This window comes from Beta vulgaris, chromosome 7, assembly GCF_026745355.1.
Source record: "Beta vulgaris subsp. vulgaris cultivar EL10 chromosome 7, EL10.2, whole genome shotgun sequence".
NCBI lineage: Eukaryota > Viridiplantae > Streptophyta > Magnoliopsida > Caryophyllales > Amaranthaceae > Beta > Beta vulgaris.
Window position 1 is genome coordinate 58,025,955 of NC_079208.1, and position 71,084 is coordinate 58,097,038.

Sequence of the window (71,084 nt, forward strand, 5' to 3'; positions counted from 1 at the left end):
TATAAAATTTGATATTTAGAATCCCTGCATTGAAACAACTCTAACAAGATCCTATGTTTTTTTTTTCTTATTATATAATGGTGCAAGATAGTTTAACGAAGTTGGTTGATAAATAGTGCCAAGAACGGAATGGCGTAATTATAAAAAAAACTAGAGAAAGTATATAGTAAAAATTAGGCATCGATGAAACGGTTCAGAAGGAAGTATAATAAATAAGAAACTACATTGGACAATAATGAGCGTATTTGTCTCATAGCTACTTGAAATCTTAATGAGTCAAGCAACGCTAATTAAGTTGACTTTAGAGACTCGTGAAGAGGCTCAAACTTTGTTTTAACAAATAAGTATATACTATTTGACATATTTCAAAATTTGAAGCTCAATTCGATTGATGTCTTGTTCTAAGGTATGAAAATACATCGAAGGTATCTCATAATGGTAGAAAATTGTGCGATACTTCGTGAGGCAAATATTTTTAAAATTTGCACGACACTTATGTAGATTATTTAACTTGATTATGGTTTTTAACTCAAAGTTTTATTATGATAAATAGAACATGATAATTTAATTCTCAAAAGAGACTCAAAATCAGGATTAAACTCGTGTGATTGGTCAAGTTGAACCAAGCCGAATGACCTCAACTTTGAGCTGGAATTCAGGAATTGTTATCATTTATCACCCTAGCAATTAAAAAGTAAAGTTTTTATTCAATTTTTATTTTAATTATATATATAGATTTTAAGGAAATTCATTGTTAAATACTTCATATATAAATATAAGGAAATTCACATTCACAATCAGAATTTTTTCCTTGAATAATGCAAAAGTTGGTTTTAATTCCCAAAATATCCCCCAAAAAATTAAAATTCCCTGCGTACCGTCCACGTAGGACGGCACGCGAGAAACTGTTTTTTTTTGTTTTATCCCACGAAAACCGCTACTCAGAGTAGCGGTTTATTTTAAAATAAACCGATACCGTGAGTAGCGGTTTATACACATAAAACGCTATCTCAAGTAGCGGTTTATAAATATAAACCACTACTCTGAGTAGCGGTTTACATGCGCAAAATAGGTAAGCACATATCAGTTTCACTTGATTAATGAACCGCTACTTGAAGTAGCGGTTTACACCACAACAATTTTTAATTTTTTTTTTTTGTAAACTGCTACTTAAAGTAGCGGTTTTTCCTAAGTTGAAAAAAAAAATTCTCGGCACTTGTAAACCGCTACTTCAAGTAGCGGTTTTACTTAAGTTGGAAAAAAAAATTCTCGCGTGCCGTCCTACGTGGACGGTACGCAGGAAATTATAATTTTTTTGGACATATTTTGGGAATTAAAACCCACTTTTGCATTATCCAAGGAAGAAAATTCTTCACAATCACGAGAAAATAGAATTAGAATTTTGTATCCTTTTGAAAAACTGTAGTGGCCACCACGTGTCGTCTAGTAAGTCGGTTACTAAGCAGTATTCCATGCTAAAAAGAATATAATCTTCAAAAAGAAATTGTAAAGAATAATATTCATATAGGATCTCCCCCCACATTCCCTATCTTCTAAAATTTTCTAACAAAAAAAATGAAAAAATTAGTACAGGTTTTAAACTCACAGGTGTCGGTATTAAGATTCAAGAGAAAAAAAAAAGAGGGGATTAATTGATTAAGATTAACAACAGATTAATTTTTTTTTTCTCTCTCCTATGTGGCTAGTAACTAGTAGTTGGCTAAAACACGACTTCTAGTCTGTAGATTATAGAGTTGTAGTGCCTTTTCTTTCGGCCTTGAAGAAGTCATTTGTTTGGTACTTTTTTGTGAAATACATTTGTTTGGTACTTTTAAGTTTAGTGTACCGAATTAGTAGCAGTTTTTACATGGGTTAACTTAAAAATCTTTTAATGATGTAGTAGTGGGGGATGTAAAATGGTAGGTGTGCATTTGCGCGCACATTACACGGGTTGGTGCCGTGGTGGTGAACGACTATTGAGCAACCCTTAATTCACTATTTTGGGATTATAATGATTTTTTATTATTAGGGAAGATAATTGGTTCGAAAACTAACTACTCCTAGGCTACTAGCTTTATAGGTCGTAGAGGCATGCACCGGTCCAGGACCATATCGGATCGGAACCGGCTGGATCGGAATTTGGGATTTTCTTGGACCAGGATCGGAATTTTTTGCTGGTCCAGCCCGGTCTTAGGTCTCTTTGACCGGAATCTTTTTTTATTTTATTTAAATACATTTATAAATTATATATATTAAAAATTAATAATTTTAATAACAACAATCCTAAAAGAATAAATTGTATTCCCTTCGTCCCAAAATATAGTTCCCATTTCATTTTGCACAGTCTCCAAGACGTACAATTGACCTACAATATCTTCTATTTCTTATTTGTAAAAAATATAAAAAGTTGATATTATGAATTTATACATTGAGACGTATCTGACAAGACCCCTCATGAATATGTTTTTTTTTGTATATATTAGTAATAAGAATATTTGGTCAAAGTTTTTAAAATTTGACTCCCAAAATAAAAATGAGAACTATATTTTGGGACGGATGGAGTAGGTCTTTAAATTTCTAACTTTCTACCTTTTAATTTTTTTTAACCTATAAATTTTTTTTAACCTATAAATTTTTTTTATACTAAAATAATAGAAATTACGATCTAATCGATCCAAACTGGTGGACCGAAATCCTGATATTCGGCGGATCGAAATCCTGATAGTCCTAGCTCAAAGGCTGGTTATGATGCTAATAATCCAGAATTAAATGCCCTAATATATTGTTGGGATGGGGACTTGAATCATGGTAATGCATTAGAATTCGGGATGGTACTCCATTGAGCTACCACCTTTCCCTCTTTGGGACTATAATGACTATTTCAAAAAAAAAAAAAAAAGATAAGATAAGATGAGACAATATAAGATGTTAGACACACAATAAACTATCTTATAGGATAAGATCAGATAAGATCAGATAGACAAAATAAGTTGAATCAAGCGGACTCTTAGTATACAGGTTGACAATAACACGGAACCATAATTAGCCAGTGAGATAATGTGGTATTGCTGTCATAGCCTCCAATCCAGTAACCTCTAAAATTGAGTCTCAGCCCTTGTTAGATATATTCCCAAATATTCCTACTTACAAGAGCAAATAACGCACCCACCTCGAGCAATGATATTTCCATACCCGGTATATATATGTGCCAATATCATGGCATTTATATAATTTTTTATGACAAAAGTAATATTAAAAAATTATATAAAAAAAAAAATTCATTTTTTTGGGGGGCTTGTTAGTTGAAATCTTAAATCATATATGCATCAAATCATATCAGTTTGCTATTAAATCATATCTGAGCTACATCTAATCATAACAAGTAAAACTGGTATGGAAAAAGTTGTCCCATACCGAATATGAGACTATACTTTCTCCACCCACCCCCACCCCTTGCGATATTTTTCACATGATGAGCAAACGACCATGATCTTCCTCTCTTTTTCGTTGGACATGAATGCTAAAGTTGAGTTTATTTTACAATATGGTGTGATAGTTTTTCAAGGTAATAAAGTTGAAATTTAATTCACAAATTTACAATTAGGAAGATTCTTAAATATTGAACTTATAAATACTCCCTCCACTTCTTTTTGTTATTCCTATTATTTCTTTACCTTTGTCAATACACATTTTATATCATTAATATCTTTAATTATATATTAACAAAAACAAAGTTTATATTCTTAATATATTCATTAGGATGAACCAAATAAAACTCCATCTAACTATAATTTCTCTTATATATTACATTAAATTTACAATATTGTCTTAACTTTTAAATTTTAAAACAGGAAGAACAAAAAAAGGTGTATTTATATAGAATCTTTATAGCAAACCTGGGTGTACCATGCTCATGGTACACCCAAGGCTATTTTCGCAAAATGAGCAAAATGGGCAAATGAGCAAATGAGTAAAATGAGAAGATTAACAAGTATGTCTACTCATTTAAGAAAATGAACAAACTTGGTGCAAATGAGCAGTTACAAAAACGAACTAATTACATGTAAACAAAAAAGAAAATGAAGAAAGAGATGAAATGAATAGAAAAAAAAGACTAGAGCAAGTACATAAGAGTTGACTAAGCACCAATAATCATCCAATACAAATTAGGTAAATGAGCACATAATCTTCAATCATTCTAAATGAGCATAGATGCTTTGACTCATTTGAACATTAGAATTCAAAAGTATTGCAGAATACATTTGCTCATTCCTACAATGATAATTCAAAATTAGCACCCATAATTTTGTTCATGTCCTGATCATGTAAAACAACCAAAAACATCTGGTTTATGCAATACGAATAACTGAGGGAAAAAATGAGAAAAACAACAACAACAAAACAAATGAGCAAAAACATAATTAGATCTGGGTCGTGGGTCTTCATCATCGTCGTGGATGGGTCGTGGGTCTCTTCAGTCGCCTCATCATCATCTTGAGTCCGCGTCATCATCATCTCATCGTTCATCTCGCAAAATTCAGATCTGGAATATTTTTTCCGCGAATTTCAGATCTCCATTGTTGTGTTTGGAAGGTTTGGAAGGAGGAGAGAGAAGTATTGAAAATCAGATTTTTCCGGCGAGAAAGAATTGAGAGAAATGAGCGAATTTCAGATCTCCATTGTTGTGTTTGAGTTGAATCCAAGGTTGTGTTGATTTCTCCATTTTTTTTCTGTTTACAAGGTTTCAAATTGAAGGAAGAGCGAGAAAGAAGAATTGGATTTAGATTTTCGCTTTTTGTCATTTATTGCCCCGAAATTACCCACATGCCCATTAACTTGCAATTAATTACAGAAATGCTCCTGGGTGTACCATGAACATGTTACACCCAGATGTACCAGACTCGTATTTATAATCTAACAAAATATTTTGTCAAGATGTCACCGTGAGTATTTAAATACCTAATCGTGACAGACCCAAAATAATGACTCTTTCAGTTATTATTAATCATAATTTAGTTTCAAAACCAAAAAAAAAAATGATACGTTGATGGAGTACCATCTAGATCTATAGCCTATAAGGCATTTCTTAACATCAACATCATCCCGGATATCGCACATTTGCATGGCATCAAATCTAGTTTAGATGTCGCCTGATTTGATTTTATTAACTCTTATCTATATAATCCGGCCTCATTGCCTAACTACCCCGCAATGTGACAACCAAAATAATGTATACAAATATATTAAAAGGCGTACGAAAACAAGAAATCTTTCTAGAGGTTTCAGTTCATTTAATTTATGTACAATAAAAAAAATAAGAAATTGCATAGTATAAGATTTGATCTCGAGACCTCAAGTACATATACTAAAATTCTAATCACCAGGCTAAGTTGTATTTAGTGTTATTATCATAAAGTATTATATTAGTAATGAAAATTTTCTTACCCGGGACATAATTCGGGACTAATAACTAGTTATCTGGGTAAAAAATGTGTGCTTTTTCACCATCATTATTTTCTCAACATATAAAATATAATTTCGGGATCGAATTTAATGTCTTTACATGTGGTATGCCACATGACTACTGAACATGATCAGCTATATATATATAATACTATACATATATAAATAGTTAAATACAGTGTATCAGCAACAAGCATATTAAATATATTTTTGGTAACAGAAGTAGATCACATCCACCCCTTTCCTAGCTGGAGATAGAGTGAGAGAAAGTCCAAGAAAGCTGGAAAAGGAAGGATGTTATTTGTTGCATTGGACCGTTGAAGGAATATATACACAAAAGTTTGCAATGATTATTATCCAATAAATGGCAATACATGCAATTTATACTTCTATTAATGAAGTGGTGACCAAGCCAAAGACAATAAAGAAAATTCTATTTAGTATGAAAAGTTTAAAGTATTAAAACCAAAGATGTCTTGGCCTAGTGGTTAAGATTGAGGTAATGTAAACGATAGGTTACAGGATTGAACCCCTCTTCCCGTTCTTTGTACTTTGTATTGCCTCCGTGACTCATATGGATCCAAAAAAATATCAAAGTGTTAATCCAATAGTAATATTATAAAGTAGAGAAATTCACAAGAACAACTCTAATTTGTATGGATTTCTCATTATGATCTTATAAACTATTTTTCACTTTGATAATAATACTAAGAATAGTAGGGGGTGTTTCTCAAAACATTCCTAAGGTAAAGATTACTTATTTAATTGATTAACTTTTGTTTTTATTTTGGTTTCTTCATCATATACCCGACAAATCACAAAATTTGCCATATACTCTCAATGTTCATCAGATCAAGAGAAAACATGTCTTTTAGAATCTTAATTTTTGTTTCTTGTTTCTACATTGCCAAAAAAGAGAAGACTACCCTTTTAAATCACATATAGAACATTATGATCCTATGGGTGCTTCCTCTCACAGTTTTTGCACATTTAATAATTTGCTCATTTGAAAAAAATATGTGAAAAATGTGCAAACAAGTTTGCTTGGAAGCACGTCGTTTTAAGTGTTCATACAATTTTATATTGCTACGAGCCTACAAGCTGAGCGAGAGAAAATGAATATTAGTTTTTTTTGTAGGAAACAAATCTTAGTGTTTATTTCTTGTTCGTCTTGGCCAAAAGAAAAATAACAATAGATTCTTTCAATTCCTCTTTAGGGTATGTTCTCCCCAGCTTATTTTCAGTTCAGTTCAGTTCAATTCAATTCAGTTCAGATCAGTTCAGACCAGTTCAGTTCAGTTCAGCTCAGCTCTTGATAATACTTTTACTCTCACATATCACTATTCATTTCAGTTCGGTTCAATTCAATTCAGTTCAACTGTTTTATACCGAAAAGAACAGACCCTTAATCACAAACAGGAGTACGATATAAGTAAATGTAGTAGTATTATTACATGTTCAAAAAAGGCGGAAACAGGAGAACGATGACATAGGAGAAAGTGTAAAGATTACGAATAGTAAAGAAGACATTTCTTGACGTCTAAGCGAAATTCTTATTCTCTAACCAATTTTTGTCGTGTGAGTCAAGACAATGGATTTCACTACCAGCGGTATTGTGGTAATAGGAGTATCAGGTTCTAGGTGTCGGTTAACGGATTTTGACTTTTGAATCTTCACTTATATTGAGATAAATCAATTTCCTTAACCCTATCTATATGATGTTAGTGCTTGAAATTTATTTGATTTCAACAATGGTCTGAATATATCATCATAAAATTATTAGAATAGACGACTCAATTTTAACATAAAATTAGATGAATTTAATATTGAATTTTTCAAACAAGCCCATTCTATTTCACTCTAACCTGACACTATTCTAGGTACCCTTTCTCTTCTCCTTTCTTTGTTTTCTTGATTCTCGAACTACAACGGACAATTTCAAAAAATAACTTGATATTACGAAACGAATTGAACTAGTAACTAAATGAAATAAATTAATCACTAAACAAGTTAAAAACATCATTACTAAATCGATTAAATCGGTCACGAAATAAATTACACTGGTCCCTATATCGATAGTTACAATATTAAAAAATGGTGACATATTCTCTTCTTATTATTGAGCTTGGACCGTGCCTAATTTTAAATTAAAAGTAAACGCTCACTTCCAAGACCAGCTGTTATTTATTTGATTAGAAGAATGGTTTGATTTACTTTATTAAAATTCAAACTAAAAAAATAATCAACAAAAAGTTCAAATAAATCTAAGCAATTTAGCTAAATGATGACATCATATCAAAACGAAGATTGAACAAGGATTTTTTTTAAACAGTAGTTGCTTCATACAACTAAACACTAAAAGCTTTGTAAGCAATAATAATGTCGAACAGAAGCTTATGTATTCGGACTTCAGAGCCAACTATGAGTCTATGAGTACAGAATCAAACAAGCAATACGCACAAAAATATAAGGGTAACAACTTATAGATGGACCTATTCTGAATACACCGAACCGACTTGAAGCAAATGGCAAACAGGGCTGAGCAAGCATACCATGGGGGGAATGCTTATAATGGTCTCGGTCGATTTTGTCTGAAGAAATCATCTTCTTGAACATGAGTTATACATATCTGAAATGCAGGACACAATTTTCTATCTACTGCTGGGTTTCTTTTAGATTGTCTGGCAGTGAAGACATTATCATCCTTTGGACATATTCTTCATGCCACTCCAATAATTTGCAGTTTAGACGACGGTGCACAAAATAACTGCAAACAGAAAAGAGAAATGACCAAGTTATGATGAATCATCCTCTTGTAGTTAGCATGGGAAGGGTTGATTAAGAATGGTTTCTCATGGTGCGAGGAAGTACGAGCTTGGCAAGGTGGTAAAAAGGTAATTCTTTACAAAAAAAATATTAAGCACCAAGTCTACAAAGTAGAGTATTATTGGACTAAGGAAATTTTACCTCATGCAGCCGATAAATCATTATATTGCCACGGGTTGAACTCCTTGGTCTCCACATCTTCTAGCTCAACGACGTCGGACCTATCTATTTCTTCCCGATGCTCAGTGTATTTACCATTGTACTGATAAATCTCCATATCACCCCACGGGGTAGTCGCAACCTCTTCGGTGAGATTGAACCATCTTGGAGTATAATTGTCACCTTTGGCTTCTCTGTTTCTCTTTTCTGCTCTTTGCCTCTCCTCCAAACTGCAACCCAAACAGAAAACGGTCAGCAACTAGAGATAAAGGGACTTTATCACCAACACAATCTTTCTTCCTCTTTGGAATAGGTTATGGTAGAGCTGACCATTTTGGCCCGGCCCGCTTGTTGGGCAGAATTTTTTGGTCCGCGGTCGGGCCCGGCCCGGTTTTATTTTTTTTTGGCTCTGGGCAATCCAAAAATGGCCGGCCCGATTTTGGCCCAAAAAGCCCACTCATTTTGACCCGAAATAGCGGGTTTTGGGCACAAAATTTTGGCCCGTCCCAACCAATGGACAATTTTTTAAACCCAACCCGGCCCGAACCCAGCCCGGCCCATGATCACCTCTAGGTTCTGGCTCTTAGCAGGAGCATCTCCTTTTCATCCTAAGCCAATACTTCCTATATCTTTGAATTAGTTGTACGCTAGGGAGTTCTCTGCAAGACCGCAACTAAGCGAATCTTTTTTTTACACATGCCGCATTTTTTTTTATCGGATGAGGGAGCTCCAAACAAGAAGACAAAAATACTAAAAAGTCAAGGAAAAAAGCTTGAGGGACTAAATGTGGCGGAGCCACACCTGTAAAATCATCCTCTAATATATGACATCGTACGTGCTGCATATGCCAAAAGCCCGGATGGATAAATGAAAATCTTAAAACAGTGCTGGATCATATGCTCAGATGGTTTTAATCCCCTCAAACTTGTTACTCTTCTTCAAATCAATGACATGGCAGTATATAATAACACCAAATGAGTGCCAAAACTGGCAAGAGACTAAATGATTTATACTTGCTAAATGAACAGATTAGGTTGTTTCTCAAATAAGCTTTCCATTACAGGAGAAAATTTTGATCATGTAATTAATGGCACAAAACCTTATTGATGCATCTCAGGGAAACAGATAGTCCCTCTATCCCATAATGTCACATTTGGGATGGGAAAGATGATTAAGAATAGCTACTAAATGAAGAACACAATATTGAAAACGGATTGAAGAGAGAACAAAAAGAAGGTGTTGGGGGAAGAGAGAGAATGATAACTGAAATAAACATAACTATATTTCAAATATTAACTTCAACTTGAAAAGGAAGTGTAAAGTTTATTTTTAGATACCCCAAAATAGTAATGAAGGATAGTAGACCATCCCAGTCAGACGAATAGGAATTGATCACAACGATGACATAATGACATAGCCATCAGCTATCAGCTAGCACTTTGGTCAATCATTTCATGTAGGTAACAACCATGAAATGCACAAATAGAACTTCAGAGATACCTGGTTTTTTCTGCACCAGACTTAGCTAGATCACCTTTCTCAAGAGCATATCTATCAGGTCGTAAACGAGAATCTGACACCAATAACTTCTTGGGGGCTGTGTCAAAACTGTTTATCTTGTGGGCAAAGTAAGTATATTGATGTTTGTCATTTTTCGGGGTATCTGCCACGTGCCAGACCTGCAATTGTATACAGGCACAAGGAGAGTATGCAAACTGAAATCAAAATTAAGACCCCGAAGGTTACATAAAAGCACCTAGTGTATGTACTACTGCGAAGACTATAATAGTATTAAATATCATGCAAAATAGCAGAATTTAATTAGTGAAAAATAATCAAGTTTCATGTGTTATGTTGTAGAAGAGCAGAGAAAGAAGATGATTTAAGTAGGTCAAAGTCACATATGCATAGAGATGATAAGAAGCTAAACCGTAATTAAGCTTATCAATAAGCCAGAAATAAGTACGACTCCGTGAAGCCATAAGCTTAAAGATCTCACTGGATGCTGCTACGAGAAGCAAGCCATTCAGACAAATGAAAGATAAATCACAATTTCTAAGATATGAACCTCTTTCAGTTCTGTGCCAGGTAGAGGTTCCCCTTCCACATCACATTGTTGATAGCTCAACGATTCATTCCATTTGCCGGTCATCAATACTTTAGGCTCCTCATTAGCATCATAAACATAACCATCCACCTCATATCGACCAGCCCTACAAGAAAGCACAAATAAGTGCCAAAAACAGAAAAGATAAATAAACTGAATAATTAGATTTGAGTAGAAAGGGAGTGCGGGGGGGGGGTAAAGAAACAGTTTTAGAGAACTTAAATAAAGTGTTGCAAGTGCTGTGAGACATAAACAGGAAACACTAGATATGCAAGCCATAAACTCGAGTCCTCCAGGATAGGATAAAGAATGATAAAAAATATTAATCATCAGCAGAAACAAGATGTGCAAGCAACAAGGATACTTTGGAAGAGCTAGCATGAGGCACTGTAAGTCCAAGACACAAACTAACAGGAAAACTATGGATATCACCATGCCAGACTCTGGAATACAATGGACAAAGCCAAATTTCTTACTGAAAAAGGGAGCAGAGAGGCAACCAAAAAGTCTTTTGAGCATAGTGTTGTCTCAATTCTGTGAAGCATATCAACAGGCAACACTAGAAATGCCATGTCGAATGCTCACATGAGACAGAATAGGTAAAAATAGGACAGAACAAAAATATAAGCCTATAGCAGACACAGGACAAGCTAGCATGCGGTACTGCCAGTTATGAAACACATACAACAAGCAAACACTGGGCACTGCATACTGCCAGTTCCAAAAAAACATACAACGGGTGAACACTGACGTTTAATGTCAACGCTTTTGGTCTTTTGGGGTGCAATGGACTAAGCCAAAGGTCTTACTGAACAATCCACTCATTTGCTGAGAATTGGCAATCCAATTAATTGTCTTTCGAACCTAAAACAGGAATAGCCTCTTCGCAATTGTATTATTGTAGCATTAATACCAAATACATCTACTAAGTAATTGAATGGGTAACACTACATAGATCATACCCCTCTCCCCCTTCCCCACCCCCCACCTCAAAATACAACTACATCTGAGTCTTTCTAAAGGTATTGGGTAATAGTACTTTGTGTCTAATAAACCCGGAAAAAAAAAAAAGAAAAAAAAAAGAAAAACGGCACAGTCAAGTAGCAGAGATCCCTTGGCATCATTATCTGAAATACAAATGGTGGAATTAAAGGATTCAGATATCACTACATACCCAAACCATCCGCATGGTTGAAAATACAGCACAACTTTATCTCCTGTAGTTAAATTAGTCAGTATCATCTCGCCCGGTGAATCCACCCATGTTCGACCAAATATTAGGTTATGAACTTTAGTAGGAGGGGGAACCAAATCCAACATTACACCACTTCTTTTGAGAGTCACACGGGTTCTGCATTGAGAAAACAAGGTAAAAATATTATAAAATTATATAACTAAAAGAGAAAAGGTGGTGCCGAATAAAACATTTCAACTTAGCAACGTCACCACTATATACTATCAGTCGCAGCATATAAATGTGTCAAATCAAGATACATATACAAAATTTTAAGCATACATTAGAAGTGCTGTAACTTGGTGGTTTCTGGTTGCTTAGCTAGTCATGCTAATTGCTAGGTACGACTGCTAGATCTTTAATCTAGAACTTGGACAGAAGGAAACACAGATGTGGTCATTAATTAATTATAGGCGAGGACGCAAAAGCCCTCGCAACCAAGGCAGGAAGCAAGCAACAAAGCATCCACACAGAGCCAGCACAATATTAAACCGTAGCTTCCATCATGCATGCATTTCAACTGTTGATTTTTTTTAAAAAAAAAATCTTTAGTGGTGCAGAATTCTTGCTAATCAGGGTTTGAGTTGGGCTTACGAGCCTATAAGAAGTTTCCAATATTAAAGAAGTTCATTAGCTCGTTGATGATATTAAACGAGAATTCTGCCTTAATGGCACCATTTTACTTTTTGTGGATTAAACCCTTGTCGTATGCTTTGTCACTTCAATTTACCAAGGTTGCCACTAGTTTATTTAGATATACTTCTTCCGTTTCTTAAAGGTTGCTATATATTCCTTTTAGAGAAATTTAACAATAGTGGAAAAGGCTTTAGCTATTTGTAAAGAATATCTAGCTTGGCTTAATTCACTAAGATCTAAAGTTCAAGGCCATTTCTTCAATTTGTTTGAATATTCACTAGCTGTCCTCCTCCTTGGTTTATGTGCAAAAAAAATATAGCAACCTTCAAGAAATGGAGGTAGTATAAATTTATTGCCTTCTGCTTATTTCTTTGAGCCGAGTTCATATCTTTATTATTTTCAGTTAAGCATCAAACACAAAAAAACTGAATATACCCCTTTTACTTCGGAAAATTTTGACAAATATCACGAAGAATCCTTCAAGAAGGGAATATGCATCAAGTCTTTGTTTTGGTATGAAAGCTGATGATAAGAATTTATTAAAGCTGAACTTAGTATCTTAATGGAAGTATTTTAAGCTTCCCAATTATTCCCCCCCCCTCCCCCTCTCTCCACCTCACCCCCTCTTCTTCTTACCCTTCCTCTCCAACGGCTTCAGCCTAACCCTAATAAGGCATTCTCGGCAACAATTTATAAATAGCTATTATAAATTGACCAAGTATTAGGAGGTGGTGCCTAAAACTTGGGATCAAATCTCATCTAAATCATCTCCCCATGTGACTCTCTTTACACCAAAAAAAAACAAATTGACGAAGACAACACTCTAATATAGGTGAACTTGTATCCATTATCTAGCTCATATTTTATTTTGGTTCGACCCGTAGTCCCATATGAAATAACGGACGGTATCAATTTAACAACACTTTTTATAATTGCGTGAGGTAGCCAGCACAAGTCTATCATGCTTGAATGTGCCACTTCATCTTGCAAAATTTGGCAGAGGTTTATTCTTATTCTTCTTTTTAATGGTATAAAATTGATGATCATATAGGTTTATGTCAACCTTCTCATATGAGTGCATAATTAAAAAAGAGCATAATAGCTTGTGGAAGATATTACATGAGAATTATCAGTCTTAGTGCCTCCCTTTTTCTCGTGTGTATAAAAACTTTGTCTTTCTAGACTTACCACTTCTTTTACCAAACCTAGAGCCACAAATTTTCGAGTTATTTCTTGGGCTTTGAATTGCTTTGAAAATTTGCTTTCTGCTTAAAAATTATCTAGAAAATATGCTCTAATAGTCTGATGTGTTTCTCTTAAAATTGGTGGTGCTTTTTTAACAGTGGTCCCCCGTATTGCCTGTTTACCCAATTCAAGAAGGAACCTTTTCATGGTCTTAAATTTTTTTTCACTCCACCAGCACCTGCCACATTTAATAGCAGTTCAATCCTACTTTAATGAGGCTTTAGCAAGAATAAAAACAGCCTATCATGTATCAGAAAACAAACTTCGCATTGACAGCAGAAAAAATGAATGAACGAATTTGGAAGCAATAATGTGCAATTATGCATCACACATTACAAAAGCTACCTTCTAGCTCATCAAAAGTTTTTCAGAACCTTCTTATGTGCATATTGAAAGCATAACATGGCACAATGCGTGCTAGGTATATTTAATGCCGGATAAATCAAGAAAACACAAACGTTCTCTTCACCTAAAATAGAGTGATTTGGTCAGAAAATTTGAAAATGTATTATGAATCTTTCTAGTCTAATCTGGTCTAGATCTTTATCGTCTGGATTTCACTAGTGTATCCTGAACTTTGATAATCTAAAAAAAATGATAATGTGGAATCTTGTTAGTTCCTTTACAAATGTGTACTTTCAATATATTAACTTTTTATAATCCAATAATACATAATTAAAGATTTAATGTGATGTAGAATGATCTAATTCAAACTAGAACAAGTAATAAATGTTTGTTCTCTTCACCTCAAACAAGTTATAAGTCTATTAAGTTCAAATAAGTTCAGCCAAGTTGCAATCAGTTTACATAAGTTCCATTAGGTTCTAACACCTTACAGAATAAGCTTCGATAAGTTTACATAGATACCAATAAGTTTAGTTAAGACAGGTCAAGAGTGAACAAGGTGAAAAGAATGCACCCTAGTTATCAAAAATAAGGTAAAGAAAATAAAGCGTTATACGGCCATACTCATTAAGGAATCAAGAAGCACCCCAAAGTCCCAAACACAAATATAATCCTTACCTTCCAACGGGATACACATCAAGGGAGTTGCCTAAAAATTTTGTCTTCAGCTTCGATGTCACATCATATATAAAATGCTCATTTTCACAATGTCCAGCGCTCATAGGAGGATGATGGCTCACCTAAATACGTAAAATGAAAACCATCAATATTATCTATTTAATAATGAGAATAGCAACATCATGTAACTCAGCCGAAGCTACAAGCATGTGTTCAGCTATGATGAAGTTAAAAGGGCTACAGACCTGCTCTGAAAGAAATGTTATCCCATTATGATTGACCATCTCATAGGTTTCACCAAGAATGGGATTGAAAGGCTTCCAGGTGCGCTGAAAAGCATAGTACACAGATATTGCCCAAGATGCTGCAAATCAAGACAATAGATTTCATATCAAACAACTCATGAATAAGTCTCAGATTTGATAAGAAAGCTTACTCACCGGCATACACCAATCGCATATACGGATCTTCACATTCATCAGCCTGATCTAACAGGTGGCTGTACTCCATTAACTGTCATTGCCATACATCATTTCCAGTGTCAATTCAATCACAACAAACAAATAAAGCACAGACCAAAACTGCATACACATCAAAGATAAACAAAAGAGAGCACAAACCTCAGCCATTTTCTGCAGCATAGTCATAGGCTCAAAGATTATAACAGGCAGCGTCACCATTGATGTTACATCAGATCCAATATACTTCTGCATCATTTTCCAGTAGCTATCTCTCTCCTGCAAATGAAAAATGTTGACAAATAAGGTTAACATGAAATGGCAGGAGAATACAGATTAAAAGGAAAAGCGGGTTCTCCATTAACCTTTGAGATTGAGCATGTAGGGGTTTAAATGGAAATATGAGCTTTAACTACAATCTTCCTATGTCCTTATAATTGTCAAATTTCCTTTTTATATGTCCCAATCGTTTTCTCAAGTTTCTGATATACCCCAGGTCCAAATAAAGTTTGGTGTTAAAAGTTACACTTTGTTTGGATAGGAGGAAATGGAGAGAAAGGGAAGGAAAGGGGGGAGACGAGTTTCCTTGTTTGGATAAGGGATTAGGGGAAGGTAAGGGAGGGAGAGATAAAAATTTATTTTCCCTCCCTCTTTAATAAACATCATCCCTCCTCATTTGAGAATTTTGGAGGGAAAATGAAGCTCCATCTTCTCCCTCCCTTTCTTTCCTCTCCCCTTCCTCCTCTATCCCTCCTATATTGCTATCCAAACAAAATGATAAAGAAAATTGAGACAATCTCATAAAGGATGTTTGCTATACCTTTTTGTTCCTAAAAATATGACATATAATAAACATAAAGTAAATACAGTAGGGGTAAAAACTGAAAACAGGAAACACCAAAGGAGAAAACAAGGTCACAACATTTACAAGGAACTATACAGTATATAAAGCATTGACCTTGTTTCACAAGAGGACTAAACTAACCTCATTTATACTTATAATTTGGCAAAATCACTTGAAGAATGTCATAGGCACATTATATTTATCTTTTCCAATAAAAGACATTTGAGACCGGCTCCATACACTGATTTAGAAAATAATAATAAATGACATGTTACATTTTTTGAGGAACCATGGTTATTATTAGTTTTTTAAAAACATAATCAGATAAATTTGGAAAATTAATAAAGAGTAGGAAAACATGTAGTTGCCTTCTTTTGAAAGCTTAGCTAATCTCAAAGTAGATTTTTCATTACATAACTTCAAAATTGACTTATTTTTACCACATATTCTATACTTTTTATTATTGTGGCGTTCCATAATCTCATCAAACTAAGTTGTACTTATTGTATCTTATACTTCATAGTTATGTAGTTTCCACAATGATATCCCTTTATTCAAGATGTTGATTGTAATTCTAATTCACTACATTGACAGTTCACATAGAAAGAGAAAGCCATTTCCTGATCTCTGGTAATGGTAATTGATTTACATGCACACAAAATACACATTCAATACTCGACATGTCTAAAGGATTATTCATAAAAATCTATCTCTTTCTCATAGTCTTTATCTTTCCTCTTTGACAATTGTCCAATACGTCCCATATCTTCATATCTTTTCATGGATTCTGATTTTTCATTTTTCAGCATACAGAATTTATTTGTAATAACTTCATGATAGTACTAGATACTCCTAACCAAACATTGGCAGCTAAAAATCTACTCTCTATCTCTTTTCTTGTGCATTCGAGAAGGAAAGTCAACTAAGATTATAGATCAAATTTAACATAATGCAGAATATTCAGAATACTTATAGTTTGTAGAATAGACAATTGAATAGAGAACTGTCTGGTAACTCAAGAAAGGATCACAAACGGTTGAATATATATCGATTATTTGCTTTCTCGATTACGTGTCTAAAGTGAGGATTTTTTGCCCTCAAGGCTGTATCCAATCTCAATAAATAAAATCTCCAAAAAATAAGATGCACACTCAAAAGCCTAAAACATCAACATGACCATACATTGCTACATTAAATGGTAACTATATCACTATATGCAACAATTGACATGTATAATAGGTACACTAGAATGTTACCAATATGGAATTCCCTAGTTTTCAAATTAACATAAACTTCAATACTAACACAAAATCTAAGCTTACTGAAGTACAAAGACCAAACAGAACAGTGTGGATAAAATGTCAATTTCAGATAAATCCAGTTATAGTTACCTCTTGTTTCCACCTTCCTCTCTGTGCTTCTTCCTCAGCATCATCCTTACCTCCCTCGGGATTTACGACTTCCAGATTTTCATAACCAATTAACCTAGAGATAACACAAAATCTATAAATATACAAGAAAACCATACATTTCACAAAAAAAAAAACTCAACTTCAATTAACAAACTAAAATGAATTAACAACGACAACCAAAGATTATTCGACCATAATTCACGATATACAATAACAATAAATTATCTATACAACATTAAACTCAGCTTCCAACATTTAAACATTGAATAATTCGACAAAATTACGAATCGAAAACAATCAAACTTCAATCAATTCCCTGAAATTGCTTAAATAAACGTCGAATTACAGAATAAATTAAAGAGAAAAGCTAAGAGAAGAGGAGAGAGAAAGGGACGCACCCGTTGACAGATCTATGCATAGCGTTACTAAAGACGGATAAGCTAGAAGTCATCGAAGCGAAAAAGCCCTTATTTTCCATCTTTTTCTTGGGGCTTGACATGTTTGAATTTGTGATGAAGGTGAAATTAGGGATTCAAATTGGAAACCCTAATTAATGTCGAATAGATCAGTCCCGAGCTCCGGGATCAGATTACTCAGCGATCAAAGGAGAAAGAAGAGGGGAAGTGTGTGCGCTCTCATAATTCAATTATTCATAGAGAGGGTAACTTTGTTATTTCAGGTAGTGGTAACTGGTAAAGATGGCAAAAAAGTTCGAATTATGACTGATTATCACATTATTATATTATTGTAATTTTGTTTGGTGTATCTTCTTAAAATAATTCAATAACTTTAAAATATTGATTTAAGAGGTTTGGGGCGTGTTCGGCAACAATAGCTGTGAATTGTGATAGTAGCTTTTAGCTGTGCTGGTAGTTGTTAGTGGTTGGTGGGTAACTTTTAGCTGTTAGCTGTCCAAGTAGCGGTATAAAATATTGATGTTCGGTAAAAGTAGCTATCAAAATAGTTGTTTACAAATAGTTAATTAAAAACTCAAACGAAACTTTAATGTATAATTTTTGCACCACTAAACACTACCCTAAAAGCTACAAATTGTAGCTTTTACAAACACTACCATAATACTACTTGTAACACTAAAAGTTATTTACACCACTAGCTTACCAAACACTACTATTTTTCTTAATTAGTGTTTTGACCTAGTCAAGACACTAAAAGTTACTTAAAAAGCTTGTGCCAAACACGCCCTAAAATTATCAAGTTGAACTCTAGTAGTCGTAGCCCGTAGGTTAGGTAGAGGGAGGAGGCGCAAAAGAGGATCTAAGCGAGAAAGTGAAAGAACAAACAAAAAAACAACTAAAATAAATTTAGTGGACACTTGAACATAACCCTCGTAGTTGGGGATTGAGATTATTATAAAAGACAACTCATAGTTTGTATAAAAGAACAAACAAAAACAAAAGCATTTGGTTCGGTACTATGGGGTACAGGCAAGAAGATAGACCCTCCACCTCCATAAAAGAATGGATTCAAACGCCACTAAGCAAGATATGGAGAATCAATGTTCAAACAACTCAAAGTTCTAACCAATTTATGAACTTTGCCATAGACCTGGGGGAGGAGCACCAGCTAACGGTGAAAGCTATAGCCACTATGTGGGCGATATATGGTTACACCGAAACGAAATTACCTTCAAATCCAGTATGCCGGACCCACAAAGAATAATGGCTTATATTGCATAATTGATCCAAAGACAATCAATAGTTACCTCTCTTCAGAACAAGAAACAAGGGAGCCAAGACTCAAATCAAACAACTACTGGCCTAGCCGTGCGTGGATGCAAGGAAGGATTCAAGATGGCAATTAGAGTGTTTCCAATTAGATGGCTCTTGGAAGAAGGATAAAAAAACTCTACAAATGCATGGATAGCAGCTATTACATAAGTGAATGAGAATAACACAGAAAACTGGGAGTCAACAAAAGTTCTTGCTATACACCAGTTCAAACAGAAGCAAAAGCCATCTTACAATGCATTGAGAGTTTGAAAGAAGAATTAAAAGCAATTTCAACCAAAACAAATTCTCAAGAAGTCGTCGAAACTCTCGTTTCCACTGCCAACGCACTGATGGAAATAAGAAATATCATCTTCCGAATAAAAGGATAGATCAGCTAACCTTCAATTTGTCTCAATAATTAAAGTTAAAAGAGAGGAAGTTTCCAAGGCTCATTTTCATGCTTCTAAAGCAAGGACAGAGTAGCCCGCTCCTCTCTATTAGCCGTTGTCAAAAAAAAAAAAAAACATCTAACATCTAACATCTACTATTCTATTGACGTCTTGACGATAATGTCCTATATACAAATTTTGTACATCAATAAGATTAATTAATTTCCCAAATTGGAATCAAGTTAATCCAGGTTCCCGAATCATGGTGGGACTCTGACTCCACCTCCACCAACATCCCATCTCAACAACAACTCCTCACTCCTCAGTACTTCCTCTTCTCTTTAATCTTTGTGCACTTTCCATCCTTTTTTCAACTCCATAAATATACAATTACATCTAACCCAGATAATACTTTAATCCTACAATTTTCTGATCTCATCACGTGGTTTCCTCATCTACAAAACTTTATTATTCTATTAAAATCACTTCGACGAACAAACTGTAGATCTTCTTCATCACCCTTGTTTATCTTCACTATTTTTCCAGATCCAAGTTTAACCCAACCCACCTACTTTTTTTTGTCTTTTATATTGCAAGCTTATATTTTTTATTCATCATTGACCTTACAATTTTTACCCACTTGCTCAAAACCCTAGAAAAATCATCAATTTTTTTAGTACCCAGATAATTGCACAAAACCCTAAATTGCAAGATTTAATTTTTAGAGATGAAGGATAAGAAATCTTCGAAATTGAATCATCAACATCAGAATGGTCACTCTGCTTCTTTTAAATTGGGCAAATTGTTTGATTCTGATGCTTCTTGGGATAAGGTGAAATTTCTTATTTTTTTGTTGTAGAATTATGTTGTTTGAAGTTTTCTTTTTTCTATTTCTCTTCATCGATTATTTCATGATATTGTGAATTTGGGTTTGTTAATTAGTTTGGAAATCCATAAGATTGTTTTAGAATGCTAGAAGATTATGTGGAATATCCTGTTAATAGTAAGCTGGACTTAAAGATGTAAAATTTGTTCAATCTTAATTAGTGGGATTATTAAAGTTTTTGCCAATTACCCTAATTGAGGAGAGTAATGATGTTATAGTCAGTCTTAATTGGTGGGATTGTCATGTTGACCCTGTTAATTGTGGGATCTATCCTTAATTAGTCAACTCATGATTGATTGAAATTTTAGTCAATCTTCATTGGTCGAATGGATTGTCCAAGCATTAGTTAATCTTAATTATTGGGCTAATTGCAGATTTACTAGATGAGTCAAATTTGTCTGTGATTTAGTGCCTTACAGTATATGATGGAGTTTCATGGTTTTGACTTTTTAAATGACATTGAACTGGTAATATAGCGAAGCCACTTTTGAGGTGAGAGCAGTGTTTCCTAATTCGTTATCTATCTAATTTACCTTTTGAATTCGCCAATTCACCCAAAATGGGCCAAAAGTGAACCAAAACCGACCGTGATTCGCTTTTTTCAATTCGCGAGGAGAATCAGGGAATTAGATAACACTTGGTGAAAGTACAATTGCCAGCTTGATTGTTATTGGATACAATCAATTGAATTTTAGTCTGGGAAGGTTCTATATGGTTCGGGCCAAAATTATGGGGTTTCTTGTTTTTCTTTTTTCTGATCTGTTTGTGATAGATATTGACTATTGAACTGCTAATCTTTTCTCCAGGATCAATTAGGAGATGTTCTACATTGGACTCGACAAGTGGTGGCGCTTGTGTGTGGATTAATTTGGGGTGCGATTCCTTTGGTTGGTGGCATATGGCTCTTATTGTAAGTAATTATTTAGAACTCTATGTTCTGGACAGAGTTGGCTTACTCTAAAAGATACTTCCTCCGTGTTTTTATTGTTGCTACATAGAGAAAGTGGAGGGTTTTTAAGAGAGGTAGAGAGAGAAAGTAGGGGACCACCACTTTTTGAATAAAAAACCATTTGTTAAGGAAAAAATATGAGTATTTTAAAAGAGAAGGTGGGGGACCACCAACTTTTTAAAGTATTTAAGATTTTTATGGTGAAAAGGAATCCATTTATGGTATGTAGCATCTATTATGACATTTCCATTTAAGGGAAATGTAGCATCTATAAAAAAACGGAGGAAGTAATTTTGTATCATCATGAATAGGATGTGTTCAACACTCACCTTAACTGACACTGGCATGAATTGTTGCGTTTATTTATTTTCGGTTCACCAATTAATTTGCGTAAGGTCTTCCTTATACAGTATGCATACATGTGTTATTACTGATATCTGAGCATTTGGGATCTCATTGTTGTGGTATGTTTGGAATGCTGTCACAATATATTTTCTGGTTGTTTGTAGAAGTTCCTTTTCTTTGATGGATGATCATGTATTTATCGTCATCATATCCGCTGAAAAAAGTGGTTGGCTATTTGCAGATGTCAGCTTTAAGTAATTTAGTGATATGGCTTGATCTGCCATCAAGTTTTGAGATAAGGAAAATAGGTTATTGACTTATGGTAGAAACAGATCAGGATAATTAAGTCTAGATAAGTCCAAATAAAGGCTTCCCAAATTCAATTGAAAACTACAAGAAAGTTCTCATTGCGGTCTATAAGTGAAGATTAGTTCAAATAAGAAAAAAAATGAGTTCGTATAACCTAATAAGTTCACATAAGGGCTTTTCATGTAAAAGAAACAAATCCTAATATCTTGAATTGTTCTTATGGATCTTCTGATGGCAGTATTAACAATTTGAGCGCCGTCCAACTGACATGGCTAATATTTCAAATTCAAGGGCTTAAATTCACGGTGTTTAGAATCTTAGATGAATAGAACTATCAGTTTTTGGTTATTGTCAACCCATCTATCTTTCTATTCCTCATGATTAATTGTGCCATACTTTGCTGATTTATGGTTACAGATTTTTGGCAATTTCAACTGCAATCGTTTATGGGTACTATGCGTTGATATTAAAGATCGATGAAGAAGATTACGGGGGTCATGGAACTCTCCTCCAGGAAGGGCTTTTTGCATCAATGACACTCTTTTTGGTATGCCTTTTCACTCCCTCTGCATCACATTCTAGAACTTTAACCTTTACATAAATTTCTTTTTTCTTTCTCTGTTTCATGCATTTCATGAAACCAATTTTCGTCTTTGTATTGTTGCAGCTTGCATGGATTGTAGTATACAGCTTGGCGCACTTTTGATTGGCTAGGTAGCAAGAACTATTCTTGATTGATGATGAGATGATCCAGTGAAGCTTGTGCCAAAGTTTTCATTAATCTACTGAGAACCATTAGATAATTCCATTATTACAACTGTATTTGTTCAAAGTTTGTACTTCTTTCTTAGTTATATGCCGAAGCACAAACATAATAGCCTTTGTGTTGATAGCAATGTTTTCTCTAGCTTTTTGATCCATGAATTTTCTTTTGATTTGACAAATTTCGGCATGCCTTCTTTGAGGAATTCACAAACTCTCTTCTTCTCTGCCTTGTTGAGATTACAGATTAATTTTACATCAATTTCAACTATAATCATGGGTAATCCCTATTATAGTTCGTGAGAAAACTACATTCTTAACAGAAACAATTATAGTGTACAAATTTACTGTTAACTGGCCGTTTAATGACTGGTAGTAAATGGCATGCATTGTTATGAGTTTACATGTATTGTTGTACCAAACGTGTTTTTACACGAAGAGAAACGATATTTGGAGATGGCATCACTAATCACAACACCTACACTGCACAATTACTTTTATATATTCCCATAATCACCATATAAACAAGTCATAAGAGCTAATTTATTGAAAATTTTAGCTGTGTCATAATCCTATTTCGTGTTTCTTGTACCATTATTTTGTTTTTTGTTGTTTCTTTTGTGTATTTGCATCATTGTTGCGCTCATGTCCAATTAGTCCATTAATTCGTTTAATATGTACTTTGAAGCATATCAAAATGTTATAATATTTGATTAATATGTACTTTGAAGCATATCAAAATGTTATAATATTTGTTTTGAATCGAGAAGTAATTTATCATAATTGCTATCAATACTTTTAAAAATAAAGATGTCAATGACAAAGTTTAAGAAACAAAAAGAGTATAAAATCACTAGTCGAGTGGCACATAACCTGTTTGTCTCCATTAAGCATCTCATCCATTTTCCATAGCCAAAAGACGAAAAGTCGAGACGAAGGTCATGAGGGTGTGTGTTTTAGCACATTAAGTAGAACCACCCCCGAAAAATGCGCATAACCAATATAAAGAAAAGAAAACAAGAATTATGAGAACACCATATACATATATACTCTACTTCATTACTTCCTGCACTAGTTGAGACAGCAACATCTTGTTCAAACTAGTTTTTAACAGTATCAAATTTGCTTTTTGTAATCTTGTTTACTTTTGAATCTTGTATAACCAGACAGTTCTTCAACTCCAAAAGAATCATCCTACTGTACATGACCTCAATTACACATTTAACTCTCTGGTGGTCCTGTTAGCATGTCAATGTTTAATGCCGGCCACTTCGTCTCTCAGAGATCAGGTAGACACGGCCATGAACCCACCGTCTTTTAAGTTTTGAAAGAGATTGCTGCAAAAGGACAAAGTGAGATGACATATGTTAAAAAACTTCGATACCATCTCCAAACATCATACGCCAGTACCAACTTTCCATAAACCTCAAGCACTCACGGTGAGTGAGTTTTGTTGATATTAGGGATAGAGACCAACAAATACATGGCTGATGGCACTAAACTAATTACTTATTCTATGCATAGAAATGATCTATATAAACTTGACAATATGTAAATTACAGGGACTTAGGTCTATATGACTAAAACAATCATTAGATCCAGATTTTTAGGCCCTCTAACATTAGAGGCCCTATGTTGTAGCCTGCAGGTCATTTTAAACACCTCTTAGTCGATCCCTATTGAAAAGGATTTCTCACATATGTAATGTTGCAAGTTTTGATACTAGATGAGGATGTTAGAAATTCTTTGTAGAAAGTAGCAATATAGTGAACCTAGATGCAACTATAATTACCTCAGCCTTGGTGCGAAATTCAAGCCGGCATTCGCATACATGGCAGTCTGCTCTATGGGCAGAGCTATTGCTTTGATCTGACCTCAAAAATGCAAAAACCTGCAAGATATTTTTGCCAGTTATTTTGTGAAAACGATGATTACGATTACAAATTGGGCACAACCATGACAAAAGATTGCTAGAGATGAGATGCAAAATCAGTTAAGCTAACCTCCTCTCCACAACTGGGACATGCTCCTCTCAATGCCACCAGATCATTCCGCCATAGGCCCTGTAGTGCTCGAGCTGAATAGTGAAGATGGGCATTAGATTAGATATGGACAATATCAGTATCAATAGCTAAGCTTGACCAAATATAACAAAAAATATCTTCCTCTTTCACCCTACAGAACATCCATCATTGCATCTAAGGAAGCTTGGAATTTACAGATGGTAGAATCTATTTGATTATTTTGTTTTAACTTTTACTTTCCCTTCCAAGATGCTTATTCTTCCATTGTTTGAATCATTGCTTTCACTCCATTTCACAAGGAACAAAAAACTTATAATGATATCCATAGAAAAGAAAGAAAAAACCATTTATGATCTTAAATGACATGGTGTATTCACTATAAAAGTTTTCCACTATACATGGCACCTAAAATACTACTACATATTATGAGGCTGAGGGTCTGTCATGAACTAGCATAGCTTGGACTGATTAAGAACAAGATTTAACAAGTAAAATTAGAGTTGGATTAATAGTTTTCTGGAAAACTGATAGAAGGATAAATACAAGCTTTCGAGAGGCTTGCTCTCTTCCAAAAGAACTTTTAAAAGTTCACTAAAAACACTCATCAACATTCAGCATGTCTTTCCCTTTTTCATTACCCCAATATATCGAGTATTTCCCTTATTCCCCAAGCTACTAATCAAGATAATACCTAAATTACCCTCCCCTTAATATCAGTTCATTACAGGGTCTTAGAGAATCATCCTGTTTATTATACTAGCGTGAATAGGTTCAACAAGTACAGTGAAGCAATGGAAATGAAAGGACAGAAAGCAACATTACCAGAAGCTGATGCAATTGGGCAGCCAACTGCAGAGCCCAGCAGCATGAACAACACACTATTCAACATGCCAAGAAACTCCATTGTTGCTGGTTGGTTGCTGTAGACTGCTTCTGAGTCAAAAGTACCCTGGTAAGCTAGATAGACGGTGTACAACATGGGCACCAGGCATACTGAACTGCCAAATGCAAGTATCAAAAACCAGACGCTCGCCAAAGCAAACACCTGCGAAGGGTCTTCCTGCCCTACATACACGTCATTACATCTTCAACTAATATATAAATATCCTCCTTTTCAACAGAGAGGCAAAGTTTCTAATTTAACAGAAGTATATTAAATAATACAACTGCAATTACTACCATTCAGAAGTAAGACCAAAACCAAAACTAAATTAGGCATTAACAATAAGGTAGTAGCTCCCAAAATTTTATTTACAAACCATCAATGTTCTCCTTTTTGTAGCTCTTTCTTTTGGTTGTTTTACCCCGGGGGTAAGGTGATAGTCTGATAGAAAGTAAAATCAGGTCTAATCCTTTGCCTATGTCATTCATAGAGTTTAAACAGTTGCTGACAATTTGATTGTCACTAAATCTGAAACTGCCCCTCTTCATTGATGTCCACACTTAAAGTGTGGAGCATATGTGGAGTATTGCCAACTTCAACTAATGCAGAAATGTGGCAACTGTTAAAAGGTTTGTGCAAAAGGTTAACAGGGACCTTGATGAATTACTGAACACCTTTATTAGAATTTATCTCATTCTCAAGTTCAGTGATCTAAGCCCTCATACTCGGGAAGGAATTAGGAAGACAGTGTTCCAACCCCCCAAACAAACCACACTCCGGGTCCCTCAAGAAACAATTGTCAAAACTCAAAACCAATCCCTTGAGTCACTCTTTCCCCCTCAAACTTATCACCCGATAGTGTGTATAAAATAATTTAAGCACATCAGATCTATGTAATATTCTAGATAGTCTACACCAACAAGACAGGACATTGGAAAGGAGTAAGGACTGAGAATCCATCTATTTTGTCATCCGTGTACATCTTGAATTTGCCGAAAACATTTATACCAATAATAAAAGCCACAGATCATTAACCTTCTTAGAAATTGGCTCCAGCTTCCAGATGCAGTGGAAAATCTAAATGAGCTTCTATATTAACACCTGAAAGACTATCTATCTCATCATACAGATCAATTTCATCATGTGTATAAGAAAAAAAAATGTGTATAATGAGGGCCAACAGCTCATTCTCTCAGTTATTATCTTCAGCTCACACTAGGAAAACTCTTTATTTGTACTTCATTCTTATTTCTTAGTCATCAGCAAATTAAAAAAAATTCAGCTTCTTTACACAAACTCTCACAGCACTTTGGCCAGATACACGCAACTTACCACAGAAATTTAAGCAAAAGTGATATAGCAAAAGTTCTTTTACAATGTTCTTTTTCCCAAAATAAGGCTAACCATCAATGATACAAGGATACAACTGTTTTTTACTTCAATAACATCACCTCATTGGGGATAATTCACTAATCTAAAGGTTTATTAAGGGCAGCTCCTCTTATCACTACAATTCTTCACATCCCCCGAATTCCTTACCAGAGTAATCATACTTTCCAGATCCCATCTCTTCCAATTGAAAAGGCCAACGGAATCCCAAATCCCCTCTTTTACCATTTACTCTTGAACAGTCCAATTTCAATTATTCATTAAATCTATCAAAAAGTATTCATCAAGTTGTTTCAAGTTTTGCAATTTCGAGTTCATATTCAGTCATTCCTCACCAACTTTCAGGTCAAGTCCAACAGTAATTAGCTAACTTCTGCAGTTTTCTTTTTCTTTTATATCTTGGTCTGAAAAAACCTTATCCAATCCCCTAAATCATTCATGCTAGCAAAGGTTGGATCAATTTTGACATGTCTATCAAATTAAGTCCCGGAATCCGAAAACAGATACAACAAACACAGAATAGAGAAAAATACTTAACAATACCTTGCAATTTTCATGTTCCAATTGGAAAGTAACTAAAGAGAAATTAAATCAGTGTAACACATAATTCAATTCAATTAACTGAGAATAAGTTCACCTGAGCATCAGCATAGGTAGATTGACGACGCAAACTACACCTCGGATATTTCACCGCAGATTTCGATCCATACCACCTCAATTTCAACTGTTTCATCATCACATCACAGTTAAAATCTCATCACAAATTCAAATAAAAAAAAAATCAAACAAAAAATCAAAAATAATCACTCACTTCAACTCTATCAAACATATCATCCATTATCAACGGTTTACCACTGTAATACGCATCTTTCGCCTATCCATAAAACAAAAATAAATATTAATCAAAAGTAAAATTAAAAAATACAAATTCATACATTTCAAAAACAAAAACAAAAACAAAAAGAAAGAGAAATACCTGATTGTAAAGAGCTTCGAGAGTTTCTTGGCTAGCAGTTTCGATAGGTCCGACAAGAATACACGACGGACCTTCGGAAATAACCGGAGTCACCGGTGGTTGACCGGCGGCGCATGTGGAAAAACAGGTAAAATCACCACAGTGTCGTCGCAAAATAGCGACGGAGTAGAATTTTCGCCGGAAAAAGTTACCGGTGATAAATTTAGGTGAGTTGATTACGCGAGTAGGAGAGAGAAAGTTGTCAGCTGCACCGGCCATTGGCGGTTAGAGAGAGAAAGTATGAGTGTACGTATGTGTGGATAATGTGAGGTTTACACGCGAATGGAGACTTTAACGGTGTCGTTTTGGATACTTATGGTTTGTTGAATTTTTTTTGGGAAAGAAATTAGTGGTTGGACGAGAATGTCCTTTTGTGGTGAGAATTGGAAGGACAAAGGAGGTGTTTAATATCTGATTGTGGTGGCCCATTTATGATTGTGTGTGTGTGTTTTTGGTTTTTAGGGTGTTGACGAATAGAAATCTTTTAAGCAGCCACGCAAGAGTTTAAGAATGAAAATTTATAAAAAAATGAAATTTGCGTCTGCCGGGAGTCGAACCCGGGTCTATTGCTTGGAAGGCAATTATCCTAACCGTTGGACTACAAACGCCTTTGTTGTATGCCATACTTAAGAATCATCTATTTACTTGCAACGGTTTGAATTTACAATATTAACAACTCTATTTGTATTATTTTTAGTGAATTATTATTGTTAAGAAAAATCATATTTATATTAAATCTTGTTATATTCTTCTCGGTGTATATTTTTCGAAAATCTACTTTTTATAATTTTTAATTATTGGTACTTAAAGATATTAATTATTGAAGTTATGTATTGGTAAGTGTGAAAGTCAAACGGTTTCAAGTGAAAAGAAATCGATGAAGTATTAGTATGAAAAAAAATTCATGATATTTTAAAAGATTCCACTACATTTGTATTTTTCTTAGGTATTTTTGTGAAAAGCTAGTTGATGAAGTATCTAAAAAACTTATTAATGATTGTACTCACTCCGCCGTCTTTGAAAAGAAGGAAGAAAAAAATACTCTCATATGCATATTGCGTTTATAATTAATTATTAAGTATTGGAATTATGATGAGTTATATTTGCGTGTAGTTTAGGAGTTTAAATTAGATTTGAGTTCGAGTTTCAGATCGAGAGAGTAAGGAGAGTACAAGGAAGAAAAAGATTTATGGCAAGCATTGTTAAAAGAGAAAATAACATAATCTAGAAAAGGAGGGCAACATGGAGAAGAGAGGGGGATAGAGACTAGAGAAAACTAGTATGTTAGCCTAATTTTACTCCTTAATAAGGATATATTGATTGAAATACAACCACATACCACATATGAGGTTTCCAATAAAAAAAGAAGACTAAATTGTAATTTTGTAGCATAACTATCATCATATGCTTTTGTTCCCAAATAAAATGGGCAGGATCGATGCTTGTTATGTTTTGGTCACGAATTAGGTATAAGAATATATAGATCTTAACTTGTAGGCTGTAGTTGAATATATAAATTTGTTATGTAAAAGCGTATTCATAATGATAATTATATGTAAATTTCCATTGTTCTATTTGTTGCATCAATATGATGATAGCAATGGTGAAATTATATGTTGATCCATTATAAACCATCATAACTAGCCCAAAACAAACATTCTTGAATTTTTTCGATGATGCCAATATTACTTAGCCATCACCTGTTGCTCGATAAGAAATGTACTCATATAAGTACAAAAACTACCAAATACAATAATGCAAAACCAAATAAAAAATAAAAAAATTCCATTACTACCTCAAAATTGAGTACTAAAAACTTTGAAAAAAATTAAAAATTTGTGAAATTTCTAGTATCAAAATAACCAGAAAAATAAGGATCCCATTCATGTTCTTTCAACTTCCCAAGCCACCTATACTTCCATGCTTGTCTTTCATCATAACCAAAACTATCATCTCTTCCTTCTTTCATATCCTCTTTAATCCTTCTAATTCTCTCCAAAACACCTTTTATAGACACATCAAATGCATCTTCCAAAGTCTCTAATTTACACCTTGGATCAGCATAAATTATCTTAGGAATCAACTGTATTATTTCTTCTCTCATTTCCTCAACTTTTTGCATAGGTATATTCTCCAACACCTTTTGTATATTAACTGTCCCATTTCTTACCTCATACATAGGAATAAAAACAGAATACTTAGTAAACTCTCTAGGAAAATGCCACAAATACTGCACATAAGCTGAACCAGGATGAAAAAAAACAGGTATACAACCTGCAAGTATGCTGTCAAATGTTGATCTTCTAGTGTAAGAATCTCCTGTAGGTTGTAAACAGAAAACAGAACTTTGGAACATTTTCATCAGTTCAGTTGGTTGATGACACATATTCTTCCAATTCTTGCAATGAATCAACATACATTTGTTTGAACTCTCACATTGTTTGATCAATTGATTGCGTATCGAATCTGGTCTGTCAGGTCTTGGTGCACCAGCAAAAGAAAACAGATTCCTCCTGTTATGCTGTCTCATTCGAGTTTGCCATTGAAACACTTCGGCATCATTTGCAGGGTGAAAATAAGTCGGATATGGTATACCGAAATCATTGCTATTCCAAGGTGATGATTCAATTACTAAACCTGTCATGTTTTTTGATTCAGGTAAGTAAAGGAATTTAGTTCCCCAATCTGGATCATTCTTATTTGCTGATGACCTTCTAAAATCCCAAGTAATTCTTCCTGCAACAAAGAAATGATCCCTACCCCACCATCTCTTCCACTCTTGCTTCCTCTTTAGTAACTTGACTAACTCGAACCCACTTGAATCTCTTACATCGGAGTCTGTATTCCATAAATGCCGGGCTACATCAAGCCCGGCGTAGAAAGGTACAAAGATAGCAGAAGCTATAGAAGGATCATTAGTTAAGCAATCATATTGTTTCATCCTGTTGTGGAAGATTACTTCTAATAAGAATTGATTAGTTGAAAACCAGCCATATTCAGAGAAAACATGGTCTAAATTTGGAAGTTTTGGTCCTAGACCTGAATTTTTTACATACTCACACATGTCCATCCATAAATCAAGAGACTTGCAATCTCTTAGTAAGTCCACATTGAACCTTCTAGGGAGTGTGTGTACAAAAATGTAACGGCCATTGCACGAATTTGGATCGGATTTTAACTCAGTTTTGCATACTCGAGGTGGTGGTGGTGGTGGAGATGGTGGTGGAGGTGGTGGCGGAGAGGCAATGGACTTCACTTGCACTACATTATTATCTTGATTGAAATTGGAATTCACAATGTGTGCATTTGGGAAATTCTCAGGTGATCTCCTCCTTTTGGATTTCCCTCTTTTTTTTCTCTTCTTAGTAGAAAACATTAGTTTAAGATTTTCCTCCTTCATAGCTTCTTTTTCCCTCAAATCTTTGATAATTTGATCTTTATCAATCTGTTCATCAACTCTCATAGAACCACTTTTATCACTTTTCTCAACAAGATCATTTATATTAACATCTAAAAGCTTATCAATCTCATCATACCCAATTTCCCCTGTTTTTTCCTCTGTTTTTTCATCATCAAATGTGGAGGTAGAATTTGTGATTTCACTAGGATTAGAAAGAAATGGAATTTCTTGATTATAGTTTACAGAATATACGTAAAATTTCGCCAAAGAAGCTACACTATCAATCAAAGATGAATAATTTAGGCAAATTAAAACTGACCACATTGTGAATAAGGATATAACTAGAAACCATGATTTACTCTTACATAATGCCATGGTTGTTTTCTGCAATTGTCCGCGTTGAGCTCTCGTTCTTCGATGTACCATCAATGTATTAAAGATGAAATCAAGAAGAATATGGAGAGCATAATATTCAGTGAAAATAATTGTAACATGAAAATTAAGGATTTTAATGAAAAATGTTGTAGGAGAAGAAAGTGTAAGGATGATTAAATTTTGATTAATTGGGAATTAATATGAGAAATATGATTAGAGAGTATTGATTGAGAGGATTGTGAAGATGCTTAAGGGAGTGAGTGAGTTACTGAGGAAGGTGAGAATGTTAGGGGATGAAGTGTAAATTTTAGGCTGAATAGGAGCAAAAATAGTGGAAGAAGCTGAATTTTTCAATGATTTTTTTTATGAATTTGGACTGAATTACCTATTTTATAGGTTTTTACATGTAATATAAGGTGCAGTTTTTCAGAAGTTATAATTTTATAATTTTTTGCATCAAATAATTAATCAAAAATTATTAAAAGAGACCGTCTAATTTTAATATAAAAGTAGACAGTCACTAAATTGATTAAACTAGTTACCGAAAGAAATTAACTTAGTCACTATTGGGCTAATTCTTTTTTTTTTAATATTGAGCTTACTATTGCCTTATATTAATTTCAAAATAGGCGGTCTCTTACAAGATAAACTATTAATTAATTACGACAAAAGAGATTTAGAATAAAAATTATTTATTGTATGAAATCTTTTCTTAGCCACTAAAAAGTTTAAATTTTATGCACATAACTTATGTGGTTGTTTGACATACAGTAAGCTATAGGCAATGGAAATTCGCATGATTATATCTTAGCATTTCGAACTTTACTTTTTGGGTGCATGGATAATTAGGAACAAATTTCCTCACCAAAATGAATGAATGAATAAATAATAATCCATGATTACAAGAATGATTAGCCATATGAAGTATATTGAAGGAAAACATATGGTGCTATAGAATTTTTCTGTAATTACAAAGTTGATGGCACAAATATCTTCCCCTAATTTATTTCGTCACAAAAAATTTGAAAAAACACTCCAAAATCCAAATACTCAACTGTGAGATCGACCTTCAATTATCACTCATTTGAAAATTATAAATTACCAAAAACATGGAGTATTAAGATTTTATATTCCACAATATACAAAGAGATCTCAAGAAAAGGTAATGTTGATCAACTAATTAAGTAAGTAAAATCACATCCTTTAGGATATTCTAAGAGATCTTTGATAAAAGGAATGTCACAATTACTTACTTAGGTAAGTAATCAATTGATTTTCTTCCCTAATTTCTCATGATTTCCTTTAGATAATGCATGCTTATAAATAATTTTTAATGCAAATATAGACAATATATGCACTTTAAAATAATACTGCTTATATTGCACCAAAAACAAATTAAAAGAAATATAGGGTTGTTTTCTTTGACATAAAACAACTGAACTGAGCTGAACTGATTGGAACTGAAGTGAACTTATTGAAACTGAACTGAACTGAAAATAAGTTCGGGAGAACGAACTCGTAATATACTGATTATATATACGACTTAGATTTTCCTATTTATTCTATTAAGTTCTTGTGAATACTCCATTGAATAGCTTCATGTTTGAATGCAATTCAGCTTTGCTTGATGCCTTGATCACCAAGATGGTTTAGAAAGTTAAAATAGCTATATAAAGTGTTTCAAGGAAAAAAAAAAGGGGCCCTATAAAATTATTTTTCCTATATCTCTATCTCTATTATATAAGCCAAGGGAAGAGGTGTGATGTCCTCTTTTGAAGTGACTAAAATACCTTCTAATCATTTAAGTTTTTTTTTATAAAAAATTGAAAAATGATAATCAATGAAACTTGCCATATGAGTAGGTCAAAAATGGAATATGCAATACCATTAATAACTTGACAAACTAGATTGACACGATTAATTCAAGAAATTAATTAGAATCTTCAACCAAAAAAGTTAGCAACATATCGTGATAATATAATATTTCATATTTACAAAGTTCAAACAATATGGTTTATTAACATCTATATTGTTAAAAAACTATACTAAAGTCGCTGAAAAGAAATTATTAAATCATCTACCAAAATTTACAGTGTATGGCATTGAACAGTTAAACATCATTCACCTTTAATTAAAAAAATAATAAATCTACAAAAGAACCTCATAATTTACATCACTATTAAAATAATTTTAGATAAAAAAACATGTCCATTTATATATAACTGCATAAGATTATCGACGCACGCATCGCGTGCATATGTAACTAGTTTATATATAACGGTAGAAGGCTACAAAAAATAAATATATATGCTTGAATCATATAATAAAAACTCTAAAATGAATAAAACCGACTATTAATTATTACTCCCTTTGCCTTTTTTTTTTACTTATTACATTGTTTTTGCACGATTTTCACTATTCTCCCATGGACTATCCCCTTGAAAAATAGCTATCCCACTCAAGATTCTCCAATCCCCCAAAAAAGTTGTACTTCCAACTATATTCTTCAGGAAAACTCTCAAAATTTGAATTATTATTATTATTCCCTCTTAACATGTCCATCCTAATCCCCTCTATCCTGCTCAAAACTCCCTTCACTGCAATATCAAATGCATCTTCAAACCTCTCTAATTTAGAACTAGGATTTGCATATATCACCTTTGGAATCAACTTAATCACCTCTTCTCTCATAGCTACAACCTTTTCCTTAGGAATCTCTAGCAACCTCTTTTCGATGGCGAAATCGCCTTTATTTACATCTTCCATTGGTATAAACACTGAATAACTTGTGTAATTCTTAGGAAAATGCCACAAGTATTGCACATAAGCAGAAGCAGGATGGAAAAACACCGGTATACACCCACCTAAAATCGAGTCGAATGTTGATCTTCTAGTGTATGAATCCCCTGGAGGTTGTAAACAAAACACTGATCTTTTAAACAATCTCATTACATTTTTTGGCTCATCACAATTCTTAATAATCCCATCACATTTTAAGAACTCACAATGTTTACCTTTTGATCCTAAACATTGATTGATAATCTCATTCCTTATAGAATCTCGAAGTTGTACTCTTGGTGCACCTACAAATGAAAACAAATTAGGCCTATGTTTTTGCCTCATTTGTTCTTGCCAAACATATATTTCATCATCACTTGAAGGATGAAAATAAGTTGAGTATGGTATGGCAAAATCAATGTTGCTCCATGGACTCGATTCGATCACTAAACTAGTCATGTTCTTAACCTCTAGCAAGTTGAACAGAGTGTTTCCCCAATCTGATACACTATCTGTTTGTCTTCTAAAATCCCATGAAACTCTTCCAGCTACTAAAAAATGATCATGTCCCCCCATTTTTATCCACTCGGGTTTTTCCTTTAGATATTCGACTAATTGAATTGACGCGTTATCTCTTATCTTAATATCGTCATCATCCCATAAGTACCTCCCTACATCTAGCCCTGCATAAAAGGGCACATACACAGCTGATGCCTTGGAAGAGATGTTAGTCAAACATCTATATTGCTTCATTTTGTTATGAAATATGACTTCTAATGAGAATTGGTTTGTTGCATACCAACTAGTAGAGTAATTTAGGCGCGGTCCAAGACCAGAATTTGTAAGGTACTCACACATGTTAAGCCATTTGTTAAGAGTGTCGCATTTTTCGAGCAAATCATCGTTGCATTTGCTAGGAAGATCTTGAATGTAGATATATTTTGCTTCACATTCATCTGAATTTTGTGCAAGTCTTCCTTGATTCTTCATACTGAAAGTACTATTGTTGAGGGAAAATATGGTACTAATATTGGCTAAGTAAGATAAATTTTGGTTAAGGAATGTTGAAGAATTGAAAAAGACTAACATCAAAGTAAGAATGGAACAGATAAAGAGAATAAACGAAGTTGATTGTGAGTAATAATATGGTTTATTTGAAGACATTTTGTGGTTAACTCTTTTCATCAGAGTGTTGCACTTTGGTTTAAAAGTATTAAGTTTTGTACAAAAAAAAGGAATCACTGAGAATGTGAAGAGCAAGAAATGAGAATGTGGGAAGTCGGTGTTTAAGTGAAAGAAATACAAGAATCCCTTGAATTATAATGCAAGTATAGCTTGGAAAGTGGGCTATACAGAGAAACAAAGCCAAATTTAACGTTGCTAATTAATTGCACGCTTATTAAACTGTGTATTATGTGATCCAAGAAAGAATTTTTTTGACTTATGCTGATCATGACCAAGGTAAATCAGTTGTCGAGTTTGCATTATTCAATCAATATTAAACATAATAATTAAACGCGAATATATGGGTGCAGATGCATGAGCTTGGTACAACTGGGTATATAATGAACGAACCCGTATTAGCACAAATTTATAGAAGTTTGAGAGGGACTTATAATAATTTATCATTGAAGGCACTATTTTTAATTCATACATAGAAGCAGAATTTAGAAAACTATATTATAGACAAAATCACTCAAGTTTATATATATATATATATATATATATATATATATATATATATATATATATATATATTAATAATGAATCATCAATTAAAGAGAATGAAAATCATACCATTATAGCAGGAATTATTATACACAAATTATTGGGTGTAATACTGCCACTGTTACACCATAATTTACGGTGTAACAACCTATAAATCCCCGCTTCATTTGTAAAAAATAATAATTCAAATGACATTAAATACATGTCATTATTTGTATAAAAAAACTAATATGAACCCGGTGCACACTAACTAATTAGTGTGCACCCGATCCATATCACGTGAGTTTATGATAGTGTATATTGATATGATATACAGTGGCGGAGCTACACTCTACCACGGTGGTGCACGTGCACCACCTTAAAAAAAATGCAATTTTTTTTAATTTCCCCTTCTCTTTTCCTCACAACACCAACGCTCTTCTCTCTGCTGAAATTGTTAACAACTCTCATTCTTACATCTTACTGTTATAATCCCCTAGTGTGCGTAGAAGAATGTAAAATCTAGCCCATTTTCTTCAAAACCAGTAATAGGTTTAAGCTATTCCCCACATAACTCAACTTTTTCTACCAAACAATGTTTTGGTCTTCCTCTTCTCCCTCAAAAACCAATTGGGTCGTTCTTCGCTTTAAAATCCAGATTTTAACCATTCTTTTCACCTTCTTCGCCCTGAATTTCGAGATGCCTTCCTTAATCCTCAAATCCTCTGCTGCTACTGTGTGGCTGAACTGTTGTGGCTTGAGCTCGTGTGGCTCGTCGATTGGTGGGCTAGGGTTTAGGTGATAATTTTATTTTCGTTGCTTTCTTTTGTTCATACAATGTTCATGATTTATGCTTTTGTAATTCTAAGAGTGTTTAAGACTAACTATATAAAGTCTTCAGGGTTCACCAATTTCATCAGATATATTGCGACTTTACAAGTTATACTAATTCTGTTGTAGATCTAGCATATATAAACAATTTTATTTGCAATTATGGACTCCACTCATAGTAATATTCTATAATAAAAGTATATGTACTGTGTACAAACAACCTCTGAGGAGATACTCTTATTGCTAATTTCCTTTGTTAATTTCCTTTGTTGTTAGGAGATACTCTAATTGCTAATTTTAGTATAGAAGTATATGTACTGTGTACAAACAACCTCTGAGGATATTTGCGACTTTTTCTTTAAGTTTATGGAGTAGAATAATAAAAAAAAGACATGAAGCGAGTAAACTCATTAGCTTTAGACTTTTTAGATTTCTACGATTTCATATTTTGGAACTTGCTAGCTCCCTTACCTGATTTTTTTTTTTTGTCATAAATAATACCTAAGCTTGTCCTTTGCAAAATCCTGGTGGAGGTATACTCAAAACGCAAATGCTAAATCACAATGCTTTTGCTATAATTGCAGATTCCTAATTACTGGTTTATGTTTTGTTCAGTGTTACCTAATTCCCTAATTCCCCTGCGAATCGCGAATTGAGAAAAGCGAATTATGGTCGGTTTGGTTCATTTTTGGCTCATTTTGGGCGAATTGGCGAACTCAAAAGGCGAATTAGATAGCGAATTAGGTAACACTGGTTTTGTTCCAATTCGCGAAGTAGGATTTTATTATTTTTTTCTTGAAAATTGATTAATTGAAAAATAAAAGTACAATTTTAATTGTTATGGGTGTTTGTTTTCAGGTCTTAATTTGAGAAGTGTTCTAATTATTTATTTTCTTTTACTTTTGGGATGAAATTTATTATAAAGTACTTTTGATGAAAAAAAATGATTTTAATATTTGATTGGTAATTGGTTGTGAACCACCATTTGAAAAATCCTGGATCCGCCATTGATGATGTAGTGTATGTTAAAATGATATAATGTATATTAAAATGATATAGTGTATGTTACAGCGATATAGTGCATGTTATAATGATATAGTATATGTTATAATGATATAATATATGTTAAAATGATATAGTGTATGTTAAAGTGATATAGTGTATGTTAAAGTGATATAGTGTATGTTAAAGTGATTTATTGTGTTGTAAAATGATATAGTGTATATTAAAATGATATAATGTATGTTACAGCGATATAGTGTATGTTACAGTGATATAGTGTATGTTAAAGTGATATAGTGTATGTTAGTACTATTTAACGGGTCACGTGCCTGGGCCTGGTCCACACTATTTTTAGTGTGAACCGGGTCCACGCAAGTCGGATTGTACACTCAAGGCTGCTCCCTGTCAATATCATCTACATGAGTACGTTTACATAGCTTTCAATTAGATCAATTTCATAACATACAATATATAGAAACTATATCATATATTATATACTCCATCCGTTATAAATTATAAGTCATGTACGCTTTACGAAAATTTTCATTGACCACGAATTTATCTTATAATAAAAATTATAAAAATTATTTCCATTTATTTCTATTTCTTAGTCTCATGTGATTAAGGATGGTTTTAAGCAGCGCTGAAAGTGTTATTGTCCAGCAGAGATGTCTCCTTATGTTTTAATGGACATTTTATCCGCTTCTTAATATATTCACCTCACTTATCCCGAAAACGAAAAAAAGTGTAACAAAAACTCCCTGCGTAATTAAAGGGAAGTACTGTACTTCGGATTACAATCAAATGGGCTAACATCATGCACCAACGGACAATTATTAAAGAGGGCCCATTTTTGTTCATAACCAAATCTCACCATTTTCCATCACCATCATTTTGCCAAACTGTTTAAAAACAAAGAATCCAAATCACTTCCTCAAACCCAAAATTTCAGGAAACAAATATATTTACCCATTTCTTCAAATATTAAACCGTTATTATTTTCCCCTTTTAAAACGGTTTTCATTCACCCCCATATATTTGTATTATCAACCCATGATTTCTTTCAGGAAAATATTTCTGGGTATTTCGTGAGAAAGTACGAAAATGCCCCGCCCACCGGCGCCGGAAACAGAATTCCGGCCGTTTAAAAGGTGGGCCGCATGGGTTGTTCCGTCATTTGTGGTGGTGAATGTGGTATTGTTTTTGATAACAATGTACGTGAATGATTGTCCTAAGTATTCTCTCTCCTGTTTTGCTCGCTTTTTGGGGAGGTTTTCTTTTCAACCTCTTAAAGAAAATCCTCTTCTTGGCCCTTCTGCTGCTGCGTAAGTCTCACTTTTTTTTTTTTTTTGCATTGTAATGAATAATGATTGCATCTTATGTATGTTAGATCATACATTTTTTGTGGGGTTATGTATATATATTTATTTGGTGTAAATGAGCGACTGGGCGCAGTGATGTAGACGGGATTTGATCCTCGAGTATTGTCCAACAAGACTTTACTAACTAAGCTAAATGACATTTGTGGTTCTTATTTTATAGAATATTTTATCTTTATCTTGCAGAGTTTGTTAGAATAGTGTTGTGGGTTTTTTTTTTTTTTTTTTTTTAAATTAAGGAGGATTTTGAAGTTGAGATTTGATTGTTTGAGTTTGGAGGTACATTTGGAGTGTTAAATTTGGTTAGGGAGGAGGATTTTGAATTTTGCTTGTTAATGCTGAATTTTGCTGTGTAGTGTAATTATGTGTTGATTTAGTGTTTAAGATGAAGCTGACCTTGTTAAAGTTTTGATACTAGTTCGAGGTACAGTATTAGGGGGTTTGCATTTTGTTGATTGTTGATGTTGCATTAGTGAGGATTGAGTAATAAGTAATAACAATTAAGAATGAGTTGCGCGAATCAATTTAGAAGAGAAACAAGCAATGTGGTGCCATCCTATACATGGTTTATGTGAAATATGTGTCTGGTGTAATAGGATTGATGGGTGTATAAAGACTAAAGAGGTGAGTTGATTGAATTAAACACTATAGTCATGATTGAATTTGTTTGTTCAGGTTGGAGAAGATGGGGGCTCTAGAAGTGAGCAAGGTGGTGGGGCGACACCAAGCTTGGCGGTTGATTACTAGCATATGGCTCCATGCTGGGGTAGTACATATTTTTGCCAATATGTTAAGCCTTGTTTTTATAGGCATACGACTTGAGCAAGAGTTCGGTTTTGGTATGCATTCTTAGTTCCTTTCTTATTTAACCTAGGAAAAAAATTGACATCAACAATCTCAATTATAACTGATCTTCTTTAGATAGTTTTGATTATTGGTTAACTTGAAAGTCCGAACTTTGGGGGTGTCCTCTTAAAGCAGTCCCATTCCCACATGGCTTTTAACTTGGTAAACATGCAAAGAAAAGGATGTGGTGAGGACCTTAAGAAAAGAGGAAAGAGAGAATGAAACAATAATTTTCGAAATTAAAAGAAATATCCAGATGCTTAGCAAGTAATGATTCATATAGTCTGCCTAGTGCCTTGCGGAGATACTCCTAAAGTTGGCTATTGTGACTCGACTAATGGTTGGGTTTCTTTAAAGGATAGGGGTATAGATTAAGATGGCTGCTGGTGTCAATTTCTCCTTTAACCTATGTTTGTTCAAAGTTCAGAATTTCTGCTATGATTTTGCACCAAATAACAAACTTAACAAGCATGTCGATTTTTAATGTACCTGAACTAAGCATCGTTCAGGAGTCCTTTTGATCCATTCTTTGCACAGACACTATTTCCTATGTTCTGAATTGATCTGTACTGCCATTTATTATCAGTTTGTGTTTATGTTTCAAAATATGAATTTGCTGAGTTCCTTATTCAGCTTCAATTAAATTTTTTTTTTCTTTTGGTTCCTTCCATTTTGCTATGCTCCTTTCTTCATGTTGTTCGGAAACTCAGTCTGTTCACATTGCTTGTGAAATTCTAGGCAATGAACAAGTCTTTACCATTGTATTCCCTTTAGATTATCGTCTAGTACTATTCTTCGTTCTAACTCTATCCTCATCCTTCCACAGTAAAGATAGGCTTGCTGTATTTAATCTCTGGATTTGGTGCAAACATATTGTCATCTTTGTTTCTTCAATCTACAATCTCTGTTGGTGCTTCTGGTGCGTTATTTGGTCTTCTAGGGGCCATGCTCTCTGAACTGCTTACAAATTGGACAATCTATGCCAACAAGGTACTTGAAGCTCTAATTGGCTAATTGCTTTTCTTTATTATTTCTTTCCGTTCAGTCATGTGACACTGCTTTTTCCGACATTAAGGTGGCAGCTTTATTAACCCTTATATTGATCATCATATTAAACCTGGCTGTGGGACTTCTCCCTCATGTGGATAACTTTGCTCATGTTGGTGGTTTTATTACCGGTTTTCTTCTTGGGTTTATACTTTTGATGCGCCCTCAGTTTGGTTGGGTTAGCCAAAAGCATACTCGTCCAGGCTCTTGTGCTGCATCTAGTAAACCTAAGCACAAGCCATATCAGTATGTACTCTGGACTGGCGCTGCTGTGCTTCTAATTGGCGGGTAAGCTTGAATTATGATACTGTCATCTTTAACTGGCATTTCATTCACCTGATTATCCTTGGTTCGATCTCTTTTATTCCTCTACAAGAGCTTCTTATCAAGAAGCATTTCTGATCGTTGACAGAGCCATATTTTTTCTTACACTCGCTTCCGAGCTATGATTCTTTCGCCTTATTAGGAAGGAATGAGAAAATGGAAAGTGCTTATGACCCACTAAATTTCACATGATTAAAAAGTGGTACGAAGGTAATCAAGTTGTTTAATTTAGTGGGCTCATTCCTCCCTCCCACTTTCTGTTTCTTCCATGTTAATATGCTTGTCAATCTACTTGCTTGCAGAAATTTAGAACAGAGGAAATATGTGTTAGCGTTTTGCATTTCCTTTATATCAGATTAACAACACAGTGTTGATTTTTCTGTTTATGTATAAATTTTTTTCAGAATGACGGGTGGACTTGTGATGCTTTTCCGAGGAGTTAGTGGAAACGACTTTTGCTCATGGTGCCATTATATGAGCTGTTTTCCGACTGCTAAATGGAGCTGCAAGCCGCAAGAGGTGCTTTGTGAGGTATGAACTACATCCTCAATTATACACACCAGGAAAATTATCAACTTCAAATATGTTATATGAGTTTCTTTAAGTGACTCTTGGAATAAATTCATACCACTTTAACTGTTAAGCGTTGGCTAATTCTTTTACTTGTTGTTTGTTCGCATCTGATTGACTGCAGTCGACTGAGCTTGGAAGCCAGTTAAATGTGACGTGCTTGAGCAATGGACGAAGCCACATATATCCATCGACAGATGCTAATTCTTCCCGGGTTCGACAGCTTTGCTCTCAGCTTTGCAGTTGAACTTCTTCATCTAGGCTCTAATCATAAGCATTTGTCTAAGATTGTTTGCCTTGGCAAGGAAAGGCTATCTATTGTACATTGTACATGGTACATCATTCACCTAATCTGTAAAGGAAATCGTGTTGTTACACTGGCTTTGCTATCGTTTAGTCTTTAACCTTTCCATCTTTCAATTTACCTTTTTCAGTTTGTTTTTCTTTTTTAACTTTGGATTAGTTTCGACAAACAGATTTAGAAAAAAGCCCAAAGGAAAGCTAAAACAGAAATAAAACAAAAAGAAAGACTAAAACATAGAAACAGCAAAAGTAAAACACAGAAACATCAAAACTAAAAACCAAAGGTTTAAGATTGAGGCGTTGTGGACGATAGATTACAGGTTTAAATCCACCATTTCCTTCTTTGTACTATGTACTGCCTTTGTGATTCATATAGATAAAAAAAAAAAAAAAACCAAAGGAAACAAACTACACTACTGATACCATACGAACATCAAGCTTGATCAACAATAAGAATCATTCTTGGCCAACCAACTTCCTAATGTCATCTAATAAAATAGCACGAAGATCCTTAACGACGACCTTAGAATTTTGAACTTATGAAAAAGAAACCACCTTGATTTGCTAACCAATCGGTTGCCCAATCACATTCACGATAACAATGAGTATAGCCATAGAGCTATATCATGGAACTAAAACGCTCTTGTTCCGTTACAGAACGATTCTTCTGTAACAGATTTTGGATTTGCCGTTTTGCGAAATCCCGTTATAGAACGCCATATTAAAAATCACATACTTCTCGCCGAGTTGTCCGTTCCGTAACGCGAACTCGCCGCGTTAAAACACTTTTATCCCCCATTACATCCGTTCTTTTCAAATATTAGGCTATAGAATTTATAATTTAATTATATAACTAATGTAACATGATATTCAAATGGATTTAATTATATTATGTTGCGATAATGCTTTATAAACTAAAACGAAGCAAATAAGGTTAGAACATATTCATGTAAATTTTTCTAAAAAAATCACGCCGCGTTAGCCACGAAACGTTCTATATTCCTGTTACAAGTTGTTCCCGTGAACGCGACTGCGTTTTTTTTTCTCTAGGTTATACAACACTGTTGTACCGAGGGTTATATAGATAGTTAGATACCATTGACACATGGTTGATTGGAATATTGGATAATGGAAGAAACTATTATATAATCATTGAGACACATTAGTATATAATCAGTGTTTTGAAATAAAGGTTCTTATAAATAAACAATTGTATTTTTTAGGAGAAAAGCTAAAAAGGACGCCCAAATTGATGCAACGTTTTACTTTTTGACTGAGATCACATTTTTCCTTTTGACAAAAACTTGTCTTTCTATATTTTTATTTAATTATAATTTTTTTCTTGCATAAAGATTACTTTTTGAAAAAAAGATTAAAAAAATTTGTTGTGAGTGGGCACAAACACACGGTTTATCATTTCTATATAATACCCTCCCAAACACTCAACTTTTTATTTTGAGGAAAATATGAAAATAATCATCAATAAATTGTCATATAACATCTACAACAATACTTGCCCTTATCCTTATGTAAAAAATAATCTAAAATATCAATATGCAATATTTTCATTTAAATTGTAAATTTACTCGTATAAATGCTTCAATGGTTTCTTTAATACAGTAACCATAAAGAAAATTGATGACTTAAATCTCTTTATGTATAAACATCTTCAATGTTTAATGTTCAATGTTATCGTAAATTAAAATATAACCTTCATAGAGAGTAAGGCATAACTCAGTTAATTAGAGTTTTCCTTAAAAAAATTTATGAGATCCTAGGTTCAATTCCATCCCCCACCCTATATTCATATTATGTTCTTGATCTTCAACCAATAAATCAATTTCTTATATTTAATTGAACAAGGGTGAAGAGTTAGAACAACATAAGTTTTTTTTTAGTTGCCCACCGGTACATCCGAGCCCGACCCGGGCCACACACCTGACTTTGGTGGATGAGTCTTCCAACAAAAATATTGCATACAGTGAGTCTCGAACTTGAGACATCTTATAAGCGACATCAAGCTGCTTACTAGGGATGTAGGTGGGGAGAGTCAAACAGGAGACCCACCTCATCCCCTCCCCAACGAGGATAGGATGGTTCTCGGTTTGGTGGATGGTGGGGCGGGGATAGGGATAAAAACCATACCCGTCTTGGGATGGGGATGTATTTTAAGTTATATCCGCCCCACCCGGCCAATACCCGCCCAACCTTGCCAATACCCGCCCCATCTTTTTTAAATAAGTTAGTCAAAAGTCAAAAATATCAAATAGCTAATGGTCCTTTACATTATGACAAAAGCGTAAAGGATTTTGGGCTATTCCATCATTTATGTATTTTTGGGTCGTTTAATTAGGTTACTATATATTTATTAATGTCAAAAATATTGTACATGTTTCTTTTCTTGCAAGGTGAGGATTTGGTGGATGGTGGGGCGGAGAGAATGGAAATTAGGCAGGTATTGTTACCCACGCAGGTGGTGAAACGGGGATGGTTTTATGCTCATACCTGCCGAGACAGGGATGAGGATAGCCTTTGTACCCGCAATTAGGGATGGGCAAGGGTCGGGTCCAGCTGGACCATAGACCCGGGCCCTAACTTTTTTTGCAGACCCGGACCCGGACCCTAAGGGTCTGAAAAAATTGGACCCTGACCCAGACCCTTAGGGTATGGAGGGTCTAGAGGGTCTGGAGGGTCCAGTAAATTCTTTATTTTGCTAAATTTTCAACATTATTAATATCAATAATCATCTGAGATTCATATGAAACAAACACAAAAAATCGCATAAAACAAACACAAGAATTCGCATGAAACAAACATATAAATTGAAAAAAACGAAACAAACTCAAACTTATAAACTGAAAAAAAAAAACGAAACAAACACAATTCACAAACATATAAACTGAAAAAAATGAAACAAAAACACAAACATACAAACTGAAAAAAACGAAACAAACACAACTTACATAAGAGTTCAGAATGGGTGTTTTGGTATTTTAGTCTTTTAGAAAATCAGTTTTTTTTATAAAAAAAAGTTAAAATGTATAAATTAAATAAGTTTAGGGTCTAAGGGTCGGGTCTGGGTCCAAAATTTTATGACCCAAACCCTAAAAAATTCAATTAGACCCAGACCCGGACCCTTAGGGTCTGAAAAAGTTGGACCCAGACCCTTAAATTAGGGTCGGGTCCAACAGGATCTGGGTAGGATCCTGGACCCATGTCAATCCCTACCCGCAATGAAAATGGAGATTATAGTAATGGAGGAGGATGGAGATGGGAAGAACAAAATCCACCCCGCCCCCACCCTGCCCCCACCCCACCCCACCCTGCCCCAATTATATCTCTAGTTTTTAGTGCTTAGTTGCTTACCACTTGAACGAACTCTTGTAGTAAAACTAACATAAGTTACATAACGAAGGTATCAAGTACTATCAAGTATCAACCCCCCTTCACCCAAAAAAAAAGAAAAGAAAAGAAAATGTCAACCCCCATTTCCAGGTTACATTAGGTTATCCCAGAGTACACGACTACACTCCAATTCGTTTTCTATCTTGAAATTTTAGGTACTCTTGCACCTCTAATTTATGCATCATTCATTCTTCTTTCAATCTTTGAAATCTCTGTGATTCGTTACCTTTATAGTCATGGCTTCAGATTAAACCTTCGATTCTCGATTTAGGTTTCTGTTATCGTCAATTTTCCCCCATTTTCTCTTTGTTAATAATCTTGTTTCTTGATTTCGAGTTTTCTTGATGCTTTTCTACACTACCGCTGTATAATTCTGGTAAAAGTGAGGTACTTTTCTCATTAATTCTCTAATTTAGAACTTGTGCTTTGAATTGGCCGATCTTCCTTCTAGATTATAGCAAGTGAATCTGTTGTTTTTGACCTACTTAATATTGTTTGAATTTGCTCTGTTGCTCAATTATTGATTTTGTTTGCAAGAAATTTCACCTTCTTTCCACGGAATTGTGCTTGAAATTTGGTCTGATTGTGAAAATGGAGTTGATTGCTGATTCTTGGAGAGATTAATGCTTAATTGTATCAAAGTGGTTGGTAACTAAGTTTTTGAGGCGGTATCTATTTCTAGGAATCGCGTTGATATTGTTTCGAGCTGTAACGACCTTTTACGATCGACAGTTTAGGATCTGGAGGCTCGTGTATGAGTTCTTGAACTCCGTTCTAGGTACGGCCTTGCGTTGGTGCAGGAGAAAGAATATTTCAGTGTAACGACTAAGAAGCCGTCTATATATTATATTGAATAATTATGTTTAAGTGATGGTGTATAAGTATAATGATTGATTTGAGTTGGAAAATGTCAAAAGAAATTGGTAGAATAGTTTGTTCTTTATGAACTGTGAGTGTTGAATGTAGGTCTCTGAGTAGAGAAGTTTGGTTCTTACCGAACTGTGAGTCTTGATTGTGGGTCTAAGAAGAGATCTTTTTGTTCAAGTTAGTGGTGATGATGTATTGGTTAGCGTTTAAACTTCAGAGAATAGTGATTGTTAATCATGCTAAAAGATCTTCAATTTCTAAAATTACTGCCTTCTTAGGATGGAGATTGATTGCTACTGCTACATGCTTTACTATGGAGATTGAGAACATCTAATGCCAGTTCAGATTCTATTCTTGTTGTCATGTAGATCTGATGTTTCAACTGCCGGTAATGTTTTATATTAAGAACATGGTTAAAGAGGTTACTTGCATTGTCGTATCTAAAAACTTTTTTTTATAGGCTAGACAAGTTAATTCATCCTAGAGGTTCCAACAGAAAGTGGTTCTTTTTATTACAGTTTGGTTCATTTTGGAGCTATTCCTTGCTACTATACTGCTTGCTTGGCAGTACTTTTCTGCTTTATATGCTCTTGAACATGTAAGCCCTCGTAGGGATTCTGCACGCAGCTCGAGAAAGTGGACACAAGTAGGGCAGTGTGCTGAAGGATCCTGTGGCAAAGAGTTGCTGGCTGTTGGCTGCAGTGGGCTACGAGAGCTACTCGGACCACTAGTTGTAATAGTTTACTACCTGATTGTTTGCTCAGAAGTGTCTGGAAGTGTAAAATTAGGGTGGTATATCTGAAGTTTGCTCTTGCAAAAGGGTCTTTTCATTAAGCTTTAAATTTGACGTTATTGCACAAGTGCTTATTGGACCCTATAAAGTCTTACTATAAGCTATATATCGAACAACTATAAAGAACTTTTTGGGGTTGATCATACACCTAGGTTAACCCTTCCAACAACAAAAATGAGCTCTCCAATATGCTCTTTTTCTAACAACACAATGAGAAAATTTATGCAAGCTTTCTATGAAGTGGTATTGCGGAAACTTCATTGCTTTTGTAGACTAATCGTTTCTATAAGTGAACTTTGCATGTGTATCATTTAGATGTCCCTTCTTGAGTTGTTTGTCTGTGATTTTTGGTTTTAATTGATGCCATGCAGGTTGATATGGCTGGTGGCAGAGGAAAGGGATCCAGATCAAAACCTAAAGTTCTTGCACTTGGACCTGCTGAGCATGAGCCTTTACAAATCAGTTTTTATGAATCTACTGACGACCTTTCAGATGGCGAGGATGGAAAGACTGATATATCAAACAGAGAAGTGATTCCGTTAGTGGAGACACAGGTGGATGAGATGATCTCTGATTTTATTGTTAGCGATGGACTTGAAGAAGAGGATTTTATTGCAGTTGAAGTCAATGATGGGGATAAGGATGTTGTTACTGGAACAAATGTCAAAGGTGAAAAATTTTGTACACAAGAAGGAATAAAAGAGGATGTGAATGAGGTAAGTGATGGAAATAATGGAGCCACTGATGTGAGTGTTGAGGACAATGGAGAAAAAATTGACAAAAAGAAGCTAAAGGAAGATGAAGCAATAAAAACTGATGAATCACCAGAGGAAGATGAAGCACCATTGAAGTTTGGGCGTGAAGATAATGACGCTAGCATAGGGGATGAAAGGAAGAGTTCAGAGGTGATCACAGAAAGTGTTCCAACTAATAATGAAGGTTTTGCTTCTCCTGACCGTGGAATAATGGAAAACATGACAGATAATGTGGAAAATGATAAAGAACCAAGTAAGCTAGATGTAGAGGAGCCAGGAGGTGCTCTATCAGACAGAGGGGAAGAAGAGCACATCAAAGAAAATACAAGCATTACCAATGAAGTCAAGGAAGTCGCTGGGCAGATTAACAGACCCAAGAAGAAAGTAATGAAGAAAAAAGTGGTTAAGAAGGTGGTGCGAAGGCGTGCTGTGGCTGTAACTGAGGAAATGCCGCAATCTGTTGATGAGAACCCTCCATCTGGTGAAGCATGCGAAGTAGATACTAACAAGCATAACGAGCATGTTAATGATGAAATCACATCAGATGAAGCATGCAAAGAAAACAAAAATGAACATGTAGCTAATGAAGAGAAGGCGAAAGAAAAATCCCCTGTTAAGGTCAATAAGAAGCCGAAGGTGGTGCGAAGGCGTGCTGCGGCTGTAACTGAGGAAATGCCACAATCTGTTGATGAAAACACTGCATCTGGTGAAGCATGCAAAGTAGATACTAACGAGCATGTTAAGAATGAAATTACATCAGATGAAGCATTCAAGGAAAACAAAAATGAACATGTAGTTAATGAAGAGAAGGAAGAAGTGAAACCCCCTGTTAAGATCAATAAGAAGCGGAAGAAAATTGTGAAAAAGAAGGCTCCACAAGGCCATCCAGGTATAGCCACTGTTAAAGAGGCTCAAGGACCTCAATCTGGAAATGATGAATTAAAAATTAACGACCATATTGGAATTAATAAACCAGATGTGAAAAATGAAGAGGTCGAAAAAGATGGGGATAGGGCGAGTCCCTTAAAAACCTCTAGAAAGAAAAAGCTGGCTAAAAAGAGCACGCAGGAAGGTATTTCCAAAGATGTAAATAAGGCCAAACCTTCAAAGGAGGGTACATCATCAAAGAGAATTGATAGCATGGGGATGATATTCATGTGCAGTTCAGAAACAAAGAAGGATTGTTACAAGTATAAAATATTAGGGCTACCTGCTGGGAAGAAAGATGTGGTTTTAAAAATTTACAAGGGCATGAGACTCTTTCTGTTCGATGTTAACCTGAGAATGATGTATGGAATCTACAAGGCTGCTGGTCCTGGTGGATACAATATTGAACCCAGTGCATTCAAGTCACAGTTTCCGTCTCAGGTTTGTCTGACCTTAAGCTTCTCTTACTTGCTTTCATCTTTATCATCTGACTTCTTTTATGGACTATGATCTTCTGATTAGCATCTTTGAAATGGAAGTTGGAGATGTTAAGACAATCAAGTGTTATGAGGTATTGGGGATAAGTAGACTTATAATGGCTGTGGTTTAATGGGTAGCAGATTCGTTTTAAATTGAATTGAATAACTCACTCCCGAAAGATTTTTCTGCTACACGTCTGTGGGCTGTGGCCGATGCATGCTTAAATAATATCTGCTAGATAGTGTTTTACGTGTGAATCTAGCCACCTTCTACCAGTGATATATGCCCTCTATTGTGGTGTTTAAACTCTCAATGTGCATTGGAAAAATGTCTGATTAAGAAGTTGGTGGCGGAAGTTGGATTAGGAACTACTTTATGTCATTGCTATACTGCAGGGAAGAGCTGTTTGTTATGCATCAAGAATTCCCTTGTCATGTGCCTCTCTGGTACTGGCCAGCTAAGCTTTGCTTGTTAGTTGCATGGTTTATGCTGCTAAATCACTGAACCTGCAGGATAAGATTTAATGCCTATTAAATTATGCTAGACTTTGATTCCATTAGATTTGTGCAGGAGTAGTTATGACTGGTTGAAGGATGAACTGTGCATTTCGTTGTGATTCATTAGAAAGTGAAGGAAGTAAATTGCACATTTCAATATGCTTTTTAAGAATTTGAGGAAGTGAGTCTCTCTTTATAGGCTTACACTAGCTCGGGTTATTGCGACTTATATTTGGACCTCCATATATTTTGTTTCTTTCATGCATTTTGCCTATGGTGGGATCCATAACAAGTTATGTTCTTTGCTTATTTAGAGGCTTTAGGTATATGGTCTTGGATATCTTCAGGAGTCTTCATTACTTCGTCCATCATAGGAATCGGTGTGAGACTAGTCATTCTAGGTTAAGGCATTTTTGTAGATATGTGGCTTGGGTGGTAGTGACTAACATGGTTGAAATATGGTTAGCTTATCCATGTTAGCAGAGCATATTTGCACTTCCCTATCTTACAATTTTGCTCCTTATTAGATACTCTATTGTATGAATCACCATAATCCAATAAACATCCTGGTGATTGTCGATTGATATTTGAAGGTGACAGTGCAGAGATGACTAATAGGGGACTTGAGTGAGTAAGCAAATTTTAGATTCCACAGTTGGACAAAATCTGCTTATGTTCTGGTTCTAGGAGCCGAAACTTTTGATAACAAGTTGGCGAATTCACCATTCCCTGCTTACTGAGTTGCATAATGCATATTCCTGAACTTTTGCATTGCCTCTCGATCTATGTTAGTTAAACTCGGCTAATATATCCGGGGACTGTTACATGTCTGAGTATCGAGCTCGGCCATTTTATGAAAATTTTGCAGGTTTTGTGGTCTAAAACGAACAATCGTCTCATGATTGGAATGCCAAGTATTTTACATCGGTAATATAGGTGATTTGAAGTGTATAAGTAAGACGGGGCCTTCATTTTTGCTTATTTTAGTACATGGAACTTGGGTAGCCATTCTCCTGACAAGATATTTCACTATCAAATGTACACAAATTACGAGCACCTATAGCTAGGTGCTCCCATGGGAGTTTATTTGCTCATTTGGCAATCTCTTAATGGGCATAAAATAGTAAATGAGCATAATATACTTTGGTTAGGTGCTCCCAGGGGTAAAATGGAGGCTTTGCCCAAACTATTTGTATGCTGGATGCCATTTCTCGTAACTTAGCTTTGCCCAATCTCAGTGGGGCTAGTGGTACCCCTTACTGTTGGACCTTGAAGGAGTGGGGAGTAACCAAGGAGTCGTTTCTTTCCCTGAGATAATGAGAAGGGGGAAGAGGAAAGAGAAGACTAAATTCAAAACTTTGCTTCTGGCAGGTACGTTTTGCTGTCCTTGAAGATTGTGTGCCATTAGCAGAGGAAAGATTCAGAAAGGTCCTTAAGGATAATTACTACACAAAGAACAAGTTCAATTGCCAGCTGAACAGTGAGCAGGTCTCAGATTAATCTTTTCATTTCCTTTTTAAAAGCATCTTTAACCAGCCATTAGGACTAGTCTTTTCCAATTAGTCTTAAAATCTCTATTACCTTGTTACCTCACCAACAGGTCAAAAACTTGTGTAAGCTTTTTCATGAGACCAGCAAGAAAGCTGAATCCATCATAGAAAGTGGGAACAGAAGAGCAGCTGCCACCAGCTCATCCAAAAAAGAAAGTGGGAGCAAAAGAGCAGCTGCCACCACTAGCGCACTCAAAAAAGAAAGTGGGAGCAGAAGAGCAGCTACCGCACTGAAAAAAGAAAGCGGGAGCCGAAGAGCAGCAGCTGCTGCCACCAGCTCATCTGCAAGGCGAGACAAGAAGAGAAAAAGGGTAGACGATCGCCGTAGAGGAGCAGGTGCACCTTTTGAGCTGGAAAGAAGCCGGCGAAGGGGTAGGGAAGATACAAGGCATGTTCCTGTTGTCATAGATGATAGAGGTCGTATAAGGGCTCATGAAGAAAGAAGGTATTCTCCTGTGGTGATAGATGATAGAAGCTGGAGAAGAGCTCAGGAAATAACAAGGCATGTTCCTGTGGCCTTAGACGATAGGAGTCTGAGAAGGGCTCAGGAAGAAATAAGGCATGCTCCTGTGGTTATAAATGACAGGTATCGTGGACTCCCTATTTATGAGAGGGAAACCTATCTGTCGTCTGTGGCACCAGCAGCAACTTTATATCAGCCTTTACGAGCACTTAGTCCTCCACGCACCAGCACATATGCGTATGATAGAGCCTTGGGAGTTGATCCTTATAGGAGGGATTCTGTGCTAGATCATCAAGATCTTGGCCTTTCAAGTTCACGGGAATCAAGACTTACAATTCAGCAAGGCCAGCAGGACACATATCTGTCGTATAGAGAAAGAGAACCCCATGTCTACAGTGGACCCATATATAGCACTGATACAAGGAGAGAACATTACGATTATACTCCTGATGGACGGTATGCTGATTATCGTCCGCCACCACCTCTGTATCGGAGGTACTGAGTAATCCTAGGGAACGGCTTATTAACTGTGCCTCTAAACAATGGTGAGCATTTTAGTTTTATCTGGTGATTGACTGATGTCCATTGCCATTGAGGTATCTTTAATTTTATGCATTTAATTCTGGTCTTTGTACTCTGTTCTTTTAGAAGAACCTTTCTGTATTTTAATTGGTTTTTTTTTTTTAATAGTGTCAACAAAAATGGTCTGACTTGCTTTCACAGAATCACAATAGCACCCTTTTAAGCATTACAAAGGCTATGTTGTAGATGATATTCAATATTATGAATACACGTTTATAACCATGCTTATGTTCCTAGGAACACATGCTTCTCCATCAAAAAATCTTTACTCAATCTGTTTGTTGGAAATTTGAGATGTCCTGCTGATATATCATACGAATCTCTAACCTCGACCTTGCTTTCATAGGATAAGTCTTAGATGTTTTAATACGCAATTTGGTGTTATTAAATTAATACTCTTAGCGTGTGTTTGGTTGGGAGGAAAGTAATTTTCAGGAAAATTATTTTCCTCACTTTATTCAGTTTGGTTTGGATTAGATTAAGAAAGGGAAAATTTGGAATGAACTTCATTTTTCAAGGGTGAAAAATTACTTTCCCTAGGGAGGCAAGGGAATCCACAGAAATATAGGAAAATAGCTTCAAAGGAAAGTTACTTTTCTTACAACCAAACAAAGGAAGATCAATTTGAATTGAATTTTCCTCTAGGATTTTTGTGAGGAAGGACCAATTAAAATAGGGGTTTTGTGGGGAAAGACCAGTTAAGATTTTTTTTTGGAGAGAAGGGCCAATTAAAATACTTTTGTTGGCAACTTAACATCACATTACGATTTTTCAACCAAATTGTCAACTTTCTAGCGTTGACTTATTTTTCCGTCTAAAACTTCGATTTTTTTGTTTCTCCTCCTCCCCCCACTCTTACGCCCTACCCACCGGAATCCTCCTCGCCCACTCCTACGCCCTACCCCACCGGAATCCTCCTTCCCCACCCCTACGCCCTATCCACCGGAACCCCCCTTAGTCCCCTACCTCGAAATCCTCTCTCTCCTTTCCTAGCTTTATCCTTCTTCTTCACCTCCCGATCTCAAATCCTCCAACCCCTTTTACGCTGGTTACCTCTCTCTCTCCTCGTGGGTTCCTGCTCTCGTGCTTCACCTATCGTAGGGCGCAGGGGAGGACGATTTTGGTGATTATGGCGTAGGGATGGGGGGGAGGATTTCGGTGGGTAAGGCATAGGGGGTAAGGGAGGAGGGTTCCACTGGGTAGGACGTATGGATGGGGAAAAAGGAGAAACAAGAAAATCGATGTTTTGGACCGAAAGATAAGTCAACGTCAAAAAGTTGACAATTTGGTTGAAAAATCGTAATGTGGTGTTAAGTTGCCAATATAAGTATTTTAATTGGTCCTTCCCTTCAAAAAATATTAAGTGATATTTTTCCACAAAAACCCTATTTTATTTGGTCCTTCGCCACAAAAAATCCTTTTTCCTCTAGAAAGAGGTTTTCATGGAAAATCACTTTTCATTGGAAATATTTTTCCAGCTAACCGAACACACTCTTAGAGGACGTTTGGTATAATTAATGGAAAGGATTTGAATAAAAAGGGGAAATGAAAATAATAATTGTTACCTTTAATAGTTGTTTGGTATCCTAGTGGAGTGGAAACAAGTGAGAGGTTTTTGATTAAGGAAGGAAAGGTAATTTGTTTCCACTAGTTTGATAAGCGTAACAAATTAGGAAATTATGTTTCCTTCCAGGTTCGGTATTTGTTATTTAACCTTCATACCAAACATTTAGAAATGAAAACGTTTATTTAAATCCGTTTCCAACATTAAATTTATTCATACCAAACACCCTCTTAAAATGGCATTATAAAGGTCCTTTAAAAAGATGATTATATATAGGAAATGTCGTCTTCATTTTGCTCCACTGAATTCTCATTTCTCAAATGCGAATGTTGTATTAATATTAATGTTCTTACACTTTCTTTCAATAGAAAAAAGTTCTTACCCCCGTGTACACCTTTTATGTGTAAGAGGTTTCATATGATACAGCAAAGATAAATGTACAAAAGCTTCTGTACTACCTTATTTTTAATGATGTTATTACTCTGGCTAGAGATTTAGCTTCTTTTTCCTCCTCATGTCAAACGAGCGGCTAATGTTGTTGCCGCTGCTCATTTGTTAGCTCAATGGGAGTGCTCTTGTTATTTGGCTTGACTCTTTTCCTTAAAGTATCTCTACTTTGACGGACCTTGATTTAATCTAGCTCCTCTAACAAAATGTACAAAAGCAGCAGCAACAATAACAATTCACTCTCCCACTAGATATTTGATAAGGTACTATGGTTATTAAGCCGGGGTTTAATTTTGTCACGACCTCTCTACTGAGTGTGTGATTTATGCACTTCTTTAGGGGGGAAAGTGCGGGAACTCCTTTGCTTTGAATATTGCACTTTGAATGGTGCAATGAAAAAGCAAAGTATAAACTATCAAGTGCTTCAAAGAACTGACTGAAATATCTCAAAAAAGTTTGTTTGTGAAGATAAGAAGGATTGATTCTGTGATTATAAATGTCTTCAACGCACTGAGATAACTAATATCTATTGGCAAATGGATACCCTGAAGTATATGAATTGATCATAAGTTCATAACTTAGCCTGAACTTATTGTCCTTCCATTTGCTTTGTTTGAAATTAGCAGAATTTATGGTCTTATTAATTATGAATTTAACTTACGGTTTTTTTACCATATATTCCTGACAAATTTTTTTTGCACCATATACCCTTCACTTTTCAAAAAATACACCACTTACTCTTAATGACTAATGACGTTAATGTCCGTTAGTCATTAATCCCTAACCCCCTCCTCACGCAAGTTAACTAATCTAATTAATCCTAAATCCTATCCTAATCTGCCCTCTAACCCTAATTAAATCTAAACCTATCCTAACCACCCACCACCCCTCCCCCCACCCCCACCTCCACCTCAGCTGCAACCCCCTCCCCTTTCCCCGACAACCCCACCAACGAACGCCAACAAACGCCGACACACCCTAATTTGCCCTCTAACACCAACGAACTTCGACGCACCAGCCACCACACCCTTGACCCTCGAACTCAGGTGCAGGGGAAGGGAAGGTTGCGAGACTGCGGAGGAAGGGGAAGGGGAGGGGGGAAGGGAGGAAGGGGTTGCGGGACACGAGAGAGGGAGGGGGGGACTACGGGGGGTGGTGGGTCACAGGTGCGTGATTGTAGGTGGGGAGGGGGGACACAGATGCGCGACCGCAGGGGTAAGGTGGGGTGCGAAAATCCGGTGGGGGTGGGGTAGGGTGGAGTGCAAAAATCAGATGGGGGTGGGGTGCGAAAATTCGGTGGGGTTGGGGGAGGGGGCTGGCGAGGTCGTGACTGGGGGTGGGGGGGTGGGCTGGTGGGGCTGGGGTTGTTGGGGATGGTGGGCTGGGGGTCGGCTGGTAGGCTTTAAGGATCAGTTAGTTTAGGGTTTTTTTAGTGTTTTTGGGGTTATTTAGGGTTTAGGGTAGTTAATTAGGATTAGGAGAGGATTAGGACCTAATGACTAACGGAAGTATAACACCGTTAGTCGAAAGGGTAAGGTAATGTATTTTTCGAAAAGTGAGGGGTATATGATGAATTTGGAAACTTGAAAGGGTATACGGTGCAAAAAAAAATTGTCAGGTGTATATGATGAAAACCCCATTTAATTTATTAGTACAAACTTATTGACCTTTAACTTTATTTACCAGTACTTATTTAAATTTATTAGAATCGAGATTTTCTATTTTTTAAAATAAATAAAAAATTCGGTGAGTAGAAATATAATAGTCTTCTACTAGACTGTTTGATTCAAACATAAGATTATGACTAATATTATTTTTATGCTTTCCCAAAACTATTTCCTATCCAAGTTCATTAATTCTTTTGGAAACTAAAAATTTCATATTGAATCTTAACACTAAAATCGGTACTCACATTTGCTAGATGGGTAATGACTTTGAGCTAGGTTAAAAGGTCAAGCCTCACGAGCTATATGGAAAACTTGGAGGCGTGGCTTCCTAATTTTTTAAGATGTCAAGCTCTAATTAAGTTGGAAGCACCAACAGTATATTCCTGACCTGAACCCTTATTATTTGAGGTCGTTTTAAAATAAATAAACGTTATTTATTTGGAATTTACTACTGTTTATTTCTCTTTTTACCATTAGTCGTCCTTTTTCTTTTTTTCTATCTCTTTTCTCTCTTAACTCCCCGTTCTCATCTCATATGTTTCATCTAAAATAGAACGGGACGATGTAGCTGGTCATATTTATTGCAATATTTTATAATAATAACTAGTTATTAGGCCCGGGCTATGCTCCGGGTAAGAAAAAATTTCAAATATTAATATAATACTTTATGATAATAACAATAAATACAACTTAGCCTAGTGGCTAAGACTTTAGTATATGTACTTGAGGTCTCGGGATCAAATCCTATACTACGCAATTTCTAAATTTTTTATTTGTACATAGATTACATGAACTAAAACTCCCTAGGGGTAGTACTGTAGTGGTCAACACTGCTCTTCAAATGGGATCATGCATACATAATTAATTTTAATGAACATGCAAATTTATTTATTTTTAAGGATGCAATGGATATGTTTAATAGCATTAACTAATTACAACACATATTTTTAATTTTGTGGAAACATGGATCACTAAGAGATGTTAGATGAGATGGTAATTCTTTGAAAACTCTTACATAAGGTCAGGGGTTCAAGCCCAGGCTTCAGCATATTTATTTTTTAAATAATGATCACTTGACTAATCAATATATAAATAAAAGCCTTTTAATATATATGTATAGATGACCCAAACAATCTATTTTTTTATCTTGTGTGCCCAAGTAATCACCTAAAATATTGTGATATTTTTACATATTATAATGTATTTCGGGTCATGCAACCTCATAAATGATCCGAGAACAAAATCTTACAGGAAAGGATGATTTGATATCACGCACCATTACATGCTAGTGACTCCAAATAGTCCAATCAATAAGTTCCCCACATACTAAACCTACATTATTGTTGCACAATATAATATGAAATATATGTATATGGCCATTTCATACTACATGAAGTATTTTTTTGGATGTGAAACGAATTTGGTTCATAAATTCGCCCCAAAATTTATTACAAGTTTGATTTATAGTATACAGATAGAGCATTCAATAGAGGTGTTAGGTGTGCGGTGGATGTGCACTATCCTGCAAGTAGTGGCCATACTGATACTGTTGTGTGATCTTTTTACATCAATAGATGGAATCCCCTTTCCTTTGCCTGATCCTTTAATAGATAGGGATGAAAATTAAACTATATGCTATTAAGAAAAATAAGCTGTATATATGTGCTATAAGAAGGTATATAGTATATAATTAATGAGAAAAAAGTTCTGAATATATATTTTTATATAGTTGAAGTTGAATAAACCCTAAGATAGCTTCAAATATCTATTGTCTAATTTCATATCTCTATTACACTATACTTGATTGCTAAGGTGTAATTTTTGAGGTTTGAGTCAAAATTATTAAACTTTCACCGTTCTAAAATAAATGATTAAGTTATCATATTAGACCATTTTAAAATAAGTAAAACGTTACTTTATATGGTATTCACTTATTTCTATCCCTTCCTCACCACATGAGTCCCTCTTTTTTTTCTCTATCTCTCACCTCTCCTAAGGGTCTGTTCTCTTCGACATAAAACAGTTGAACTGAATTAAACTGAACTGAACTGAATTGAATTGAAATTAATTGAATTGAATTAAACTGAATTGAATTAAATTGAATGTAATAAATATATAAATAATATTTAAACAATAATAATATGAATATTAAATAATAATTATAATGATAAGTAATAATAATGAATAATAATAGTATTTTGGATATTTTAAAATGATAGTTATGAATAAATAATATTAATAATCATAAATTAATAATAATAATAGTTAATGATAATTAATACTCCCTCTGTTTTTTTTATCATTCTCACTTTCCTGTGCACATCCCCCAATGCACTTCTTTGAATTTAAATATCTTTCATTATATATTAGAAAAATTATAACGATTGAATATTAATAATGTACTAATTGAGACGAATCAAACAAGACCCCACATGACTATATTTTTTTTATAAATTGAAAAAAATTGAGAAGATTCTCTCTAAGTATGAATAGTGCCAAGATTCCAAGTGAGAAAGATAAAAAAAACAGAGGGAGTAATAATTATTTTATATTATCTGTATTAATATATTAATACTTGATGATGATTATATAATAACAACAGTATATAAGAAGTAAACTAATATTACTATTTGAATAATTAGATTTAATAATGTAATAATATTTAGTAATAAAAATAATGATTGGGACGGATCGCGCAAAATTATATCATAAATTATTTTGACGCGATTTGATTGGTTTATGGGCTAAAAAATGTGGATTTATTTGTGTTTTTGACCTAAATCATGTTCCTTCTAATAATAAAGCTATAATAAACAAAATAATAATAATAATGATACTTAATAATAATCATATAAAAATAAATAATACTAATAATAATAATAATAGTAATTAGTAAAATAAATTAGACCAACATAATAATAATATTTAATAAAATGGTTATAAAATAATGGAGCTGAACTAAACTGAACTGAAAATAAGCTGGGGAGAACATACCCTAAATCCCCGTGCCAACTACCAAGGGCCTGTTCTCCCCAGCTTATTTTCAGTTTAGTTCAGCTCTGGGTAATACTTTTATTCGCACATATCACTATTCATTTCAGTTCAGTTCAGTTGTTTTATGCGAAGAAAACAGTCCCCAAGGCCCTACGTTTCATTTAAAACAGAAAAGAGGAAGTATTATTGATGATATATCCATGAAATTTAGGGAGTAATGTTTGTTCCGATCCTAGAGAGGAAGCAGTATTTCATGTCTTACATACTATTACAATTGTCTTACACGAGAAATTGTGTACTACCAAAAAAACCTCAACTTTGAACGTAAAAAATGAAGTATATACCAATCACACAAAGATATCTGAATTGATCTCGTCGCATGCAATTTTTTGACATCGAGGAAATGCGCATTAATTAAAGACGAGAGTACAACCTAATACTAATACAATCAAACGAACATAAAAAAAACTATTATGAGCTATAATCGCTCTTACACAACAACTACAAAAATATAAAGAACTTAAACTAGGATAAAACTGCTCGATTTGGAGGTCTAAATTGATAGATAACTATAATGAAACTCTTCTTCTGGTGGATGACGTTCGCTAGAATCCTGATGAAAGGAGTACGTGGGGAGGGCTGATTTCTTTAACGAAGACGTAAATGTACCTAGTCTAGTTTAAACACCAAAGATCTTACAATATGATAAACAAAACCTTATTAGAAATACATAAATGTTTTTATATTCATATGAGCCATGAATGCAGTCCAAAGTACAAAGAAGGAGAGGGAGGATTCGAATCTGTAACCTATCGTTCATAGCACCTCAATCTTAACCATTAGGCTAAAACATCCTTGATAAATACATAAATGTTTGTTATCACCCATGTTTCTACAAAATAGTCAATAGCATGACTAAAAATATATAATACCAACATAATTTATATTCTTTTTCCTCGTTTTTATGCTGAACAAAAGCATCCATATCATAACTATTTTTCTAGTATTCTCCACAACATTATCATTAAATTAGAAAAAGAAATTGGCCCTCCTTTGAAACATTATATATTCGTTCCCCTCAAAAAAAAAAAAAAAAAAGAAACATTATATATTCGAAACTAGGGGTGGTTGAAGTGGGTAGTTGTGGCAGTTGGATTATGGTTATACGTACTTTGGTCCCTCCTTAAAAATTTGAGGCATGCAACACAGGTTTTGGAATAAGTATAATCTTTGGATAAGAAAAGATTCTAAAGTAGAAATACTATATTGTGCTTTATTTATGCAAGCTAAGAAAGAAATTGTTTTTTCCTTTTTCATTTTATAAAAAGCACACTTTTTTCCTTTTATTCACAAAAAAAAAAAAAAAAAAGAAGAAGCACACTTAAGTAACAGACACAAAAATTAGGTAGTTCTAGATATGATTCGAGTGTTTTGCTTGCTTGAGAAACTTGAGAGATCTTTTCATGCAGTTGCGTAAAGTTGACACAATAATTTCCTTCTATGGTGTTTGTAGGCATGCATGATTTTTTGGACAAATCAAAAACTTGAATTTGCTTGTATGGGTAAATTTGGTCCCCTTTTTTTATCTAAGTGAATGAATTTGACAATGACCTAGCAAGAAAACTGTAATAATGTTTGATGATGCATGATTATATCGAATATGATTCTACTAGTACTAGTTTATAATTTTTTGGTCAAAATATGTCATTTACATTTTCATTTTCCTCGAATGATATTTTTCGAGTAGGGTTGGGAGTTGAGGGTTTATAAATTAATACATTTCTAATATAGACACGCACGAAAAGTCTTAAGGGTAATTTTTCTGCTCCATAAAAAATGCAACAATTAGTTTCCATAATTTAATTTTCAATGCACAATTTTGAATATAAATATCTTTAATTACTTATAATTATCAAATTATTATATTTTTTTGGGTTATGCTATATGCAGCTCTTAGGGTTGCATTTAGCTTTTTCCATTTTAAAACTACACATTGACATTAATCTCACGTGACAATGTTATTACTTACATAGTGTTGGAAATTCACGGTCAAATTTTACAAAGTTTGACTCTAAAAATGCAAGTGTATATACGTATATAGAATAAGAATAAATCTATGATAAAAAATAATCTTGAGAGTAAGGAGTACTATACATAATACATCCATGGCCATATTGTACAATTTAGAAGGTATGTGCTAAATTAAATTACGAGTATCTAAAACTTTTCGTGAATAGGAAGAGACGGAACAGTCATTAATGAGTTTTTTTTTTTTTTTGTGAATTAGAAAAGAAGAACCAAACTACCAAATAAAAATTAACCTCTTTAAATCTGCATTCAACATTACACTTGATAAATTAGAAAGGAAAAACGTGTAATCATCTTTAGTTTTTTTTTTTTAACTTTTGGTAAACAACTAATAGAATTAAGCTCTTATATTTTTGAGGCTCTATACAATTACTCGCCTTACAGGCCTGCACATAGCCATAGCCATAGCCTCCCTGAATACATCTAATATTTCTATAGTGAAAAGAATCTTATAACGAGAGCTAATGAATTGATTTCATACTAACAAATGGATGCCATAAATCCATGATAATAAAGCATTAAAGCTAATAGATTATCACCCATATGAACACCTATGCCTTTGTTCATACAACTAAAAAGGTGAAAAATACCCTTTAAAAAAAAGGTGAAAAATATAGGAAAACGGAAGCACAATTATAATTTGAGGGCCCAACAGCCATATAAGATCATTAGATCCTAATTTTAATTTCCCCCGATAAGAAGGCATCAACCAGTACACTAATGAGAACCATGTTACTAGTCCAGCCAGAGTATCAAAATGTCATGTCATATACATTAACATTATGGTCCCTAGAAAGAGATGGTAGCTCAATAGAGTACCACCTCGAATTCCGAGATATCGTCCAGGGTTCAAATCCTCACAATATGTTCAGCATTATTTAATTTTGGGTTGTTTAGCCTTATACCCAGTTTCTGAGCTGGTGTACCATGCGAGATAATAGCCTAACAAGGATTGATTTTCGGACCAATTATCTTCCCTCATTAAAAAAAATAATTATCTTCCCCTTTTTATTAGATACTCCATATATATGTAGTCAACAATGGCAAGCTACATCTTCATTTTCTGCTCTGACAATTTTGTACTCTTGATATCTTGACTCATCAACCCTAATGTTTTTTGTCCATCTAAAGATTCCCATCTTGGTCCTTAGCTTGCTTCCTCAATATATATAGACTGTCTGTCCCAAAATACTACTACTATATATGATGATCCCACTCATTTTGTATGCATATAGGAAATATTAAGAGGTAATAATTTTGATAGGAATAGGATTTAGATAATATAAGTATTGGATGTTATTCATCCGATATCTCTTTATCCCTAAACTTATATCTAAGCATCAAATTATTCTTTTCAGTCTGTGAGTGGTAGATTTTTGTCTTCTGATCAATTTACTTTCTATTGCATAAAAATGGGAGTTCTTTAATTACTTTTAGCAAGGCTATAGTCAGTTCAATCATTTCAAGATCTATATATAAGGATAACATGATCGATCATCTTGAACTGTAACTTTGTACCCGTTTCTTAATCAAGTTCAAGCACCTCATACTTGCTAGGTAGTATATATATGCACTTAACAACATAAAAAATGGTACGAGTCATACATAATTGTTATTTGTGATTTGAAATCTTGTGAAAATAATATAAGACTGCCTTTGAATGCATATATTTCTCGATCAATAAATGATTTTGATGTGATTCAAACTGGAAGTGATAGCTTGTTCCAAGAGCTCGCCCACCCGGCTAGGCGGTGACCGAGCGACGGACTTTTTCCTCCGTCTTGTTTTCTGCTCTCGCGCTCAGCCCGTACTTTGGGTTGATTTTTGTTGCTCAAAGCCCGTTTTTTCAAATTAAAAAAAATAGCGGCTTTTTTTAATCCAATTTTTAAATTAAAAAAATCATTTTTAACTTGTTCAAAGACCATCCCAAGCCAAAATGAAGAACTTAATTCGTCCTAGTATTTGTGAGAACTTATGATTTGAGCACCAAATTTTTAAAAAATTAAAATAATCATTATCAAAAGCATCCATGTTCTAATCACATTTAAAGTTCGACTTGCGTGCATGCTTTGAAGCTGGAGTATAAGGGAAAATCAAACCTATCAAATATCCGCCAATCAAGCCTGTTATTGAGGCATCGGGTTCCTAATCCTATATGAATCTAATCTAGAAGTACATTCCAAAGGACAAACTAGAGAGTAGAGAACCTTTTGACAAACTGTAGTATTATAAGTTGGCCGTCTCTTTAGAAAATAATTACAGCCTAAAGTCAAATCAAGAAGTTACATAATATATACCTCTTACTACAAGGCACAAGCTAAGGAAATATAAATGAACAAGTCATAACTCATAATATATAATCGAACCAAAAAAAGTGTGAGCAATAATAATCCGGTATTAATTTAAAACGTCCGGAAAAAAAAGATAAATGATATTTATCTTAGGAAAATTTGTTTTAGAGTCATAACTCATAACTCATAATTTAAAACGTCCGGAAAAAAAGATAAATGAACAAGTCATAACTCATACTCCCTCCGTTTCATATTAATCTACACACTTTGACATTTTACACTATTCACAATTTGCACTTTGACCCTCGTTTGTGATTTATACGTGAATAAAAACATAGTCATGTGGGATCTTGTTAGATTCGTCTTAGTATGTATTTTATTAATATGTACTTTTTATAATTTTTAGAAATACAAAACTAATGTTATATGTTCTCAAAGTTTTACATTGGCATGCGTGAAAAGTGTAAGTGTGTAGATTAAAATGAAACGGAGGGAGTAATATATAATCGAACCTTTACGTAAACTTCCCATTTTAAGTCTACCTTTTGATTATTCCTGATTGAGTTAATTAGGCTTGTATGTATGTTTTCTTCTATTGAATTTTAACCTGTTTGTGACTAGTTTAGTAGGTCAATTTGAATCGTATTCGTATAGTATCTTTAAATTGCTTCTTAATTAGTTTTTAAAATAAAGGTAAATAAATTTTACATATGATTAACAATACTTCAAAAGTGCCTCGTGAATAATTGAGATTTGAATTGGTATGGTATGAAGACCTTACCTAAATAGAAGTCAACTTAAAAAAAATCAATTTTTGACTTTTTGTACATCAGTTGCTAATAATTTGTTTAAACAACTATTTAGGTAACTAACATCTAACAAATACAAGTTAGCAATTGGTATCTAGCATAATAGCCTGCTAACATCTATTACAATAACTAATTTTACCTGAAAAGACCTTAATTCATATGATTTAAAATACTAAATTTTATACTAATTTATCACCTAAAACATTATTGATTATCAATCATGTTTGATTATCCCTTATCAATTCATACCCTAATTTTTTATTCGAACAATTTCCTTTATCTATGCCATATTAACAAAGCTTTCCATGTGAGGCCTTCTTATCCACATGCATGTGACACCGATGAACTTCCATTACTTGGATTTGGTACGGCTACCATACGGAGGTTTACATGGTTTATTTCATGTCATGTGTGTAATTTAGCTTGTTTTCAGCTATAGACTTGTTGTTTTTCCCTTCAAAAATACGGTATTTTCAACTAAAGAGCACCCACTTGTAGTTTGTACCATATTTTAATTTCGTTTGACTTCAATGTTTAAATAAGCCTTCTATTTTATGTCGTAGCATGTGCTATAGCTTGAACTTCACTCCAAATTACCCCAACTACAAGTACTTGTTTGCTATCTTGATGTTTCCGGCGCCAAGAAAAAACAATTTGTACGTTTAAGTACTTTTGGTAAGGTAATCTAAATATGAAGGTACTTTGAATATAAGCCAGAGCAAGATGGTTTGAACACCATATGTGATATATCAGGTTTTGGGTTTGAAACTTGTCATCATAGCAACGTATCCATGTGGTAGTTGGTCGATCCCTCCTTGCCCTCCAGACTGACCTGGTTACATGGGGTGTGGGCAGTGGGTTTCACCCATCACCCATGTAGCCCGGGATTTACCACTCATTAAGTGGATGGGTCCTCGTCACAAAAAAAAAATCTCTAACAATTTGGTGCTCTGACAATGTTTGTACATAAATGCATATAGCAAATAGTGTTTGTATATAATAAGTAAATGATATTTGTGCTTGTAAAGTAGTAAAATATGAGAAAAGCACGTAACCAATATGTGTTTACATACAGATACTATTTATTATGCTCACAAACACAATGTATTTACACACGAGTGCTATTTGTTATGCGCACAAACTTTGTTGTATGTATTTAATTTGTTAGCGTATTGACATTTCTCGAATAAAAATGGTAGGATTGTATATATTAGCAAAATCTCTACCCTAAGTCCTACTTAGCTTCTCCCTAAATAAAACATGGTTATTTGCATAATTAACCGTCTTTTGTATAAACACACTTATTTACATATATTAGTATATATAATCAAGAATTGTTTGGTCTAGTAGTAAAAGTTTGTATAGACCTCACAATCACAACAACTAGGTTATAGGATAATCTATCTGACAATCACAACCAAAGTTATTAAAGTCGCGATTCAAATATTAAAATCTTACGATTTCACGATTCAAATATGGTTGAAGATTCGATCCGATTCTAGATGATTGAATACATCTATTTTGACTAGCGAAAACCTCGCAAATTTATATCATACTAACAAAGCAAGTAATAGATAGATACTGTTAATTATATCCAATATAATGGGTAAATAACTATTTTTTTCCAATTTTTATGTTTTTTAGCTTATACTTTTAGCACATTTAATTTAATGAAGATTGAGTCAATATCTTAATCATACGTGTTTGTAGAATCTTACGATTCTACTATTCGATTCTAAATATCCTTTCCGATTCAAATTATAATCTCGATTTTAACAACTTTGATCACAACAACTAGGTTATAGGATCATTGCTCAAGGCACTTTTGGGGATGAGAAATCTCTTTACCCTTTCCCTCACCTTGTAAGTATAGTTAGGCCGAATTGACATATGAAAAGTTGCGATTTAATAGAACATTTCAGGTTACCCACCTAAAAATAACTTATCTACTTCTGTATACATGTTCATTTTATTTATAAACATCAAAACCTTGCTTTTTCTTATAATTTGAGACTTTTTCTTATGTTCTATCAAATATTATCTATGAGTTTATCATAATAGGCTAAACATATACTAATATGTTAAATATAACCATATACGTACAACTCCCTATAAAATGCGAATTCATTTGTTGATAACTTATATGATTAGCAGTATCAATTAATTTGGTGTTGCTTGAAGTCAAAGGGGAATAATAATGGTATTGATTAACAATCAATTCCTGCTCAACTTGCACATGTTATAATAGGCTTTGACATTCCTTCAGTGCTAGATGTTGCAGTGCATTTTAATTTATGTACGTACAATTATATTCCTTTGTTTGCATGATATATCATACATTGACTTTGCAATTGCATCCACCGAAGACCTCAGTGCCCCATGAATAATTTCCATTGACCTTAATTATTGATAATTTTATCTATTAGAAACCTTGATTAGGATTCTTCAGGCTCAATTGATACGGTTAATTTGTTCTACGAATATTATTTAATATGAAAATATGTGGGTGACATTCGAAGTCCTCTATTCATTTTCTTTTGTGTACATGTGTTCCTTTTAGTTATATCATTTTGATTTATTTAGCTAACTTTATTTTCGCATTATCCTCCAATATCCAATAACATAAGGCTTAATTCTACTCTTTTTCTCCTTAAAAGTAACTGAAAGACAACATGGAGTGGTCTTTTCTATTATTCTTAATTATTGGAGATATAGTAAGTAGGTAAAACTTGGGAAATGGAGTATTGCATAGAAGTGGTAAGTGACGTAACGTTAACCAAGTAGTATTTAGTTTAGTCGTAAGGTTTGCATTTTGTGAGATCAAATTCCACTAAAGACATTTTGATGGTGCTATTCCTTTACCCCTCCGCCCTGCTCCCAAATGGACCTTGTTTGTATAGTTGTGCCAAATAAATTTCTGAGAAATTTTGATGTAGTATAACATTCTTCTTACCAAAAGTGACATACTATAAAGGGTCAAAACCTATATATACTACCACTATCAAAGACTAACACATGGGTATTAATATACGAGAATATGGTGAAAGGATGACAAAGAAAATGGCAAAAAAAAGAGCTACTATAGGTCTATAAGATCTAAAAAGATAAACTTGTTTTTATATATTTTCCAGTGGTTTCTTGAATGTAATTGTTTCCAAGAGGAAAATAACAAAAACTCGATGTAACATAATAGCAATAAAAGACAAATTATAGCAAGACAAATCACTAAGAGATAGATAAGATAGAGATGGTGACAGAATTTTATTCAAAAGATAGAAATGAGGAAGAAATTGTAACAATATGTGTGTATGTGAATTGGACTGAGTAGGGAAGTCACATGAATTAGCATGAATTAGGCGAGGCAACTTCATGTGGAAGTTATGAAAATGATCTATGCATTATAATTATTATATTTCTTCAAACTAATGCGTATGAATGCGTCGATAGAATGATGTGAGTTCACTAAAAGCTATCTACGATGCCTTGTACACAACTTGTGACATAATAACGGTAGATAACGAGCATCACAATTGCTCTATAGTAGCAACTTGCTTTCTTGCAATAAGTAACTTTTCTAAATTAGGAGTATCATTTTATTAAACTTTTCTAGGTGAGGAGTATTATTTTATTGAACTTTTCTAAATGATCAGTTTCATTTTATTGGTCATGTTTGTTGTGGTCGTTATTTTTTGTAGTTTTCGTTGTTTTTCCCTTATAGCTAGAAATAATTGTATGGATACTTGATATATAGAGTAATTTATGGCCATCAATTGGAATGTGGAATTGTATGGATACTCGTATTTTTTTTAGTCCTTGCTTAGCCATAGAATCGGCCACAAAGTTGGCACTTCTGCACTTATGAATGATTGAAATATTCAGATCCTTCTTGCGAGCGTTTTTTTATAAAGTTTAGGTAGAAGTTCATGTTTTAAGGTCCACCATCTTCACTATTACACCATTGAACTGCGATTTACGAATCCGATTCGAGAATTATGTTGGATCTTTTCATGGCTTCTGATGCTGATGTGATAGATATTGCTCGATGAATAGGTAGGACTTCCGCACAGTTAATTTCGATGAATGGAATCGGGGACGAGAATAGACACATGAAATGACCTTGGTGGTTCCGCAATACTCCACCAATGGCAGAACATGCTTGTGGGATATTTATGGAAGCATCCATATTCCACTAAGAGGGGTAGATGATGGTGTGCAAAGAGCCCAACAGCACAGGGCCTCCAAAAGCATAAAGTCCCCAAAATATATTAATTTGAAAATTTTACTTCATATTTGAAGAAATCAACCTTGTTTTCCACCCTTAATAAATTGTCAATGATTTATCTTTAGATTTTCAACTTTCCATCTTTAGAACTCTAACTTTCCATTTTTATTTTCTATAAATTTAGGGGCCCAATTTTCATGTTAGAACTGGGGCCTCAAAATCTTCAAGATGACCCTGAATTTTCCACGTGAAAAAACAGCGAAAACTAAAAAAAATACTGAGTATCCATACTTGATGGAGTTAGGATTTGTTTTCATTTAGTTTTAGAGATGTTCTTAAATTGTTTCTAAAAAATTAGAAAATTTATACAAGCAAATAACTTAAGATGAAGCTCATGAAAATCCATAAAAATTTAGGATACACTTACAAAATTCTGAAAAATAGTGTAATTCTATGTCATGTAACTTTATTTTAATCGGTGACTTTTGATATTCAAAATTTAATGGAAGACAACCGATTAAAATGATGACCCACAAATACTGAAAAATGGGTGAGTGAATTCACGACCAATATGATTAACCCTACACACCTCAATTATAAAAAACCATATCTCCGATTTTACAGCACAGTAAAATCTGAATCCAATTTGTCCAAATTTAAAGCAAAAAGCATGATGAAATACTTTGAAAATAAGTAAAATGATAAGTCTCAAAATGTGAAACAAGAAAAAAAAAAAAAAAAGGAATTTGAGTAGCTGCAGCCTGCAAGCAGGCACATGGGAAGCTGAAGTGAGGACTTGAAGCGAGGGTGCACGTGGAATAAGCCCACTGGTTTTTGGTCAAAGTATTGATGGGTCCATCACCTGATGGAGGTCACATGGGAAGGGAACCAAATGTTGGGGTTTCGTTGATTAGAAAATTCCGGTCCGGAGCGAAAAAAATTCCAGGTTTGAACTAGACCGGAAATCCGAAATCTCAAATTTTCATGGACCAGAGACCCGACGTCTCTTACGATTGGTTGGAACTTGAGCATGTATATGGTAATAGAGAGTGTCCTAAAATCATCAACTTGTAGGGGTATGTTTAAAGTTTTCTCTTAAATTACAAGCAAGTTTTAAAGAGGGTAGGTTGCTTAATGCTTCTTGTAATCCACATGGAGTTACGTTGTTTTAATCCGAGAAGAGAAGTGGATCATGTTTTTATGTGTAGCTGATACTCAAATGGTTGTTTAAGTGGACGAGGACACGAGGTGTGAAACCTATGTCTTATATTTAGTTTAAAGATGATCAAATGTCCATGACGATATTTGCAAAGATAAGTATTATAGTAGCACTTTTCCATATTACTTATTCGTACAGTTGTTTTCACGTGAAAAAAAGGGAATATAGTAACTCAACTAAAATCAATTAGCAAATTGGACACCAAAACAAATTCTAGATGTGTATATTGGTTCTTTTCCTAAAATCCCACTCGATTTGTTAAAACTTGATTAATAAACAAACTCCCCAATCAACACTCAAATTCATTTTATCCTACCCTCTTCTAAATTCATCCCTCAAATCATTTAATTAATTAAATCAACACTTTACAATTAATATCATCTATATTCTTTCACTTAATTTTGTATATATAGAGTGATCATGACACCAAAATTGAAACAAATACTTCTTAAAAAAATCTTATTTTTTTAATCATATAATCCTAATCGTTCATGTAAGAATAAAAACGATCGTTTTTTTTTTTTTTAGTGAACAACCAAGATAAACAACCAAGATATCTTCTTGTCGACTCATGATTGTAGTGCGAATATTACTTTAAACAAGTAAATATGTAAATTATAAATCATAGCGCTGACAATCCTTTACACAAGCTGATAACCCGACACGAGCCCAACACAAACCCGTCACGAATACGAACACGAACACGAATGACACGAAGTCAACCCAGTTAGTTATATTTGCAAATATTCCACTTTTTATATCATTTATAATACATTTGAGGTACAACCCAAACTTGACAAAAAGGATCCACTAA

General features: G+C 34.3%; 7 protein-coding genes and 1 non-coding gene across 13 annotated transcripts; 3 read left to right on the top strand and 5 right to left on the bottom strand.

Annotated features, from left to right (window-relative positions):
• Positions 1-7,758: 7,758 nt before the first annotated feature.
• Positions 7,759-18,088, bottom strand: LOC104900096 (oxysterol-binding protein-related protein 3C). Its single transcript, XM_010687436.4, has 11 exons — positions 17,806-18,088; positions 17,387-17,480; positions 15,314-15,430; positions 15,134-15,206; positions 14,939-15,057; positions 14,694-14,815; positions 11,730-11,906; positions 10,517-10,661; positions 9,949-10,127; positions 8,431-8,678; positions 7,759-8,230 (listed from the first exon to the last, which is right to left on the bottom strand). Exons 1-10 carry the CDS (start codon positions 17,904-17,906, stop codon positions 8,432-8,434), a joined length of 1,374 nt encoding a protein of 457 aa, XP_010685738.1. The 5' UTR covers positions 17,907-18,088; the 3' UTR covers positions 7,759-8,230; position 8,431.
• A 1,655-nt stretch (positions 18,089-19,743) lies between these two features.
• Positions 19,744-22,983, top strand: LOC104900097 (hypothetical protein). Its single transcript, XM_010687437.4, has 4 exons — positions 19,744-20,358; positions 21,219-21,322; positions 22,433-22,562; positions 22,683-22,983. The coding sequence occupies exons 1-4, from the start codon at positions 20,254-20,256 to the stop codon at positions 22,719-22,721; spliced, it is 378 nt and encodes a 125-aa protein (XP_010685739.1). The 5' UTR covers positions 19,744-20,253; the 3' UTR covers positions 22,722-22,983.
• A 656-nt stretch (positions 22,984-23,639) lies between these two features.
• Positions 23,640-28,453, bottom strand: LOC104900099 (PGR5-like protein 1B, chloroplastic). The gene is made up of 7 exons (XM_010687438.4): positions 28,050-28,453; positions 27,885-27,947; positions 27,711-27,797; positions 25,624-25,861; positions 24,781-24,854; positions 24,570-24,668; positions 23,640-24,114 (listed from the first exon to the last, which is right to left on the bottom strand). The coding sequence occupies exons 1-7, from the start codon at positions 28,305-28,307 to the stop codon at positions 24,034-24,036; spliced, it is 900 nt and encodes a 299-aa protein (XP_010685740.1). The 5' UTR covers positions 28,308-28,453; the 3' UTR covers positions 23,640-24,033.
• Positions 28,454-28,624: 171 nt separating this feature from the next.
• On the bottom strand, positions 28,625-28,696 carry TRNAG-UCC (transfer RNA glycine (anticodon UCC)). The gene has a single exon. It is a non-coding gene; the product is annotated as a tRNA-Gly (tRNA).
• Positions 28,697-29,457: 761 nt separating this feature from the next.
• LOC104900448 (xyloglucan galactosyltransferase KATAMARI1 homolog) lies at positions 29,458-31,914 on the bottom strand. The gene has a single exon (XM_010687864.3). It carries the CDS (start codon positions 31,912-31,914, stop codon positions 29,917-29,919), a length of 1,998 nt encoding a protein of 665 aa, XP_010686166.3. The 3' UTR covers positions 29,458-29,916.
• Positions 31,915-34,293: 2,379 nt separating this feature from the next.
• Positions 34,294-35,709, bottom strand: LOC104900449 (probable xyloglucan galactosyltransferase GT11). Its single transcript, XM_010687865.2, has one exon. The coding sequence runs from the start codon at positions 35,629-35,631 to the stop codon at positions 34,294-34,296; it is 1,338 nt and encodes a 445-aa protein (XP_010686167.1). The 5' UTR covers positions 35,632-35,709.
• A 1,060-nt stretch (positions 35,710-36,769) lies between these two features.
• LOC104900100 (RHOMBOID-like protein 1) lies at positions 36,770-42,767 on the top strand. Of its 4 annotated transcripts, none has more exons than XM_010687440.4 (6): positions 36,770-37,146; positions 40,236-40,399; positions 41,233-41,396; positions 41,482-41,741; positions 42,182-42,308; positions 42,472-42,767. In XM_010687440.4, exons 1-6 carry the CDS (start codon positions 36,944-36,946, stop codon positions 42,592-42,594), a joined length of 1,041 nt encoding a protein of 346 aa, XP_010685742.1. In that variant the 5' UTR covers positions 36,770-36,943; the 3' UTR covers positions 42,595-42,767. The 4 variants fall into 4 exon arrangements, 3 of the variants coding, with proteins under 3 accessions (XP_010685742.1, XP_010685743.1, XP_010685741.1); XM_010687441.4 differs by lacking the exon at positions 36,770-37,146 and adding an exon at positions 38,941-39,506 and having other exon boundaries at positions 41,623-41,741; XM_010687439.4 differs by lacking the exon at positions 36,770-37,146 and adding an exon at positions 38,972-39,506.
• A 3,275-nt stretch (positions 42,768-46,042) lies between these two features.
• LOC104900101 (uncharacterized) lies at positions 46,043-53,191 on the top strand. Of its 3 annotated transcripts, XM_057396388.1 has the most exons (5): positions 46,043-46,210; positions 46,738-46,833; positions 48,087-49,838; positions 51,746-51,862; positions 51,975-53,191. In XM_057396388.1, the coding sequence occupies exons 3-5, from the start codon at positions 48,093-48,095 to the stop codon at positions 52,887-52,889; spliced, it is 2,778 nt and encodes a 925-aa protein (XP_057252371.1). In that variant the 5' UTR covers positions 46,043-46,210; positions 46,738-46,833; positions 48,087-48,092; the 3' UTR covers positions 52,890-53,191. The 3 variants fall into 3 exon arrangements, with proteins under 3 accessions (XP_057252371.1, XP_010685745.1, XP_010685746.1); XM_010687443.4 differs by lacking the exon at positions 46,738-46,833 and having other exon boundaries at positions 46,045-46,210; XM_010687444.3 differs by lacking the exons at positions 46,043-46,210; positions 46,738-46,833 and adding an exon at positions 46,217-46,442.
• Positions 53,192-71,084: the final 17,893 nt, after the last annotated feature.

What these genes read in the sequence shown, in the direction of transcription:
- LOC104900099 (XM_010687438.4), bottom strand. Translation starts at nt 28,307, where the DNA reads ATGGCCGGTGCAGCTGACAACTTTCTCTCTCCTACTCGCGTAATCAAC. An exon ending in GTCCCAGTTGTGGAGAGGAG is followed by an intron (nt 24,669 to 24,780) that starts GTTAGCTTAACT and finishes AATATCTTGCAG; the next exon opens with GTTTTTGCATTTTTGAGGTC. An exon ending in AATTTCGCACCAAGGCTGAG is followed by an intron (nt 24,115 to 24,569) that starts GTAATTATAGTT and finishes GTCCTTTTGCAG; the next exon opens with CAATCTCTTTCAAAACTTAA.
- LOC104900449 (XM_010687865.2), bottom strand. Translation starts at nt 35,631, where the DNA reads ATGAAGAATCAAGGAAGACTTGCACAAAATTCAGATGAATGTGAAGCA.
- LOC104900096 (XM_010687436.4), bottom strand. Translation starts at nt 17,906, where the DNA reads ATGTCAAGCCCCAAGAAAAAGATGGAAAATAAGGGCTTTTTCGCTTCG. An exon ending in GATGTGTATCCCGTTGGAAG is followed by an intron (nt 11,907 to 14,693) that starts GTAAGGATTATA and finishes TTCTCAATGCAG; the next exon opens with AACCCGTGTGACTCTCAAAA. An exon ending in CAACCATGCGGATGGTTTGG is followed by an intron (nt 10,662 to 11,729) that starts GTATGTAGTGAT and finishes GCTTTCTTGTAG; the next exon opens with GGCTGGTCGATATGAGGTGG.
- LOC104900097 (XM_010687437.4), top strand. Translation starts at nt 20,254, where the DNA reads ATGAAGGATAAGAAATCTTCGAAATTGAATCATCAACATCAGAATGGT. An exon ending in CTGATGCTTCTTGGGATAAG is followed by an intron (nt 20,359 to 21,218) that starts GTGAAATTTCTT and finishes TCTTTTCTCCAG; the next exon opens with GATCAATTAGGAGATGTTCT. An exon ending in CATCAATGACACTCTTTTTG is followed by an intron (nt 22,563 to 22,682) that starts GTATGCCTTTTC and finishes GTATTGTTGCAG; the next exon opens with CTTGCATGGATTGTAGTATA.
- LOC104900448 (XM_010687864.3), bottom strand. Translation starts at nt 31,914, where the DNA reads ATGGTACATCGAAGAACGAGAGCTCAACGCGGACAATTGCAGAAAACA.
- LOC104900101 (XM_057396388.1), top strand. Translation starts at nt 48,093, where the DNA reads ATGGCTGGTGGCAGAGGAAAGGGATCCAGATCAAAACCTAAAGTTCTT. An exon ending in AGTCACAGTTTCCGTCTCAG is followed by an intron (nt 49,839 to 51,745) that starts GTTTGTCTGACC and finishes TGCTTCTGGCAG; the next exon opens with GTACGTTTTGCTGTCCTTGA. An exon ending in GCCAGCTGAACAGTGAGCAG is followed by an intron (nt 51,863 to 51,974) that starts GTCTCAGATTAA and finishes CCTCACCAACAG; the next exon opens with GTCAAAAACTTGTGTAAGCT.
- LOC104900100 (XM_010687439.4), top strand. Translation starts at nt 39,286, where the DNA reads ATGCCCCGCCCACCGGCGCCGGAAACAGAATTCCGGCCGTTTAAAAGG. An exon ending in CTTGGCCCTTCTGCTGCTGC is followed by an intron (nt 39,507 to 40,235) that starts GTAAGTCTCACT and finishes TTGTTTGTTCAG; the next exon opens with GTTGGAGAAGATGGGGGCTC. An exon ending in GCTGTGCTTCTAATTGGCGG is followed by an intron (nt 41,742 to 42,181) that starts GTAAGCTTGAAT and finishes AATTTTTTTCAG; the next exon opens with AATGACGGGTGGACTTGTGA.